This window comes from Chiloscyllium punctatum, chromosome 24, assembly GCF_047496795.1.
Source record: "Chiloscyllium punctatum isolate Juve2018m chromosome 24, sChiPun1.3, whole genome shotgun sequence".
NCBI classification, from domain to species: Eukaryota; Metazoa; Chordata; class Chondrichthyes; order Orectolobiformes; family Hemiscylliidae; genus Chiloscyllium; species Chiloscyllium punctatum.
Genome location: NC_092762.1, coordinates 71,892,228 through 71,964,316, shown reverse-complemented (window position 1 = coordinate 71,964,316; position 72,089 = coordinate 71,892,228). Strand labels below are relative to the sequence as shown.

The following is a 72,089-nucleotide window of genomic DNA, read 5'->3' as shown; positions in this document are numbered from 1 at the left end:
TAAAACTGGGAAAAGTTTGAAAAGTTGAGGGAGAACTGCCAAACCATCAACATGTACAGACTGCCCACAGAACAGCTCTCTTAAAGGTACCTTTATCTATCAATGTGCAACAGAATCCCTCAGAGGAAGACATGAAGGCAGAGGAAAATACAGAGGACACTCAGCAAGTTGACTGGTTTTGAAATGTGATTTTTTTTTGATAAATCGTCATCAGGATTTTTTATTAGACCAGAATTGTAGAGGGGAAGGTGATAGATAGGTTTAGATAGATGAGTTGCAAATATTTGTTAGTTAGTATTCTCTGTTAGACTTTAAAAAAGTTGTTAATTTTTACTTTAAATAGTGACTTTTGGGATAGTTCTTTGCCTCTTGAATTTTCACAGTTTACCGCTCGGGGTAAATCTTTTCTGTGTTGCTGGTTTAAATTAGCCAGGTGGGGGGGGGCCGCATGGTTTGCCCCATTTCAGAACAGAGTGTCAGTGGAGAGGGAAGCAGAACCAATGTTATGAGTCAAATAATCCTCTGCTTTGGAACCAGTCAAGATATTCATTTATCAAGCTGGTATATCCAGTCACTCTAACTTCGAAGGAAAGACACACACGCCAACAATCTAGAAGCATGTGAATGGATGTTGTCCTCCAGCAGTAACTGGGATGGAAAATGAGACACAGTTACACACTGCTGCATCCCCACCCACGATCTGCTGAGTGACATTTTAACACCTCTGCCAGTATACAAACTGGAGTATTGAAGGGACATTTAAATGACGAACACATTCAGCCAACACATTCTTTGTGATCTGATGCAGATAGCACCCACTCATGCCCAGTGCCACTAACGTGGTAAAGGACATTCTAACTTTTCACAGTTTGAAAACCTGTTCAGTTGATCAACGCAGGATGTCCCATTTTAGTGTCAATTTGCAAGAAAGGTAATCCTATATGTTATTTCTAATTTTTTTTTAAATCTGTCATATTTCACCACTGATTCTTAAGCAAAAAGTTAGTCATTTCATGTTGGGTTTTCACAATCTGAAGTCAGAAATTTGCAAGAAAGTACATTTGTCCTTTACAACACAAAAAGAAGGTGCTGGAGAAAATGAGCAGGTCTGGCAACATCTGGGCAGAGGCAGACAGAGTTAACATTTCATGTCCAAAATGACTTCTTCAGAAGAATAGCTCTAAAGTATTTGGACACAATATTAACTCTATTTCTCTCTCCAAAGATGCTGCTAATCCTTTAGAAATCCTTCAGCAGTCTGTTTTTATTTCAGTTCTGCAGCAATTCCAATGTTTTGCTTTTATTTGAAGATATATTCTAATCAACCTGTTCAGAGTTGCTGTTACACAGGTAGAAAGTAGGCAGGAGTTAAACCTGGGACATCTAGCTCAGAGGTAGGGACAGTATTTGATTGGCTTCAGGAGTTTCAGAGTCAATACCATTGTCTGGATTTACCTGTTCAGGCAATTTACTCCATGGGACCATGCAACTGTGGCCTTAACAACAAAAACAAAAAGACATCACATCCACGCTCTACAGACCAGATTATACTTGAAGTCTGTCAGAGGAGATCAACACTATTGACAAGGAAGAAATCTGTAACGATGATAGTTATTTAATTTTTGGGACCTACTTCAGAAATTGGGATATACCTCCTCAAATGTATGCCAATATTATCATGAAGGCCTCCATAGTGAGTTAATGTTACTCAGAATAGCCAAGAGTGTCAAGATTTACAGCAATTCCCTAAACAGAAAAGTTTGAAAAGCATTGCTCTAACCAGCTGTAAAAATGAGTAGAAATGTCTTTCATTTCCTTAGGACATAACTACTCGAAATACTGAGTGAAGTCTCTTAAATTACCTCCCATTTAGCACCCCATTTCATTTTTTGATTTAGTTCATGGGTTACAGCCATAATTAGTAAGGGCACCATTGATTGTCCATCCTTAATTGTTATTGAAAAGGTGCTAGTCAGCTGCCTCTTTGAACAAGGGCATCTACATGATGTAAGTACACCCACCATTAAATTTGTCAGTCAATTTAATTCCAATGCTGAGGGCGTTGTTCGAAGTGATAATCCAGAGCAACATGAAGAATTACTTGGGCAAATAAAAACTAATTTAGGAAAACCAGTTTGGATTGACGAGGACAAATCACTAACATTTAACTTGCTTGAGTTTCCTCCTGAAGTATCCGGAAATGTTTGATGACAATTTTTCAACTGTGCCCAGTATTTATACTAATATAAAGGCCAATAGATAACTGAATGTTATGAGTTGAGTGCTCAAAAATGCACTTAATTGGTCAGGACCTCAAAATATGTGTCAATGAGGATCAAACTACATGGCTACACCTTGCAAACATTCCTGTCTCTGTCTGCCAAATTAATATCAGTTGTGTACTCTCGGCCATCAAACAAAGTCAGTAGAAGGTGAAAGACAGCCCATGCCTGCTGTATGAATCTAGTCAAGGGATCCTTGGTTAGAGTCAGGGAATGCTGGACACAACACAAACAGACCCTTTGATCCAACTTGTCCTTGCCAAACAGATATCTTAAAATCAATCTAGGCCCATTTGCCAGCATTTGGCCCATATCCCTCTATACCCTTCCTAATCATGTACCTATACAGGTGCCTTTTCAATGTTGCAATTGAACTAGCCTTCACCAGTTCATTCCATACATGAACCATCTTCTGCATGAAAAAGTTGCCCCTTAGGTCTTTTTTAAATCTTTCCCCCTTCACCTTAAACCTATGCACTCTAGTTCTGGACTCCTCTACCTTGGGAAAAAGACTTTGGCTACTCACCTGATCCATGCCCTTCATGATCACCCCTCAGTCTCCGAAGCCAAAGGGAAATTAGTCCAGTCTATTCAGCCTGTGCCAATAGCTCAAATCCTCCAACCCCAGCAACATCCTTGTAAATCTTTTCTGAACCCTTTCAAGTTTAGCAACATCTTTCCTATGGCAGACAGACCCAAAACTGAACTCGGTATTCCAAAAGTGGCCTCACCAAAGTCCTGTCCATCTGAAACTTAACATCCCAACTCTTATACTCAGTGTACTGACCAATAAAGGCAAGTGTACCAAATACTTTCTTCACCACCCTGTCTACCTGCAACTCCACTTTCAAGAAACTATGAACCTGCATTCCAAACTCTCTTTCTTCAGCAACACTCCCCACAATCCTACCATTAAGTTTATAAGTCCTGCCCTGATTTGTCGTTCCAAAATGCAGCACTTCACATTTATCTAAATTCAACATTATCTGCCACTCTTCGGCCCATTGACCCATCTAATCAAGATCCCAGTGTGCTCTGAGTTAATCTTTGTGACTATCCACATGTTTAGCAATTATTCTAACTTTGCAATCGCGTGTGGGTTTTCAGTCTCAAAGCCTTCCATATTAGGTCTCCCCACAACATTAAGTGCAGCAATCATTTTGCTTGCTGCTTCAAACCTGGTTGTTCCATTCATTCCCAGTATTTTTGTTCCTCCTGTTTTGATGTTAAGCTTTTCCATTTGATGTCTGATGCACCAATAAGCAACCTGTTCTTCATCTTGGGAGCTCATCAAAATAAATAAAATGAAGTTCACTTCACAAAATAAAAGTTTAAGTTGGAAATAAAAAGTGATCTCTCATTTCTCAATATTTATTTCAAGTTACTCCAGACCTGTATATTTAATTATGTAAACTGCTTCCTTAGTCTTCTAAATTGATGTTAAAGTAATGAGTTTTCAAATCATTTGTGAACATTTCATAACCTGTTGTCCCTGTCTGTAATCAATGCTTTATGGTGTGGCGCATTGCAAATTTGTGAGGCATTTGCTGCTGTTTAGTTATGTTGGAATCCACTGTGACACTGATTCCTGAAACTTGCAGTCAGAAATCAGAAACAGAGCTGTGAATGTCTCGTGTGAAGGGAGTTGTCTGGCAAGGAGATCTCTGACAACTGTTACATAAACATTTGTCAGTTTTGGTTTTTAATTGCCATATTTACTAATTGGATAGGAATGAAATTATCATAAGGTTATAAAAGAATTAGTCCATTACTTAGAAACAGTCAGGAAGAAGGAGTAAATTCTATTAGTTCCATTATAGTCATTTTTTAGTCTGAATTTTTAAAATATCTTTCATCCTAATCTGGCATTGTTAGCTGATAAGACATAAGAGCAAAGAGACCATTTGGTCTATTAAGTTTGTTTCATCATTCAAGATCATGACAGAGCCTCTGTGGAAAAACTTTGCTACTTATGTCTTTATTAAATCTTCTCCTCTCTCCTCTCAACTTAAAAATATGCCCTGGCCTTGAAATCCCACCTCCTGGGAAAAGAACCTACCATTCGTCTGTGCTCTCCCCTGCCCATACTGAATTCCACATTGGCCCCAAGGTCCCGTGCTTCTCGCTGGAGCCTGTGCTCCACAACTTGAGCCACCCCACGGAATTTTAGTTTTGTCCCTTTTAAGGACGTAAAAAGGCGGGCCCTGTATCAATTGCTGCTGCACACTGTCCACCTCTTCTCCGTCATCCACCATCCGGACACACCTTAGCGTGCCCATTTGCCACCTGGCGGTGGGGATCCCCAGTGGAGGGTTCTCTACATGGGAGTCCTCCCCCTTTCTCTTGAGGATCTGGAGAGGAGGGTGCTGCACGCAGCGGTTCCCTGCAACCGCAGATTGCGGTGGTTCAAGGACTCCCAGCCCAACTGCTTGTTCTGTGGTGCTGTGGACCGTGTGTATATTGGGTGTGGGCATTTGCACTCCCTTTTTGATTTGCTCAAAAAGCTCCTCCTCTGCTTTTGATTGCACTTCAGTCCCACGCTCCTGATCTTCATGACCCGGTGTGGAGGAGGGAGGGTAGGTCTGAGGACCTCCTCGTGGGTCTGCTGCTGGGCCTGGCCAAACTGGTCATAAACAGGTCTAGGCAGCGGGCCATGGAGGGGGTCATTAGGGCCGACTGTCTTCCCCTCTTCCACGGTTACATTAGAGCCTGGGTGTCTCTGGAGAAGGAGCATGCGGTCTCCACCAACATGCTTGAGCTGTTCAGGGAGAGGTGGGCGCCACAGGGAGTGGAGTGCATTATTTCCCCCTCCAACTCTATTTTGATTTAAACCTGCCCTCCCCTTCACTGTTGGATCACACAGTATTGCCCTTTGATGTGAAGTGCACTGCTTGTCCCTGGCCACTCGGGTGTTTCCTTTCTTCCTGGTGGTGGAAATTTGAATAAAGATTTGTGCACCTTGTATCTTTCACTGAGTCTCACACCTGCACACACACAACATGGGTGCTGGCGGGAAAATAAGCACTACTACAGTTAGGCAGTAGTGTGGGAGAAAGGAAAAAAAACGAAAAAAAGAAAAAAGATTAAAAAAGAAAAAAACCTACCATTTACCCGATCCCAATATTTCGTGATTTTATAAACCTTTATAAAGGACCTCTCTCAACTTCCTACACTCCAGTCCAAGTGATACAGGTTGCTCCTACGATACACTTATCTGGAAATTCCAGGGTTTGAACCCAGGAATAACAAAGAAATCACAGAAGAAACAGAATTAGAGGAGTGTAATGGTGCAGAGGAAGGCCATTCAGCCCACTAGTTATCCCAGGTGCATTACAACTTAATGCCATTTTCCTGTATTCTCGGCATATCCCTGGATATTGAATGATTAATGGAATAACAATTTTTGCTATTTTGAATGCCTCAATTGAACCTGTCTCAGTCAGACTTCCATATATTTCCAAACCTAAATCATTCATGGCGTGAAAATGTATTTTTTTCTCCATTACATTTCCTTCTTCAGGAAATTATTTTAAATGTACCCTCTTGTTTGCAATCCTTGCAGTCTCTTTGTGTAGCACAGTGGTTAGCACAGCCTCACACAGCCATGGATTCAGGTTGAATTGCACCCTCAGCTGACCATCTGTTTGGAGTTTGCATGTTCTCGTTGTCTGTATGGATGCCTCCAGAGAACCTGATTTCTTCCCACAGTACTAAGATATACAGGTTAGGTGGATTGGCTATGCTAAATTGCCTCATAATGTCCAGAGATATGTAGGCCAGATGAACTAGGCATGATAAATGTGAGGCTAGGGGATTCGGTCTGGGCGGGATGCTCTTCAAAGAATTGGTGCAGATTCAATGGGCCAAATAGCCTCTTGCTGCACTGTTGGGATTCTACACTTCATCTAAACCTCTCAAGATTTTGACTTCTTCTAAACCTACTCTTAGCCTTCCCTGTCCAAATGGAATAGGCTCAAATTCTTCAATCAATCCTCATATCTGAAGTTTGACATTCCTGGAACTATTTTTGTTATTTTCTCCAGTACTTCTGCAATGCATTCACATCCTTTGTAGTCAGATATCCAGAACCAGACACAATACTCCAACAAGTGTTTTTTTCATAAGTTCAGTACAACCTCTTTGCTCTGGTACTCCAAGGCTTATTTATAAAGCCCAGGAAATGTTATGCTTTATTAACTGCTCCCTCTTCCTGCCTTGCCACCTTCAGTGATTAATGCACATATATCCAGACCACATTTTAAGCATTGTATCTCACTATTTTGTATTGTTTATCTATGTTCACTGTACGAATTTGCTTCACCTCACCCCTAGCCAGGCTGTTCCAGTTCAGTTACAACACAGGCATCTACCTGACAATATAATAAATTGCCCACATGTATCCTGTACATAAAAAGCAGCTCAAATCCAACCTGGGCAATTACCAGCCCATCAGTCTACGCTCCATTATCAATACAGTGATAGAAAGTGTCATCAACAGTGCTATCCAGCTGCACCTGCTCAGCCATAACTTACTCAGTGACACCCAGTTTGGATTCCATTAAGGTCACTCAGCTCCTGACCTCATTACAGCCTTGGTTGAAACATGGACAAAATAGCTGATTTCCAGAGGCGAGGTGAGAGTGACAGCCCTTGACATCAAGCCTGCATTCGGCATCAAGGAGCCCTAGCTAAACTGGAATCAATGGGTATCAGGGGACAAACTCCCTGCTGGTTGGAGTCATACCTGACACATCAGAAAATGGCTGTGGTTGTTGGAGGTCAGTTATCACAGCTCCAGGATATCTCTGCAGGAGTTCCTGAGGGTAGTATCCTAGGCCCAACCATCTCCAGCTGCTTCATCAATGGCCTTCTCTCCATCATAAAGTCAGGAGGGGGGATGTTTGCTGATGATTGCACCATATTCAGCACCATTTGTGGCTCTTTTGATGTCCCCTGCACACCAAGACCTAGATCATTGATATACATCAGGAAAATTATATTTCAAGAATTTCTCCTCCTCACAAGAGTCAGGCTTACAGCTCCCAAGACAGTTAAGCGAGTGAGTAGATTTGGTCATTGACATGTTGATTTCAGCAGGACTAATGGCAGCATTACTTTGGATTACTCTGCACCTCTGGGCTAGACCAGATCCCTATTCCTATTCCTCATCCAGCAACCTGTAATAGCTGAACATGCATATCAGTTTCAGGTCAGGATAAAACTGGCTCACCTCTAATACCTTAGTAAACAAGATTTTGCTAACATTGGTCTGGACTTTAGCATTATGATCAGCAGCAAGGATAGGACTAAAGGGTGCCAATGTCTTTAAAACCATAATCTCAAAACTTGCAAACAAGGAACAGACATAAAAAGAGCAAAACAAAATAAAAACTAAAAGGTGGCCCGTCCTCAGGCCGGTTAGAGCCATTAAGTGCACAACTAAGCTGAAAAGACCAGCAAATTTTAGATTTGAAACTTGATATGTGCTGTTTTCCCTAGAGTGAGAAACTGAGGGGTGACCTTACAGATGTTTATAAAATCATGAGGGGCATGGGTAGGGTGAATAGACAAGGTTTCTTTTCCCTGGGTTGGGGGAGTTCAGAACTAGAGGGCATAGGTTTCAGGTGAGAGGGGAAAAATTTATAAGGGATCTAAGGGGCAACATTTTCACGCAAATGGTGGTGCATGTGTGGAATGAGATGCCAGAGGAAGTGGTGGAGACTGGTACAATTACAACACTTAAAAAGGTACCTCAATCAGTACATGAATAGGAAGGATTTAAAGGGATATGTGCCAAGTTACAAATGGCAAATGGAACTAGATTAATTTAGGATATTTGGTCAGTATTGACGAGTTGAACCAAAGGGTTTGTTTTCATGCTGTACATCTGACTCTATGACTCATCTTTTCCCCAATAACATTCACTTTGTGGGCTCCCTCATTAAGAATGGGCACTTGGATAAAAGTCATCATCAACATTGCTCCCCAGTAAGAGCCAACATCTTCAGAAAACCAGAGGAAACGTAGGGATTTTTTTTCATTTGTGCAAGCTATAGATTGTGGTAGGTACATTATCATTATATGATAATGTTTCATTCCTCAGTCACATTAGTTATGCAGACAGAATTGAATAAGAGATTGACACGCCCTTTGAATCACAAAGATTGCAATTCAGAAAACAAAGCATTGGGCCAGCTAAACGTTCACATTTCCTAAACTCAAACATCTTCAGCTGTCAAAATGGCCTTCCTGCCACAGTGAAGAACAAGGATATTTGCTGAAGATTTAATCCTATCCAGTACCACTTGCAACTTCTCAGACACAAGCAGCCTTCACACAAAGACGTGGACAACATTCAGACTAGAGCTGAAAGTGGCAAGTAACATTTGTACTGCACAAATGCCAGAAAATGACTCGCTCTCCAGGTCATTCAATGGTATTACCCTCACTAAATACATCACTCGACATACTGGGACTACTGTTGATCAGAAACTGAACTGCACAAGCTATATAACTATCATGGGTGGCACGGTGGCTCAGTGGTGAGCACTGCTGCCTCAAGCGCCAGAGACCCGGTTCAATTCCTGCCTGTGTTGAGTTTGCACATTCTCCCAGAGTCTGCATGGGTTTCCTCCGGGTGCTCCAGTTTCCTCCCACAGTGCAAAAATGTGCAGGTTAGGTGAATTGGCTATGCTAAATTGTGCATATAGTGTTAGGTGAAAGGGCAAATGGGTCTGGATGGGTTGCGCTTCGGCGGGTCGGTGTGGACTTGTTGGGCCGAAGGGCCTGTTTCCACACTAAGTAATCTAATCGTGGCTACGGGAGTAAATCAGAGGCTGGGAATTCTGTGGTGAGTGACACATCTTCTGACTCCGTAAAATTTGCCCACCAACAAGTCATAAGTCAGGAGTGCAATTGTAAACTCATCACTTGGCTGTCTGAGTGCATTTCCAACAACACAAGAAGTTCAACTGCATTCAGAATACAGCAGCATGTTCATTTGGCATCCTATTCATCACTTCCTCCACTACAAATATACAGGGGAGGGAATTACCATCTTCATTGCAGCAATTCACTAAGTTTGCTTTGAAAGCACTCTTTCAACCTACTATCTCTACCGTCTGAAGTAGAAGGGCATCACATGCACAGGAACACCAATGCTTGCAAGCTCATCAAGTCATATACTATGTTTCCTTGGAACTCTTAACCGCCATTTTTTTCATTGTTGTTAGGTGAAAATCCTGGAACTCTCCCACAAAATACTTTGGGTTTATCAACTCCACATACAAGTTGAGGGGGGCAGCTCAATGCCATCTTTTAAATGGCAGTTAGAGTTAAGCAATAAATGATAACCTCTCAGCAACATCCACAATCTAAGAAAGTATGAATAAAATGATTCCACACAGAGGGTTCATTCTACTAAGATGTAGTATTTTATGCTACATACCACTCTTCCTATTATATCTTTTTCCTCTTTTCATCCATCTAACCTGCTCTTAAATGTTGACATATTTGCTGCTTCACTGATCAACACCAGGAGTGCGTTCTACAGCCTCACAATGTACCATAAAACCTCTTTTCCTGCTCAATATCCTACAGCTCTTACATCAAGTATGTTCCCTGGTTCTCAAACTCCTCAGGTCACTGTAAACAATCCATTCTGTCCCAGTATTATTTAAAGCATCTCTCAAATCACTCCTTGATATCCTTTCCTCTAATAAAATGAACTCCAACTTTTAAAATCCTTCTGTGACAGTCCTTGATTTCTAAGCCACTTTCAACTGAATGTGGCATCAAGGAGCCCCAGCAAAGCCGCAATCCATGAGTATCAGGGGTTACAATCATGCCTGGCACATAGCAAGACAGGGCTGTGGTTGTCAGAGATCAGTCATCTCAGCTCCAGGACATCTCTGCAGGAGTTCCAGGGTGGTTTTCTAGGCCCAACCATTTTCAGCTGCTTCATCAATGGCCTTCCCACTATCATAAAGTCAGAAGTGGGGTTGCTCCCTGATGATTACACAATATTCAGCACCATTCGTGATTCATGTTCAAATGCAACAAGATTTCAACAGTATCCAGGCTTGGCCTGACAAGTGGCAAGAAACATTCACATCACACAGATGCCAGGCAATGACAACTCCAATAAGAGGCTTTCTAATCATTGCTCCTTGACATTCAATGATGCTACCATTACTGCATTCCCCCCCACTGTCAACTTCCTTGAAGTTGCCATTGACCAGGAACTCAACTGGACTCATCAGATAAACAAGAGGAGGTTAGAGACTAGAAATGCTGCATTGAATAGCTCTCTTTCTGACTTCCCAAAGTTTGTCCACCAACTACCAGGCAAGTCAGGAGTGTGATGAAATACACCTCACTTGCTTGGATAAATGCATCTCCAACAACATTCAAGCAACTTGAGACAATTGAGGACAAAACAACCCACTTGATTGGCACCATATCCACAAGCATCCACTCACTCCATCACTGACACTCAGTAGCAGCAGTGTGCACTCTGCAAGATGCACCATGGACAGTCACCAAAGATCCTTAGACAGCACCTTTCAAGCCCACAACTACTTCCATCTAGAAGGATAAAGGAAGCCAATATATGTGAACACAACTACCTCCAAATCACTCACCATCCTGACTTGGAAGTATGTCGCTGTTCCTTCACTATCACTGGATCAAAACCTTGGAATTCCCTCCTGAAGAGCATGGAGTCAACTTACAGCAGGTGGACTGCAGCAATTCATAAGGCAGTTCACCATCCCCTTCTCAAATGCAACTAAGGACGGCCAATAAAACAATGCTGGACAGCCAGCAACATCCAATTCCCAGAAGTGAATTTAAAAATCTTAATATTTACAAGTTCTTCACAAGATTTGAGCATTCGCATTGTATTCTTTTTACTCTAAAGTTTAGTATTTTGTTAGCATACTTTGTGGTGTTAAATAGTGGAGAGGCCTTCAGAGATTTGGGAACTAAATCAGAAATCCCTCTACTCTTCATAGAGCTCAGCTCTTTCCCATTTTCATGAAAATGGGAGATAAACCTTCAAATTCTATTTGGAAAAATGGTGGCATATCAATAGTCACTGACTAGTAATCCAGAAGTTTAGACTAATACTCTGGCACACAGGTTCAAATCCTACTTTAGAAGCTACTGGAGCCACTATTTTAATGCTTTTGGAATTAAAAGCTAGCAATGGCAATAAAAATTCAATTGTCATTAAAAAATTCCATTTGATTGACAAAATGCACTTTAGAGAAGGAAGCCTGCCATTTTGCCTGGTCTGGTTAACCTGTGACTCCAAACCTGCATAGCAATATCACTGACTCAACTGTCCTTGGAAATGGCTCAACGTAGCACTCAGTTAAAGTTCAGCAATGACTGAGTTTGTCAGCCAATGCCCACAGTCTCTAAACAATTTAAACATTAAATCAACTGCTTTGTGCTTATTCCACCATCTTATGAAATAATGTTAAACACCAAAAAGTTACAAACTAACAATTTTAATATCAATGCAAAATTGGGCAATGTCATCAGCCTAATATCCAAGTCATTGAATCAGCACCAAAACAGGATTCTCTGGGATGCAATATCTATTTCTAAGCATGCTTAAAACAAACCTCAACACTTCCCCAGCTCTTTCCAACTATTTTTTTAAACAATGTTACTTCCTCCAAACTCTTAATCTTCACCAATAATTTCCTGCATGGTTCAATATAATTGGCTTTCTGTAAGTCTATGTACTCCACATCCACTGCATTTCCAATTGTTAGTTTTAGTTGATTGGAGCTGGAAGGAAGGAGCAAGTGTGAATTACTAATTTCTAGCCCAGGTATTTTAAACTTATACACTACTAAAATTCTGCTGGCCCATTTCCCATCTGGGAGAGAGACTGGTAAAGAATGCCAAGAATAGGCAACCAACATTCCCAGCTCATCAAGCATCATCTTCGACTTGCCTCTCCAAAAGGAAGTGTGGTTATATTTGAAAAGTACACAATTAACTGAAAGACAGGCAAAACAATTCCTACATATAAAAATTGTTAAAATTACAAATAAACAATGATTTAAGCATCAATTTTGTTACAGTGCTAATTAAACTTTTCACTTTATTGTTCAAGAAATGGAATTGTAATGTATGGTATTCATGATGAGTAACCTGTGATCTGGAGCATTATTTTTAGTTTGTTGGTAACGTGTTCTACATCCTAATAGTTACTGCTCTCAACAGGCAAATTGGGATCCTCATGGCTAGTTATCAATTGATTGGAGTATTGGTGCCAAAACATTACAAGCAGCTATTAATTAGCCTCTCAGTGACAGATTTCAAAACTCCAAAAAGATGATCTTTTGCAACTTGAATAAAGCATTGCATTTCATTACAGACCTGGTTGATCTAAATGGGCTAAAATTCCAATGAGACCACTCAAATTGAGATTCTGACTGGACTCCAAAATTACAGGATTGGGTTGGCTAGCAAGACAACTCTCCCTGTTGGATAGAGCAGCACCTTGCTTACCCGAAGGCTCTTCTGATAACCCATTCTGGTTCCAGGTCTAAAGAGACTTACCATTACTGATTTAGGATTCCTATGGGAACTAAAGATCAAATGATTGAGGCGATCAACTTCCTTAGGTTTTGCAAAGTTGAGAGCACTGAAGTGCTGGAGTCATACAGCACAGAAGTTGCCCATTTATGCAATCCATCTACATTAATTCCATTTTCCAAGCATTTGGCCCACAGCCTTAAATGCTGGCATTTCCAAGTGTTCATCAATGTATTTTGAAAAGGTTGCAAAGTTCTTGCCTCTGCTACTCTCCCAGTGCATTCCAGATTCCCACCATCCTGCTTCAGGTACGCAAGCATCCAGGAGTAACAAAACTCTTCACTGACACCCAATCTTGATACAGAAAGAGAGTTGAATACCCATTATTTCTCTCATGATAAATCATTATGCCTGCAATTTGGTCAGTCAGTCTTTTCTGCTCCCCAAATCTTTCAGTTCCCAATCCACTTCTCGAAGAGATAGGTGTCTGCTGAAGGGAGAAGAGTAAAAGGTTCTGCCTTTTTGAAATCAATGCTTTGGTGAGGTAAACAGTCAGCCCATCAAGCCTTTTCATTAAAATATTACTAAGATCAAAGTCAAACTGTTAAGCAAACAAACAGAGACCAAGGTAAACTAACACCTAACCGTCAGTGTCTTTTATTGAACGGAAGTAGTTTCAGATGTAGTCAACCTTTTCCTCAAAGATGGTTATGAATTTTTTCACAATGAGTGGAGACTGGGCTTGAGTTTGTGCAGGGGTGAATGAAGGAGCACACAGTCTCTAAAAGGTAAGACTTCTTAAAACTAGAAGTTTCATGTTAGAGGAAAGACTTACTGAGCCGGAAGATTCCAGGTTTCTGCTGAGTAACCACTAAAAATATAAAGGCAAAGATTTTATACCCAGCAATTTCCTTCCCAATTCCAGTCCAACAAGTCTTTTGGAAAGTACATACACGAGACTATCAAGTAAAGAGTCTAACTGTGACAAACTGCATGATAATGTAGTCTCTCAACACTACCTTGGCTCAATGAAGAGAGACTAACCGGCAGTCAGTGTCTTCAAGCACCAGGGAAATAAAATTGGAGAATAAAGAATGTGTAATTAAAAAAAATACAAAACAAAGAACAAGACATATGATTATCACCAACATTTGGTCTTTTATTATTATTTATACCTGTGGAGTCGTTTTTTTTCCAATGCTATACAAAAATCTAATACAAGTTTGTACATGTTCAGATTACCACATAACAACCAATTACTGTATGTCCCACAAACCATTTGTCAAGTCCTAATGATACATGCATGTAAGTTTATCTACATACCAATACATTATAATTTACTGTTTTCTGTTTCATTCCAATGCTCAGGGTGACAGTGTGCCAACCCTTTTGTCTTACAAAGTGTGTAAGGCAGAGGTAAATGCAAAATCCCAAGTGACAATAATAGTTTGGTTGCACTTAACTAATCCCATCCCAAACGAACTACAAGGCCTGTTCCAAGTCACATTGAAATGTATTGCTTAGGATATTGGAAACTGGTACAGATTCCATGGAGGAGATTGCATCAACCCTGGCCATGTTCAAGCTGTGATGTTGTTTTTTCCCCCAAACTTTCAAATGCACAAATAAATACCTAGTTCACAGTCACCATTTTGGTTTATAAATTAATACAGTCACATTTGTGCTACACCAGCCTAGCTAGAACATTGTATTTTTTTTTAAATTGGCTACAAGAATACAGAATATTTAAATGAGGTGTTCATACATTTAATCCCCACCAAATTGGTGAATTAATGCATCTTGACGTTTTTCTTTTAAAACCAGGATAGGGGCACAATGGATAGCACACAATACAAAGTCAGTTAAATATATATGTATATATATAAAAAACCTACAGTAAATACGAGCAGGAGGTTCACAAACAGAAGAAGTGGATGTTACAGTGTGTGCCTAGTCACAACGGTACAGGACAAAACAGGGATCCGGATGGCAAATCCCAAGACATCTGGATGAAAGAATGGAGTTAGCTTGGAGAAGTGTTCCGACATCTTTTTTGTACAGTAGCGAGCATAAACAGGTTTCAGTTCCGAGACAAAGACAAGGAATGCAGTGACAAAAGGAAGACAGGGAAAGGAAAAAAAAAAAATTGGCCTTTCCACAGACCATAAGAGCACAGGTGGAAGAGGTGAAGAAATATCCCAGCTGATCAGGCCAAGGACACAGAAGTAGACTTGGGAACAAAAAGGCACTTGTGTACTGATAAGGAAGAGACTGGGTTGTGTAATATTAGGTCATCACAGTATTGCAATGGTAGGACCTTGGATTCCTCATGCTGACTTCAATTGCAGTTGTGGTTCCAATGCCACATAAACCCAATTATATAAAAGAAAATTAGGTACTTGCTCTGCACACACTACTTTTTGCTCTGTTTAGCAATCCACACTTAAAAAGTTTGTTCCAAACTGGGCTTCAATAAGAATTACTAGCTAACACATGCAGCTGAGTGTATGGAGCCATTTGGTGACAACAGCCAATATTAAGTTCTGAATTTAATAAAGAGCATGTAGGCTTTTGCAGCATTTGACTTAATATCCCCTAAAGCACACATGCCAAAACACAAATTTGCTATATATAAAAAAAAGGAAACTCTGGCTATTGCCTCAAAATTAAAACTTGTACCATTGGACTTAATAGATAACACTTGTATTGTGTAGAACAAACAAGTAAGAGGTTTTGTGCAAACCAAGGCCCAGATGATAAGATTTACCTTTGCTCCCACGCCTAATTCACTGCCCATTGCCTGGACTTCACTGAAAGTTGGACCAACATGGCTTACATCTGCCCGCAAGCCAAAATGTGGTATGCAAAATACAATAAAGAGAGACAAATTGATTGATGGATCTTGCAATTTATCTACAGTCTACACCAGCTAGTACTGTACTACAAGTGTACCTCAAATGACCTGGCTCAGTTGCGTAAATAAAATGACAAAAAACAAAGAAGGGCATTATTGGGCCTCGCCTTGGATAGATCCACCCTTCCCTCTCCCCAAAGTGACAATTTAACACCACACTTCCCACAGAACAGCTCTACTTGTGCCAATGATTTAAGCCTTTTCTGTCTGACACTGGCCACCATTAATGTGATGCAGCGCACCATTTAGCCTCTTCTGCAAAATCCAGAGCTTCATCAGGGCTGACACACACGTCGCCATGTACACATGCAGTCACCATTGGACAAACTTGCTCAAAAATGAAAGCTACCTGCTGTCACACTTTAAAAATTGTGCAAAATTTCAGTAACTGAATGCTTTGAGTGTGTCGGTGAACAATGCTACATAGTTTTTTTTTGAAAAAAAAGACTTCATTTCTTTTCCATCCGATAAAAGTGTAGTATCCCCATTGGCCTTCAATGAAGCAAAGAAGATTTTTTTTTGGTGATTGCAGCTCTCCTGCTACCTTCGCGGGAAGAACAGTGCAACCATGGCAACAAGCTGCTTTATAGTGCAGCTGTCACCACCATGAGGAAAGGCATGCTCATGTCCAGGCCTGTCAAGTCTTCCATAGTCTCCATCATAATTGACCATTTCGCAATGCAGCCATTTACTCATACTGCAGACACATCAACTGCCGTTTGTCAGATCCACTTAATCCTGTGACTTCTTTCCATCTTGAGCTACACACTGCATTCTTTGTTTTTTGTGGGAATTAAAAAGTTTTTCAGGTGTACAGTCCTGATTTCAGGAGACCTCGTGCTCGCTCGCTCTCCCCCCTCTTCATCTTTCCTATACTCCACCTGCAAATCTCCGCAAGCTTGCTCAGAACACATTGGGTCTCGGAAATCAAAAGTGAAGTCCTGCACGTTACCCTCCCTTGCCAGGTAGGTCTATGCCACAACAAATTCAGACTTTATGTCAGCTTTGACTTCAGGCTTCCATACAGAGTCCTCAAAGTCTAAGTCTAGACTGCCATCACTAGATACGCTGCTGTTGCTATTCGTCCGGCTGGACTTGCGGTTGGGCAGCCACTGGTACGGTGCCCTGGCATCACGCCGGGCCTTCCTGCGCATCCTCTTCTGCTGCATCAATAGCTGCAGACGCTCAACTTTGCAGCGGGTCGCACGGTTTTCCGTCTGTCTCAATCGGTCACCTGCAACAGAAACAAAAAAAAAACAACTTAGCAAATTTCAAGTTTTGACATTGAGAAAAATCAGTCGCTTTACAAATGAATGGGAAGGTGTTCAAATCCCTGTCCATTCTAAAATGGACTAAAAACTTATTTCATGGGGTCAATCCACGAGAAAGAAAATCTCTTGATATTCTGGTTTGTTGTACATGGATAATCATTCAAAAAAGGTTAAGCAAATTACCCTGGTCACTTACAAATACTTCTACACAAGCAAATGAATCCACAAAGACTAAAGTCACCATACTTTAAAGTCATCCTGTTGACTATATTCTGGATCTACAAATTAAATTTTACAAGTTTTTGTTATTAATTCACAACCTTTGAACTCTCAAATTTGCTCACTTGTTGCCTTCAACTGCACATTATGAGATTGAGACTAAAGGTTATGGTGGAAAACAATAGGATTTCTTACAACTAACTAGCCCAGGAAGAGAGTTAAAAAGCCAGTCACTAAATGAGGGTGCATTCATCATTGCAGACCAAGACAGTTTAAAGCTCTAGTTTCACCCCACTGAATGAAATTAAATAATGCCAGGATGTAACAGGAGATCAATCCTGTCTTTGAGACTGATGGGAATTGTATTGATTAAACATCAGTGCCAGTACATTCATTCATTACCATGGGAACAGAGAGCTAACAGTTATCCCTATAGATCTTTCTTTAACAGAACAGAGTTAATGGAAATTCAAAACAACCAAACTAGGACTCCCAATGTCTCAACCCCTCTAAATGTGCTTTTAGCTTTGTGCGCAGAGAGATCCAGAAATGCATGAATAGCTAATTCCAACTTATTAAAATTTGGGAACACAACAGTTTTCAATTACCTTCAAGAAAACAAAATTAAGAAGCACTTACCAAAACAAAAACAATGCAAATACCTCTTTCATGGGATTACCAACATCTAAATTTCTAACCCCATCAGCCAGTACCTTTGCTAGTTTAGAGAGTCACAGTAGCACAGGAGGTCTTCAGCCCCTTGAGTCTATGCTGATCCGAAGAGTAATTGATCTTGCTGATCCCAGTTGTTGAAATGCTACAAATCACTATATAATTAAGAGATGGCCAACCAACTTTCCTGCTCTTGAGCAAAACCCAAATGAGTGCTTCTCAAGCATTGCATTTGTAATTATAAAGCAAAGCCAAAATTGAGCTACAATGCTAACCAAATGGTTATAAATAGTCTGAGGTTTTCTGTCAGAGCTCACATATCTAATAGCCAGTTGAAGGAGATGCTTGAAATAGTAATTACTCAGAGCACCCTAGCAACTGTTGCGAATTTTAGGTTATTGAACATGCGTAGTACTAGAGAGCTTCTGTGTCCCCACCATGAAACCCTGCACACAGCTGCAGAGAGTTTGCTGCTGTCACAACAATCTATACTGACCATAGGAAGTCCAGTGACAGTTGGGAAAAATCTAGCATCAGCTTTCCCCATTGCCCTGAAAACTCCCAAAACCTCTTACCTATTTCCAAATAGTAATATTATTTTACACTCTAAGAGAGAACAAATCAATGAGAGAACAAATCAATGAGAAATCCCAGTTTATCTCACCAAATAATGACTCTAATACATGAACTTATTGACAATGAACATTGCTCAGCTAATGGCAGAGAGAGATTTATACAGCACCTGATCTGACATTTATAACCAGTGAATTATCTTTGACTTGCAGTCACTATTTCATTGCCAAATGCAGCAACCAATCTCCACACAGCAAGAGCCAAATGACTGGATTGAATTATTCACGATTGGTGGTGTTGCTCATGAGAAAAATTACAGTTCAAAGCACCCAGTCCATTTCTTGCATTTCACATGATCACTTACATTTATCTGTATGGTAAATAGGATCTTGGTTCAAAACATGCAAACTACAGTGGCTGCTATCGTGCATTGCGTGACTAAGCCTCATACAAAGCAGAGTCAGTGTAAATGTCTACTCTAATTAATTGGCTGATCTTGACCATGTTGATATAAAAGCTCTGTTAAATTGGATAATAAGAGAATCCCTCAGCCAAACCACTCATAAGTGGTGCAGACTATTGCATCTTCCACCTTAGGGTATGGGAACTACTTTACCAAAAAAATCCTTAATTATATACAATGGCAACTTCCTTACGGTTACAAACCACTACAGCTGCTGCAACTCCTGTCAGAACAAAAAACATCAATTAAACCCCAGTGCTTACTTCAGCTGTTGCTAAAAAAGCCATTTCCTGTTTGGCTGCTGTGGGTTTAAAAATACCTGGCAACCTCTGATAACGCATAACTAAGCCAACACCTGATGACAAATTAACAAAAAACCCTCTGACCCACCAGGAATCAGAGGAAGACTAGAATATTCCCCAGTATTGCCTAAAAAAGGCCAAGATCCAACTGGTTCTCAACAACAAGTTCATTGTCTGCAGGCGGAGGAGTAAACTAAATAAGTCAGAGCTCTCCATGTGATCTAACTGCACAATGTGCATGTCCATGAATATATGGATGGTGGTAGAAGGCAAAAGGGAAGGAAGTGGTCATTTGATTTATGACTTTATTGTACTTTTGTCCTGTTAAAGTGCATTTGTACTCAGGCAAGAAATAAGCCCAATTACTGTACACTGTGAAACCATTTAACGGGTTGAACACAACTACATTCTTTAGTACAAAAGCACAAGGTGGAAACCACAAGGTATAGCACAGCTAAACTAAACGCAGAGCTTGTGCTCTCCTCCGTCTTCCTGTCCCAACTGCCCTCCCCCTCCACCCACACTTCCCCCACACCCTGTCTGTGCAAACCACCTTCCTTTAACACAACTGCTACTGCCTGGTGTGTGGGTGGATAGAATGCAAATACCGAGAAGCTATTCCCTGCAGGCTCCCCTACATCTGCCAAAACAAAAAAAAAGTTTGAAAAAAATGCTCCATTGTTCCCCTTCATTTACGGTTCCCATCTCAACATGTCTTCAGTGCACGCACAGACACATTAGAGGCTGGCATAAGAAATGCAAATCTGGGACTAAATTAGCTGCATTTCAACTTCTAAGTCATTATTTTTCTATGGAATACATTTTTTAGGCAAATCATCAAGACTGGGAACTTAGCTTTTTTGCTGCAAAAGGAGCTACTTTCTCTTCCTTATTCTATTATTGCAATTTTGCAAATATGAGCAAAAGCATTTCTACTAACAAAGCAATTCTCAACAGTGCAGCACCTTTAGATCCAAGGCATTGAATTGCTTTCAAGACCACTCCTGCAGACTCTGTATAATTTCCATTAAAAGGAATCTTGGCATACATCTGAGCTGCAAGACTCAATCTACAGATGCACAATTGTTCTAGTATCTTAAGTGTTAGTAGAGCCTTAATTCTCATGTTGACCTAGGTATGTAGCATGGGCAAATGATTCCCCACCATTATAATAGTCTAAATCACTCATCTGCTGTGTTCAGGATATAAACATAGCCTCATGGTCTACTCTTACCACAGGCAAGAACTACAAGTAAATATACTAGGAGGGGAGGGTTAGGTTAATTCTATTTACGTGAGCTGGAAAGAACCTACTGAGCTTGTAGTTGTACATCATACTAAGTGCAATAATATTGGAGCAGTTTCAAAAATTGAATGTTCATACCAGAATAAACACACAGCAACCCTGAAACAATCCCATTTATGATAATATGCGCAGCCATGCAAAAGGTTAACAGAAGTTAACCTCAGTTAACCGCTGCCTCACAGCGCCAGAGACCCGGATCCAATTCCCACCACAGGCGACTGACTGTGTGGAGTTTGCATGTTCTCCCAGTGTCTGCGTGGGTTTCCTCCGGGTGCTCCGGTTTCCTCCCACAGTCCAAAGATGTGCAGGTCAGGTGGATTGGCCATGCTAAATTGCCCATAGTGTTAGGTAAGGGGTAGATGTAGGGGTATGGGTGGACTTCGGCGGGACGGTGTGGACTTGTTGGGCCGAAGGGCCTGTTTCCACACTAAGTAATCTAATCTAATCTAATGTGAGGAAGTGGTGCAGCCAGGTGAACAGCAAAAAATGTGAGGGGGAACATTGCTGGCTGATTGTTCTACTGAAGAACAGATTTAAAAGAATCCTGGCTCATTGAGTGGACATGGTTGAAGTTAGATCAGGAAACATTGATTAGATGACATGCAAGGGTTTATGTTTGTTCCTTTTAGAAGGCTAAAAACCATAGAAGTGGAGAAAAACAAGACAAAATGTTTGGGGCTGGAATAGGAGACTTTGTAAGTGTCTGGCGTTTACTGTAATTGGAACAGAGGGCGCGGTACATATTGGAATGGAGGTGCAATGATCACAGGAATTTTGCTAAAGAGCAAGGCAAGACAGATTACAAGATGAGAGGGGGTTTAAGCTGAAGTGTAGATCCTCATACATTTGATCACAAGCTTTTACCACTAGCCTGTAAAATATGACTGACAGACAGACATTCCTGAAGTATTAATTCTTGACCCAACTTGAGATTTCTAACAAGTGATGAGTCGCTGATGAGGAATAAAGCATCAAGTGAAAAATAAAATCCTAAATTTTTGAAAGTAGCAAAAGGTAAATGTTGGAAAACTAGATTTCTATTTGGAGATCAATGAAGATGGGGAATGTTGATTGAATGGAGGTCTAAGAATGGAGTGACCAAAATTAGAGAATGGCATCACAGAAGTGTCACCAGCTGGGCCATATGCAAACAATTCAGGCAAAATACAAAGCTCAGACTTAGCATTAATAGAAATGGGGAAGAGAAGAGCACATGACCTTAGTTTAGATTTAGGCTACAGTATAACCAGTGAATACTCCAATTGATAGCAAGAAACAATTGGGTTCAGAACTCATTCTATAAATATAGAAAAAAAAACTGTGGTTGCGACTGTGCTGTTACTTTGACTGTAAAAGCATCATTGTAAAAATCTTTCAAGAGGGTTTAAATTATTCATGGCTGTACATGTTGCAGTCAATGGCCTTTCCTCCAATTTCCTCATTCCGTTCCAAACTGTTGACCTCTTCTACTACAGTGTCAGCCATTTCCACATTTGTCTGAATAGTGTTGCCTTGTTTGGACCGTTCTATAGTAAATACAAACTACAAAAGACTCCATGCTTTCTACAAGAAAAAAAGACAACAAATTCCCTTTCATAATTTTTTCTTATTTACTACCAGTGGCAATTCACTGAATGATGTACTTTCAGCATAAAGTCACAGACACATTAAGACGTCCTCCTCTCACTTCAAGTGACAGATGGTTCAAGAATCCTGATAATTATAGCTATGGAGCCTAGGAACCTTCAGAAGCTGAAGTTTCAGAGAGGGAGGGGGAAAAAAGAAAACCAGGTACAGACAAACCCTGTTAATGACCATTCTTTAATGCTGCTGCTATCCCATGGTACCCATTCTCACTAATTCTTCAGGCTCCCAAGTGACATTTGTTCTTTCTGGTTTGAATGCATCAACAGCTGCTGCATCACAAGAAAAGCACATGCTATCATTACTGACTAGTTTCCTCTGCCTAAAGAAGCTTTTGATAAGAATATATTGGAATAAAAACTGCTAAGCACAGAACATTGAGGAACATCCTGCCCCAAGCATCTAAAAGCATTGTTCAAGTACTGTTAGTCAGCAACTGAGTCCCTCCCCTCCATTCAATCTTTCACTCCTCCCTGGAGTTACCAATTCAACCTGAGAATTGGTTCCCCCAGTACCTTAACCAGCAACTTGCTTTTCACATGCAGGTGTTGTAGATATTGATATAGTTGTGAGCAAGGCCAGGCATTTCTCCCAGTCTGCATGTATAAACCTGCAGCAAGGCCAGTGGCATTGCAGTCAGAAATGAACACTAACCAACTTCATTACTTTGTAGGCAAGGGATGTGGACATTAACCAATAAAGCACTGAATACAGATAAACTCAAATCTCTTTTCATAGTTCAGAGGTATGCCACATTTTTATATTTTATGCAAACTATATTTACATGCCTGCAAGAAATTTAAGAATCTGAATATTGTTGAATTTTCCTGCACTCCCAATGACATCATATTTATCCAATGAGTGACTGGAACTAGAAGCTCCTACGTATTTTCTATCCAGCTCATTCGGAGATGATAAAACAGCTCTTGAACAGGGGAGACTTTAACATGGGCCTTCCAGTCCAGAGGTACATAAATTACCACTGCACTCCTTGAGACCTACTACAAAAAGTAGTCTTTTGATAATAACTTAACCTAGTTTTCTAAATCAACATGAACAGAGAGATTACATTTCACTGGTGCAGCTAGGACTTTAACCTGGACCTCCCCAGTCCAAGGGTAGGGGCACTAACACTGCTCCCAGCAAAAACTGGCCTCAGCCAAGGTACTGACAAGAATGCCACACAGCCACTTCCACAGGATTGGACTACATTGATCTCAGCTGGCAACATGTTTATACATCAGCCATTAGCAAGAGGGGGTAAGGACTCTTGCGATGCAATAGTAGTGGCCTACCTTTGAGCCAGGAGACCCAGGTTCAAGAGCCACTTGCTCCCGCTGGTGTGTAATAACCCAACACAAACTGAACAAAGGGCCAGGTGGGAAAAGTAATCACGCTGTGCATCAAGAATGCAATTTGACCAGAAGTCAATACTTTGAGGATGAGACTGCAACTTGGGAGACTAGAACTGTCCATGTAGCAAAACAAATTCACTGCTCTACAAACTGCCTAACACATTTCTTCAATTACTAAAAGTAAACAGGACACTTCTGAACTGCTTCCTTGGCACTTTACAATGTTTTGTGGTCAAGAAAGAAATCATGAAAGGTTTATTCAAAAGAAAGTACTTGCAATGCGAATTTTTCATTGGCTCATTACAACCAAATTGAAATGAAATTAGTGGAAGGTTTAGTGAATCAGATCCCCACTTGGAGCAATTGGATTTTTCCAGAAGATTAAGCTCAGATTCCTTAGCACTGGCTGATGACTCACCACTTGACTTGCACATCCTGATCTGACTCTGACACTGGACGAGGGAATGCAGTGGTTGCTGCATTGTGTCCTCGGAGGTAGTTTTGTTTGAGCAGCCGGGGGAAGGTGGCGAAGGTGACGGCGTGTTGGTGGCGCACTGCGTCTGACAACGCAGCTGTGTGAGGGACTGTGGCATCCCCTGGTAGTGACGGGTTGCACTTAGCAGGTCGTTCAGGATTTGCAGGATTGTGGTGATGTCACGACGGGGTCTTCCAGTGCTATCCTGGCAGTTTGGATGCAACGTGCCTGGTTTGAGAAGGAAGACAACAAAAAAAAATTAAGAATGAATATTGACAAACCACAATTAAGCCACAACCCACCAGAAAGCAAAAAAAACAACCAGAGCATTTCCTTCTGTTCCTGCAGAACAACTAATTAAATAATTTCGACTGCCACAAACAAAGGGAACAGGGAAATTTTCTCTCAAGATTCCACGTGGCAAAAAAAAGGCCCCATTATGATAAGAAAAAAAACTGCAACTTGTTATACGAAATTTATCAGAACAAAAACAAAAAACAAATCCTGTCAGGATCAGTTAAAGCCAAAAAGCTGTTCTGATGCAAGGAACAAAGATATAGTTATTTTCTAATTGCGCCCCACCCCTCTACCAACTTGAACCTATCTTTCTCATTAAAAGAATTTGGACAAAACACAGACATATTTTGAATTACCTGAGAAGGTTCCTGAGAAAACCCCAGGGGCATGGTTGACAAAGCTCTCAATGATGGCACCTGGCTTTCGAGACTTGCTTGGAGCTGTTGGACTACTGCTTCTCGTACTGCAGTCACCCTGGAAAAAAAAAGCAGTAATTATTTAATGCCATTTCAACTGGCAAGACAGAAAGAGAGAACTACACAGATACATGTTCAGAATGTAAATTAATTCCATCTTTCAATTTTTCCATTTTTTTTCCCTTTCCCAACAATGTTTGCTGAACTGGCATCTTTACTAATTAATGCACAGAAAATGAATGATAACTGGAAGTCACACTCTGGGGATCATATTTAAGGATCAAAAAGTAGCAATCAATCAGTTTTGCATTTACAAAGCACCAGCTTGCTCTGTACATCCCATTAAGCCAGGGAGGCTTTATTTGTGGGTAACATATTGTCGGGATGGCATTCTTCAGCAGAATGCCAAATTCGGAACTGGAAGAACCGAAGAGGTAGAGATAAGCTAAGCAATGGTACATGTTCCTTCTTCCAGTGGAAGAGTGTTTCCTGCCTTGGTTACAGCATGACTAATTGCATTGCTGCACTCAATCTGACACCTTTTCCTACAACTGTTTTTTAAACACAGTCTGAAGTATTCAACTGTTAATTTGGCCAAACAAACAAACAAAAAAAAAGGGCAGACCCATGCCAATGCAAAACATCACCACCAGTTCAGAAACCACATTCTCACAGATTTAAGTTGGTCATAATAAGTGACAGATCAGGAGTACTATAATAGACTATCTTAATTTCAACTCAGTTAATACTTTTGGCAGGCGAAGCCGAAAGACAGCAGATTATTCCCTGAAGATAATCACTGCTGACACTCCGGTTCCCAGTAATGGAGAAATTAATAAAGCATTCAGCCATCCTTTTTATGTTTTGAAGCAAAGGGGACCCTAGTAGGCCAGTTATTACATTTTTAATCAGGCACCTTAAAGTTCTTAAATGCAACATCGATCTTAAGCACTAGAAGTGTGCAAGACCCATATGTTACAATCAATTTATTTCATGCAGAAGTTCAAACAAAGACCAGCAAAAGGAACAAATGTTGCTGGACAGATTACTGAAGGGTGGGAAGAGGACATGAGAGAAATAATATCTTTTAAGTAAAATTTTCCACCCTTGCCCCCACCCGCCAAGGAACTAGGGATGTGTGTTATTATCAACTTGTTCCTTTCACAAAAGAGAAACAACCAATTCCCCAACCCCTGTCTTCCAGCATCTACATTCCTAATCTCTCCTCAAAAGTTTAAACTGATGCTGCAATGCAGATCCATAAGCTATCTACATGCAAGAGTGCCTGTATTCTATTGACCCCAGGGGACATCATAGGATTAGACTGCATCAAAGCCCCCATAGGAACTTCCAGGAGCAGTTAAAAGACAGCAATGAGGACCTGGAACAGATTCAACCCTCTCTTTGACCTTTAAAGTAGGGAAATTATTTTCAACATTCCCAGCTCAGGAAGTTAAGAGTCAAACTTTGGGGTGAAAACCATTGCAACCGCACAAAACTAAAAGGGATAACAAGCTTTAAGCCATGCCTGTATTGTAGTGGGCAGAACTACACAGCCTACATACAGAATGGAGACTCCATGATCCGCCATACCTCAGTGCACGATGGAGAAGCAACGTTGTGGCTGCTTGTTGACGTGGTGGCTCCATGTGACCTGAACGATCCAGCAGTGACTGAAGGTGGGCGTGCTGTGCTAAAGCAGGTGGCCGCGGCTGCAGGGCCTGGGCTTGCCATGGTTTGCTGGCAGGCCGATATGTGGTTACAGTTTGAGGCTCCCACAGTTTGCCTGTGAAGTCCTTGAGCATTCGTAAAGCTGGGTGCCGCTGCCCCACTGCTGCTCTCCCGACTGGCTATCACATGCCTGTGCTGGAGCTGGCTGCCAGCCTGCTGAGCTGCCAACTGGAGCTGAACAAACATCATATGATCTCCAACCCGCAAGGCAAGTGTCAAAGGTGACCGCCCTGACAGAAAGTCATTGACCTGAAATGGAAAAAAAAACATGCTTAATGCTTTGAACTGACTCAAGATACATTTCCTTTCATCTCTGAAAGGGTTAGAGTGTTGCAGGCTTAGCTGAAAGACATCAATTCTAGGTTAAGTTCTATCACATGGCTTCAAATCAGAAGATCCAAATTTGAATTAGCTTAATTGCTCCAAAAGTGGAAAAACATCCTTAACAAAATTATTCAGGAGAACTCTAGCTTTAAAAATGAAACCGAACACAATTAAAAGTATAACAAATTCTGTGCAGATGCCATACAAAAATAAAAACTTAAGTCAATTCACAACAGAAAAAAGGTACGCTAAGATTAGTCCTAATGATGCAGCAGTACAAAGCATCAGGACAATACTAAAAATGTTAGAGGAATGAATCCTACTGTATAATCTCAAGGTGACTTTAGTGGTAAACTTTTACTTAGTTGGCAAAGCATAGTTCAAGGTTCAGTGCAGGGAATTAATTACTTTGCATCTTTTTAATGTAACAGTCAAAGATGACAGGTAAGCCTTAAATATTTATGCACTCTACTTTCAATTTCTGCCAGAGTTCATAGAAACCAAGGTTCGGGATACAGCTATTTAATATTAAAAGATACCTATTTCCGTTTTAACCACTTAATCTACTGCACATGGCAGAATACTTTACAAAAAAAAATTATTAACAACAGTAATTTTAGCTGCACTTTGGAGAATTATTGCTGCTTGCTGAATATAATAGAGGGCTATTAGAATTATAATTCTTGAACAATTTTTAAGAAACGCCTCGTTTGAAGCAGGTGACCCTTTCCTGGCTTCCCTGAAAAGGTAGCAACTGAAGTCCAGGTTTTAGAGCTATGGTTACCAACATCTTTGCTGTTGTTTGATCAGCTTGATAGGCCATAAAAAGGGGAAAAAGAATCACAACTCAACTGGATACTGCCTTCACCTGATGTCCACACTCTAGCTTTTCTAAAGCAGAAATCACTACACAGCAGGCAGGTAGATCATGTTGGTTCACCTACTCTCTTCCCTCACATGGGGGTGGGGGGGGTGGGGGGGGGGGGGGGGGGGGGGGGGGAAAGCAGGGAGAAAAAAGTGCTAGCATCCACTGCAACACCCCTATCAGCAATAACAGAAACCACCTAATTTGGGCCCATATCAGGCAGTTATTAGAATTTTCCTTGAGGTAGACACATCACTCATTTTCAAAATAAAATGAGATCAAAGCTGGTGAGAATCTCTGCCATCAACTACCAACAAAGAAAGCTTATCTTAGTTTAAATTTTCTGCTCGAGGGATGCAACTATGAATCAGTGTGTGACAAAGGCTTTCTGTCCTTCAGTGCTTATCAACATTTTTGATTGTAATTAATTCTGTATGTTTTAATGTGAAAAATCACCTGCTTGGTGCTGCCTAGCCCTTGTAGCCCACACTCTAGGGAGTTAATACGAGCACATTGGTACATGCATCTGTGACTCGTCTAGTTAAATTACCCAGCGCCTGGCTGCAGTAAGCTTGTAGAGGCTCAACACTGCATCATGGAGAGTCAGATGATACCCATTTTGATTTTATATGCATTTGGAATTTGTTTTTACCCGTAATGTACATTTACATTTCTTACTTGTATGATTAGAATCATAGTCACACGCATTTGAGAACTGGACTTCAGGAATTAAGCTATGAAGAGATTGCACAAACTAGGCCTGTTTTCTCTAGAATTCAGAAAGTCAAGGTATGACTAGGGGGCATAGTTTTGACAATTAGTGCTAGCCCATTCAGAAGAGAGGTTATTAAACACTGCCATACACAAAAGAATGCTGGTTGTTTGGAACACTCTCCCATAAAACAAAAGTGGATGCAAGATCAGTTGTTAATTTTAAACTAAACTAGAGGTAGATAAATGTTTGCTCAGCCAAGGGAACTAAAGGGATACAGGCCAGAGGCAGATATATGGAGCAAGGGCACAGATCAATCATCGTTTCACTGAACAGTGGAATAGAATGGAGGGGCTGAATGGCCTCCTGATCATATTTAATTGACCAGATAAGGGTGGAGTGGGGCTAACAACAGTATTAGCTATTTATTCTGTGTGGTCTTCAATATAGTCTGCGCACTAAAGCATTGTTAAAACCAACAAACACCACAAAATAGGTTTCTGTACAAATTAATTCTTGTGTATCATTAATAGTGACATCTCTAAAAGCAATCAAATCCTCCACGTTCTTCACAACACTAAACAAATTTATAAATTTGTGCTGTTTCCAGTGTCCCACAACGTTGCACACCAATGTGGTTGTAGTTTAAAACTTCAATAGCTAACAAGCTAGCAGGTAATCTAAAGAATGGCAATACATCTCTTGACTCCAGAACCCAAGCAGCTGATTGTTAGGGAAACCAGATGGCTGAAGATCGGAAACTTAATCCGCTTTGACAGAGCAACGTCTGTCACACACGGTCATTCGAGACAGTGAGGCCCATCGCAGGTGCACACTGGCAACCACCAGAGGTGAAGCAACATTTCAAAGCAACCTTGTGGCACATTCTTTACATCCTTTGTGAATGGAGACCGTAGTGAATTGAAGGCCTGTTTTCAAATATTTGGAAATGGAGCAATCTCTGGAAGACATTTATTCTGAAAATATTGATTTTATCGAGAGGGTGAAGTTGCAGAAACTGATATCAAAGATTTAATCTTTATTCAGAAATAGATATTCTGAACAGTCTAATAAAACGAGCCTTTTGTACAAAACCTGGCACAAATTTTTCAGTTACTTTTGAGGCTTTTTTAAAAAAAGTAATCTTATTTGAATAATAGTCTGCAATAAATATTTGTCATATCCACTTGACATAAAACCAAAATTGACAAATCAAGTTAATAGGTTTTATTCAGGATTCACAATTACTCCAGCATTTGACAATGCGTTGCTCCTACAATTCTAGTGCAATTGCTCACATTACCCTTTCATAAAAGCATGCTGCAACAAGTCATACACCAGCAATAGGGAGCGATAATGCTGTCACAGCCTGGTGGGTCTCAAACAGACTGCACATATATACACATACACTGCTTTAACCATATATGGTGATGGATTCAACCTCCTCAATGAATCTGAACAGCCCTGCAGCAACTCTCATTTGCTGATTCTACTTTTCTGGTTGCTGTGGTCTCTGCCTTCAAGAGCTAAATCCACTAATCATTCAAAAAACTTTATCTATACAAAAGAAGGAGGAAATTTTCTTGGGCAAATAATAAAACATTTTCAGACAACTATTTATAAAAAGGCAGATGGGCTTGGTTCACAGCTAAGAACTATATACTCAACTATTGACAGCATTTTCTCAGTGAGGAGAAATTTTTAAAAAAGAGGCTGCAAAAATAAAAAGTTCTCAGAACCAGATCATTTATTGCACATTATCTCAATTCTAGGAAATCAACAATTATTTCTTTCATTAATAGCAGAATTTTTGATCTGGAGATTTAAAGCCACATGATTTGTAAAAATTTGACTTATTACCTGATTAGTCGTTTCTCAAAAACATTCATCAGGGTGGCTCACTGGATAGCAATGCTGTCTCACAGGCTCAAGTTCGATTCCAGCCTCAGGTGACATTCTCCCAGTGTCTGTGGGGGGTTTCTCCCACAATCTAAAGATGCGCAGGGTAGGTAGATTGGGCAATTTAGCATGGCCACACTGCTCAGAACAGTGCAGGCTAGATAGATTAGCCATGGGGAATGCAGGGTTACATGGATAGTTTAGGGGGCCTGGGTCTGGTGGGTAGGATGCTTGGAGGGTACATGTGGGCTGGATGGGCATACATTTACAGTAAAAGCAAATAGGTGCTTTTACTCCAAACTCCACACCAGTCAGTCATTTACATAATTGTATCTCATAATACCTATTCACCAAAACATACAAGTAAACGTTGACCTAAAAATTGTGGTTCGCATTCAAGGGCAACTGCTGCTTAAACCTAGTTTAAAGTAAATGCAAGCCTAGTTGTTTCATCCTGTCTGTATTCCTTCCAGCAGTGCGCATTCAAGTCAGTGGCATACATATTTGTTTCTTCACACTGCAAGGAGGAAAACAATTTATCAAAATAACTTTAGTTTCTAAGCAATAAATAAGCCAAATAATGGTTTGCATACAGCTATTTTCCATTACTTTATCATAACTGGAAATGCCAATTCATGGTGAATTCAATAAAGGCCATCCAATAAGCATCACAGTGGTCAACAACAAAACCCTTTTTGTTGGAATTCTCTTTGTGGGGGGGGGGGGGAATTCCATGTGGTACTATTTATAATTAAGGGAAAACTGTTTAAATATACAGCACAAGGTCAGAGGAAATACAGGCCCCACCTTTGCACAACCTTCAGTTCAACTGCAAACCCTAGAGGACAAAGTCTGACATTGCTGAGTTGCATAAAAACACTTTTTCATAATGTAGTGAGGATGTCAGTTCATCACCTGGCCTATGCCTCCCAGACTGGGCAGTGATTCAAACAGTCCAAAACTATAAAACACTTATTATGCATGAGCTCTCCTAAATATGTATTAACTGGGATCCTTGGGTGATGCTTCCAATATTAGAATTAGTGACAATGGCACACCCCTGAAAAATGCTCAATGCTTCGGTGGGAACAACCTAGCCGAACTGAGGGCTTTGAGTACAGCAGCAACCAGGAAGATTTTTTTTTAAAAGTGAAAAATGCATAATAAAAAGGTGAGAATCTAAAATCCCACAGGGTTGGCTTTACAATTCTAAAAGCAATATGAAACAGCCAAGCATTCAAAAAGATAAGATAGTCAACCCATCAAAATAAGCAAGAGTTGAACACTCCTTGTACTCAGACTTACTGGAATGAGCAATGTCATTTCAAAACGTCCACCCCAGAGACATTGAATGGATGATTAAACCCCAGCACTTGAGCTCAGTTAGAATTTAGATGAGGTGGGGGTGGGGTTAGTCTTTGCAAGCAGACTTAGGAGCCTGGGGACAGATTAAGACAGCACAAAGAATGACTGGTTTTAATCCTAGCCAACACAAAAAAAGATTGTCTTTTTTTCCCTCAATGCTGTCCCAGCCCCCACCCAATTTGTTAAACAATGATTTACTTAGTAAATGATGTGTCAAAGGATTGAAGGAGGAAATTACAAATATCTTTTAACTTTTGCAGAAAAAGTACACTTTCCTGGTTCATTTGTGAATGAAATGAAAACAAGCAATAATTTATGCCCCCAAATTCAGTTTTGGGTTTAATTGCTGCAAGTGAATTTATTTTAAATAGTAATACTACAGAAAGTGTTTGAATGCCTCCTGACCAGGTATAAAGTTTGTCTGAGTTTAAACTGATTCACCACCTACTGACGCACTAGTGCAATGACATTATCTCTAATATCAGAAATAAAAAACACATTAGTCAAGTTGACCCTATACTATACAGATCTCTTTTTATTTAGAAATTAAAATCTTTGGTAAGCAAGGAAAACTAAAAATAACTCATTGGCATCTCGCTTTGGAAATGCTTTATGGCAAGTATTATTACTGTAATTGTCTGGACATGTTTTCTTAAATCCAAACATTAGATTTTAAACCAAGTTATTTGTATGAAACATGCTTAATAAAATCTGGAAGTGAAGTGTGATTTATTGTTTTCTCATTGGCATTCAAACCAATCTTGGTTTAGAGATCAGCTTTCATCTTATTTTGGGGGTGAGAGAAAGAGGGGTGTAATACTAAAATTCTTTCTGCATTGCTCAACAGCACTAATTGAAGTGGAAATGTCTCCATTTGCCATTCAGAATATTTAATTCCACTTCTAGGTTTGAGATGAGCTGGAGAACCCAAGTGGCCTGACCTTAACTAAACATGCAGGGTATAGAGATTTGCTACAACCTCATCACTCATCCAGTCCCTGCAAATCAAATCATAAAATCTCATCCCATCTGCTCTATGGAAAGGCCTCTGGAATTTGCAGCCCTTGGCCTCTTTCTCTCTTCCCTTCCCCCACGCCCAGTAGGGGATGAAGCTTATTTAGAATTCTAAGCATGCTGCTAACTTAAGAATGCAGGAACATATTGATTAAGTAATGTAGACCTATACAAATCCCAGACCAGTATAATGCAGGCTGATAAGAAACGCAGCATAACCTCCCTCTGCATCTTTGAAAGTCATCTTGGCTTTTTCAACCTACCAGCTGCCAAAGACAAACTGCAGGTTCTTTGAAATTTAAGATGCAGACTTTGACCCTCCTGTGCCTTTCCTTTTTTAGAGAAAAAAAAAGGAGAAAAAGCCAACCAGAAACAAAAACACACAAAAACGCACCATACGTAGCTGCATTCATGATGCAGCCATTAGCTACCAGGTTAGTTAAGCCACCAATCAGCTCTTAATTGGTAGCAGGCAGACTCTAAAGCTTCTTTTCCTTATTCAAGCACAGTCAGTGAAAGCTTACACATACCATTGGGAGCAAAGCCTTTTTGACACCTAAGTTTTTTGTCCAGAGGTCATTCCAAATGCACAAACACTTTGCCGAAGATACACCAGAATGCACATCACCATTTCTACAATGAGTGATGTCAGGAGAAGCTTTGTTGAAAAATAAAATGCATTTGCCACAGTAACCACTAAGAAGCAAAATAATATGTTTGAGAGAGAATTCCTGGTAGGAAATTGTCACTGTAGTCCTGGCTTCATTCTATTTTGACTGCAAATTGCTCAAGTAGTAATCAAATTGCAAGGAAAGCATATATTTGCAGTCACAAAACGATGTTACTGCTAAACTACAGCCTTCTGAAAATTTGCTACTGACAGATCCATTTATAGAGGGCCCCACAGTTCACAGAAACTCATTTGCAGCCACTGTATTGCAGCATTTGTCAGTATGCAACCACTCAACATACAAGACCATTGTAACTCCAAATAATGTATTTTTCTTCAGTTTGCTGAGGAACTGCAAAGCGTAGCAGCTTTTTAAAAATTTCTCTTGCAAGCTCAACATTAATTACAAGTTGTACACCTTCATAGCACCTGCATTAAAAATAACATGCCTAAAAGAAAGGACTAGGTCATAATGGTATTTTTTTTAAAACACCTTTTGAGGTGATTTAAAGAGCTAATTTTCCTAATCTCAATAGATGGAAGGCTGTTCTCTTTTCAAAATATTTTCTTGGAATTCATATATTGAACCCATTCATTGTTTCCAGCTGCATTAAAATAAAAACCACAACCACAGGCCAGTGCTAATTGGATCTCGAAGGTGGTCCCCTGCAATCTAATCAGTCACGACTCAACCCACTTCACTCAAAAAAAGGCACAGTATCAAACTTTCAGACATCACGATTACAGATTCTCCATCCGCCTCAGATGTAAACCCATCAGGCATGTAGACTCGCCCCCGCATGATAACAAAAGAATCTCACATGCACCTCTCACTACCATATATAGATACCTTGAGGTCCAGAAATGTATTGCCACAAAGGTCCTTCAGCTGCCTAGATACAATGCCACCATTTCAATGGCTCCTGCAAGATCCCATTCAGCCATTGATGTCAGTTCAATTAAAATTTATAGCATTCACAGTGCATTAAAATGCATGGTTTGCATGTGCAATGGTGTGCAAGGTGGAGTGAATAATATCAAAAGAACAAAAGATGCTCAAAATTTAAATCATTCTATAGAGCATACTAATTAGCAATTGAACCGAAAGGCAACAGTTCCTGTGACCTAGCTTTAGCTGGAAGATCAGAAGCAAACTAAGGTCCCTGCGGAAAAGAACAACACTATGACAGTGGGTATGTCTTCATTTTTACAGCGCTCTCACTTTGACAATGTTAATTAGGTCAGGGCTTCAGGATGGAGTTTAAAAACGTCCTTTGTATTTAAAAGCATCATAAAAAGATACATCACCAAATTCCCTCACTTATTTTGCATATATGCACGTTTGTCTCTTTTAACCTTGCATCAGAGTGAGCAATTTAAAATGCAGCATCTCTTAAATGCTATGATTCAGTGGAGTGCTCTATTCCCTGGCCATCATTAGCTGAAGAAAAGGAAAGAACTGCAGCCCACGTACCAGCACAAACTCATTTTTCATTCATACTCTGACTGCTAAAAATAACCCTTACATGGACACAAACAGGGAAGACAAAAAAGAAATCTTGTATTACTTGAAAAGGCCACAGAGACTGGATATAAAAATCATATCCGGAGTCTAATTAAATGAATGTTCTCTGCACAATGTATCTTCCTACAGGATAAAAATATTCCTTGATTAAACTGCAGTTAGCAATGCCTTAACCAGAGCTATAATTTAAAAAAAAGGGAAATATTTTCTAAAACATGGTCATTTAGAATGATGTTCTCTCCAAGAAAAAAAAATGTTAAATTAGTCATTTGTACAACACCTTGTATTCATAAACACCTTCAAATGTCCCAACCCACCTCACAGAAATGTAAGGAAACTAAACAGGACTCAGGATGTAAGGAAATATCATTCTAGTGAAGCTTGGTACAATGGCAATTGGAGTAGTTTGGGTGGGGTGGGGCAAGGGAAAGGGGGCACCTTACGGGCTTGGACAGTTAGTGAGGCTATCAATGGTGGAACAACAAGGAACTGAGATATTCAAGGGAGATATTCAGAAGATGCACAGTGAGGTGTATAGAGCTGGAGGACTTATGAAATGAGGACTGACCTAACCTAATTGGATACGAGAGAGATTATAGTGCTGGGGAGATAGTTGTGGTCATACCTATATGAAATTGACACAGTGAACTACACTATCATTCCCAAACAAATGGTGCAAAACCTTTGTATTGAGGATACCCTACAATTCGTTTATTTTAGGAATGGGCAATACATGCTGGCCAGCCAGCAATACACACCTCAATAGTGACTAAAATGATATCAGCATAGCAGCAGACTATTCAGCCCAACCTGTCCATGCCAACATTTCTGCTTCACTCACACCTCCTCCAATCTTGTCTCAGCTAAAATCTGCAATTTGCCTTCTCACCTGACTTGCTTGTCTAACTTCCTTTTATATGCATCTATGTAATAGCAAAGGATATGAAGTCAAGGTGGCAAATGAAGTTAGTGTACAGATCAGGTCTGGCATAACTGAAGATCGAGGAATGTTTAAGGGGATCTATCCTATTCATGGGATCATAAATACACCTTCCATAAAAGATGTAAACAACATTCTCTGCTTGAGCCAAATAACGGAAACTATCTTTAAAGAAATCATAATAAAATGCTTCAATAATTATTTTTTTTAAAAGTAGTAACCATCCATCCATTATATTACACTAACACAGTTCGTGCTGTTACATAGTGTATTGGCCAGTATCTGCAGTGGAAGCTTTGTTTGATTAGGGATTAAAAATAGCCCAACACTCAGCAGAATAACCCCCGTCAACTGCATTTGACAGGAAGAAGTGGAAATGAAAAAACAAATAACTAGAGATAGTGATTTGGGGGAGGGGATTGGGGGAAAACGGAAGAGGAATGGATTGAGTTTAGTCAGGCAACAGATTTGTTCACAATGCAGCTTTACAGAATTTGTTTTTTTTTAAAATAATGTTTTAAGTTACAAAAAAAAAGTGCTCCAGACCAGCCATGTGTTAAAACGTCAAGGACTACATTAAACAAACCGGACCTTTGTACTTACAAAATTGCAGATGAAAAAGATGGTGTGTAATTGGGTACTTTACTAGATTTTTAAATGCTGTGCTATTTATACCAACCTTCAAGATTACTAAAAAGGTTTTTAAAATTTATGTCCCCCAGTCAAAAGCATTGAAATGTGACTGAACTTGAATGAATGAAATGATTGATCACTGAACATTTCATCAACAACAATTGGGCTGATTTCATTTGTGACGGAGCTAATCTATTCAGTAGAGAGTGTTGGACTCCTACTCGATCATACTGCTTCACATGGCAGCTCAAAAACTACCCAAATTCCATCTGCATTACAAGATACCTTAATTTAGCCAAGCAAAAGCAAACATCAAAAGTTATATTTAGAGCTAGTGAAAAATCTGAATGTTTATTGGCAAATGCTGTAACGAGCAAATAATACTGTTGCAAGACACTCTATAATCCCTTTATGAGATTTTTCCATTCAGTTTTAAAATAGGTTCACTTGCTATCTCATTCCACATATAAATATGTTTAACAATACTATGTTTTGGCAACTGTGACGCAGCTATAACCTACGTCATTGTTATGTCACTGCTATTCTGGATTACAATTTCCAGGACGTCTGTCCTTTCCTAAGGGAGAGGAGGCGGCGAATAAGTGGGAGGGAGGAATCATCAGCTTGCAACAAATTAATTCTAACTGGAATGTAATTTTTTTTGACTCCGAGCAAACAGGGATATCAGAAGTAGCAGGCAGTGGGCAGCTACGGCACAAGAATTTGATTAAATGAGGATCATGACCAAGGAGAAATAACAACCCCAGTCAAGGTTTGGGCAATATTTATCATTTATCAAGAGAGGCTAATTTAAGTTAGACAGCCATAGAATAGTACTGTTTGGGTTAGGTTGACATTATTTTTTAAATCAAAATCTTTTCAGGGATGCTCTGACACCTCTGGAGCAGGTGGGATTTGATACCAGGTCCTCTGTCTCAGATGTAGGTCACTACCACTGTACCCCAGTTTGAGTGGGTGTTATTCATGCCATTATTAAGACCATGTGGAGCTATTGATAAGTTTTGACAAAAAAAACTGCTTCCTCCACTTGTCATTCCAACAGCATGCCCTAGCCAATCACAATGAGTGCAGGATTTCCAGTGTACAAAAAGACACTTCCCAGGAAGTATGCTTATCTATAATGGTAGACTGCACTGAGCAGAGCAAAGTGGGACTCAGCTCATTATATTGATAAGAATAATGAATGACGTATTTTTAAAAGATTTTATCTAATAAATGCTGTCAAGCTCGAATGTAAAGCTGCGGAAATTGTGCTCAAAACGTTCCTCGCAAAATAAAAAGTTGATATAAATATATAAGTAGAAAGCAGGAGACAACAGCTTCGCTTCACTTGGGAGATCGCCGCTGACGATGTTACCTAGCCAGGTAATGAAACGTCTGGATATCAAACCTACAGCTCAGCGAGCAAACCTACACCCTAAATCTAGTTAATGCCGTGGGTTGCAAAAAAATTGAATTTATTCTACTAACGTATTTGCATAGTTATCAATTAGACCCAGGGTCCTCCTTTGCCTTCACAAATACAGCATTACAACTAAATCAGAAAATTTAGAAAGTTCTTGTTGGTGCTTTCGCCTGATCTCAAACTAGTGTACTTCAATTAAATTCAAACAAGCTCCTCTGCACGTTAGAAAAATGCTCCTGTGCGCCTCCAAGTGTGTTGCCACGTACTGCCAGACATCGCTAATTCGGACACCAAACAATTGCATGAAAATCGAAAGCAGTGCAGAGTTGAAAGGCTCCCAGTGCCACGTTAATCTACAATATTTGAATCGTTTGCCCAGTCTGGGAGTGAAATCGGTCTCTCCTTTTGTTGCACCGTATTGAGAGACGTTAAAAAAGGTTGCTACCCAATTTGCCGGTGAAGAATTTATTTAAGCCGTGCAGCGTTAAGAGAGCTTCGCTCGCCCATTGGGTTCAAGATCCGGCCCTTTACCAACGTGGAACAAAGGAGCAGTTTAAGCATTGGGAAATGTCGCAGACGCTTTCTGACAGCAAGTTGTCAGCGTCACGACCTCACCTCGCCTCCCCTCCCCCCCGCATGGATTAAAAAAAAAGCATTTGTCCATTTAAATCATACATGACTTCAAAAGGAAATGCATTAGCGTCAACCCAAACCCAGCAGGATGCCTGAAAGGAACAGCGGCGCCACACGGTTAAGTGCTGTATTTAATCCAGTGTTACCCTGCATACAGTCAAGTTTAAAAACCTTCCCGATCACTGAGTGGGAAAGAAGAGTTCTGCAGGTTAATCTGAAGGTTCAAAAATAAAATCTCACACCACTATAACTGAGACTGGGCGACTCACTGAGCAGTTGGAGCCAAAACCTTTTGAAAGTAGTGAATAATTATGATTCAAACAAAAACCAAGTGTACGGAGCTGGTGAGTTCAGGAGATGAGGGGGGTGAAATCTACGGTTTCAGAATTAAAAAAAACTCGCTCATTTTTTTTAAAAAAGGGCTTTTCACAATCGGCTCAGGCTGCAGTAGGAGGTCTTCATGTCGTCACTAAGGGGAGGGCTTTGGGTTTGAACAATACTTGTGTAGATTAAACACTGAGCTGTCGCCAAGGAACTCCCAAGTGTTGCACGAAACACGCACGCCCTGAACAATACAAAGGGACAAGCGACTTGGGGTGGGGGAGGTGGGAGGAGGAAAGAGAGCTCCGGACTTTTTGATGACCGGCGTCGTGAATTATATATTAGGCCGCTGGGGTTGGAACCCGACAGAGCCTCACACATTTCAACAATAAAAGAGGAAAAAAAAACACAATCTAGATTGATTTTAAACACTGCACCCTCATAAGGAGCGGCCAAAACTATTTCTTACATTATTATTTTATGAAATTGCATTGGGTAGTACATTCACATATGCAAGTTACCAATGCAATGCAACATACAGAAAAAAGTAACTTCGGCACCATAACAAGTTTCCGATTCACCAGCAATTTAACACATTTATAATGAGGCGGACGTAGCCATCAACTGGGTATCGATCATCTTGTTGCAGTTAAAATTAAATCTTTAAGCCTTACCTGAGTTTCCGTTAAGCTTTCCAAAGCTTGCATTACTGATTGCTCCGGGCGCGAAGCTTGAGACTTGAGGAGACAAATAAAAAAAATAGTTATAGCACAAACCTCCTCAAGCCGACACTGAAATGATACTCGATAAATCTGGTCAGACGCCGGTCTTACCATGAGACCAGCCTCTACAGTAGGGACAAGGGTTAGCTTGCTTCCTTCTGTTATACCGTGGTCCTGTAGCTTTCCGGAATTTAAACGCCTGAAAAAAAAAGTTCCAAAGCATTGGATATAATCTAAAGCTCAAAAAAAATCACCACATAATTAATTATCGTTTAAATGCATTAGCACATCAAAATGGCACAAGTTACACGAATGAGTTGTAAAGTACATACAGCACTAACGAAAACTTTATGTTGCTTACTACCATTAACATGTAACACAGGATTATGAATGAAAGACTGATCGGCGCATAAAGCCGTCGTGGAGATTCTCGGATCGGGGCTTCCGTGGCTTTGCTTCAGAACAAAGGGGAGTACGTACGTTTCTTTGTGCAAGAGGACTAGACGCTCCTTGGCAACCTTCAAACGCTGTGATAACCTCCTTTTGAGTCCTTCTACTGTCTCGTCTACTGGAACAGAAAGATCATACTGGGCTCCGGTCGTCGTATTGATGACTACACGCATTGAAGGCTCGTTTTGATGGGCCTCGCAAGTTGGGGCTCGGCTGCAGCTCCTGGTGCTTGTATGGTCCATTCGATTACCTTTGATCGGTCTTGAGTCACAAAAAAGTCTCTCAGACGCTTAAAGGAATCATGCAATATCGTGTTGGCGTGTGTGTGTCTGTTGTGTGTGCGTGCTGGAGAATACGGGCGAGGGGGAGAAAGAAAAATCCCGGCGCTCTCAGTTGAAAGATTAACCAACGGGGTGCGATTCTTGTGTGTTTGGGTTCCACCGTGTGAGGTTTCCTTTTGTCTTCTAAAGGTTTCTCGGATAAAAGGGCTAAGAAGGAAAGCACAGGTGATTTGCTCGGAGCCTCTGAACCGTGCCCCCTTCTCTGTCTGTCCTGTCTGTATGTGTGTGTCTCTCTCTCTCTTTCTCTGTCTCTGTCTGTCTCTCCCAGCCCTGCCGAGTGCCTACGAGCCTTACTCTGCTGACTCCGCCGCGATCCCCGGGAGAATAATCCTCATAGAACGTCTGCAACAAAGAAAACACAGAGTCAGCCAATCAGCGCCTTGGCCGGCTCCCCCCATGTATCCACCTGTTTCCTCGGCACCAGCCAATCGCCCGCCGGTTCAATTGTGACGCCACAGACGGGGCGGCCGCCCACTCGTCAGATTCAGCCATTCACAAAAGACTGCGACGCCTGCCACGTGACAGCAGCCTTTCTCTCTCTCTCTCTCCCCAACCCCCAGTCTGCACCCCCCCACACCCCCTCCACACACAGAGTACCTGAATTGAAATTCGCAATGAATCGACAAACAAAGCGACAACTTGATGTTCGGTGAGCTGCAAGCGTTCAATTCCAATCCCTTTTGAACTCCTGGTAAAAAAGAAACACACTCTCTCTTTCCCACACACACTACCCGAATTGAAATTCGCAATGAACCGGCAAAACAAAGCGCAAACTTGATGTTAGCGTTTCATTCTGATCGTTTTTGAACTGCCGGCAAAAAGGGGAACAATAAAAAACACTTTCTCCTCCCCTCCCCACACACTATACCCCACTACACCAAGCCCCATCTACACCCTCTATCGCTTCAGCCTCCACCACCACTACCACATGCACACTCATATACCCACCCACCCCCACCCCACACACACACACACACACACACCAGGAGCCAGCAATATTTAAGATGCCCACCTCCTTTCCCCACAGATTGGAATCGGATACATACTGTTTCAAATCTCGATTTTCCATTGATTGAAACCCACCCCTGTCAAAAATCAAGACCTCGCATCGTATTTAAGAATGAATCAAACGTGCCCTCAAGCAGCACACCCCACCCCCTGAAGGAAACAAGCAAATGCACTCATAGGCGAAATGCTACAGCATCAAAAACTTAAAGCGAGCAGTTTTCACCGGCATTGACAACGTTCGACAAGAGAAATAACAAACATTTGTTATTCCTCAATCAGCTCACATCACTGCATGAAGAAAGCCCGAGTTAAATATTTTGCAAAATCTGGAGCTGTTCCCAATGTTGCTGGCGCGAATTATTTCAGGGGAAAAGGCTGAATATAAATTGGACTTTATTCAATGTAGTTTGAACTCGCTTTATTTAAATGCTAGTCCACTCTGTCGTTAACCATTAAACAGCCGGAATGCTCCTTGTTGAGAGACTTTCTGCTTTGTGGATAGCTTTGCAGTGACTATGGTTTGTACTAAAAGGCAGAACTAGAAGCCTTCTCGTAATTCGTACAATGTACCTAGAAATGGTCAGTTCGATAAAGGTAATGGTGAAAACCTACGTAGTTTAGCAGTGACCCTGAGCTCAAGGGTTGGGGGTGGAATGGAGCTTCAGCAGAAACGCCACTAACTCTCAGTCCACAAGCAACAGCGCGACCTCCTGACAATCTGTGGTACTACTTCACTGAAACAAACGACGATTGATAGGATGTCACTGAACGACCTGATCAAATGGAGCTACTTGGATGCTGCCTGAACTGCTGTGCCCTTCCAGCACCACTAATCCAGAATACTTCAAACATTTCGATACCGAAAGAAGCAATCGTTCGCGGAGCCAGACAAGAGTTGGGCTAATAAAATAGTACGGTCGGGGCTCACTCAGAACAAGTGTTAACCTTGCAATGGAAACAAAGCAACGAGAGGCCAGCTATTCCACACAACCTTCTCATTGTAACCTCAGTAATTTATGTTGTTTTGCCCAATAAACGAACAAATCAGCTTTTGTGAATACAGGATGTTTACAGTGCCGATAACATTTCGACCATTTATATTTATGCAGTGAAACTTATAGACTGTACAGTTTTAATAGAGGTGTCAATTTCCTCAGTGTAATTTATTTTTAAATTCATGCCACTACTTATCTATTATCAGCACTGTTAGTGTGTCAATCTAATTACTTACCAGCTTTAATTCAGTCGCGCTTATTCTTAGCAGCGTCCTCACTTCATAAATGGGTTCCTTTAGTTAGGAGCATAAATTGTAAATCCCTTTAAGGTCGAGCAGATCGCTTTCCTCCCTGGCGTTGCTGCTTTAAGTCCTTGGCCCGGAATTTGTCTTGGTATTTAAAGAGTTAGACGTGACGCCGACGCCCGGGTGTGGTGGGAGTCTGAAAATGCAGGAACTGTGGCAGGGATCAGCAACCCAGGCGGAGCCAAAACATCCCGCTGACATCACCAGGAAGAGCAACCATCAATGTTTCAGTTTGAGAACTCATCGAACTCAGGCATTTCCTGAGGGACCGCACGGCTTCGGCTCGGTCACACAAAAGTTTTGAAAGTCTCGCCTCCTGCGGATAGAAGGGCGATTGGGGGGTGGGGGGGCGAGCGGCTGTAGAGACTGCCCATAGAGGCTAGACTGGCTGGAGTTGGCGAGAAGGGACACCTATAGGGCGCACTTTGCACGTTCTCAGCTCAGAACATAGTTACGCGATTACGTGGTTAGGTGGTGTCATAACAAACAGTTTCTAGTCAACATCAGTCAGACCTGGTACATTGGTAACACATTAGTGGCGTTCGTCATGAAGTATATATTTCCAAGCCAAAAAAAAAGTCAATTCCAATTAAATAGTGGCGGTATATGACACGTTTTCACCCTATTATCCTGCTTTTGCAATAACATAATTAATATTGGTTGGACGTCAGTGGCTTTCTGCAATTCTGATGGCCAAATATGTATTCAGTGTTCTATTCCAAAATCGAACGGAGGTTCATATGGGAGTACAGATCAATAAGCTTATTAGCTTTATCCTGTGACAAACATATTTATTGAATCATCTCTTATTTACATAATATATTCCAGCAAGGCGCTGGAATCATTTTCATGCTCACTCAATTGATGCTCTCAAAACAGTACATTAATAATTTGTCTCAGAGTTGGTCAGAATAACTTTCTCTGTGACTCACAGTTACTGTCATTTTAAAGTCAGCACTTTGGGGAATGAATTGAGCGAAGAAGGCGTTCCTTTTACTGGCAGTGATGCCTCACACAGGAACACATTTTTCACATTATAATACTGTTGCACTGTTGACATGAAGAGGGCTGCTTTTCGGTGACGTCTGTTAGCTGTTTAGTTACGGGTTCTTATCTGAACTCTCTGCAGCGGATGTGCAGTTTAACGTAGAACATGTCTGTGAGCAGGGAAGTCAAAAAGTGTGGTGCAGCCGGTCAGGCAGCATCCCAGGAGCAGAAAAGTCGACATTTCAAGCATAAGCTCTTCATCAGGTTTTTCCATCACCACACTTTTTGATTCTGATTTCCAGTGCTCTCTTTCTTCCTATGTTTATTAGATTAGACTTGTTGGCCCTTCAGCCCAACAAGTCCACACTGACCCTCCGAAGAGCAACCCACCCAGATCCATTCCCCGACCCTATATTTACTTCTGACTAATGCACCTAACACTATGAGCAATTTACCATGTCCAAGTCACCTGACCTGCACATCTTTTGGATTGTGGGAAGAAACTGGAGCACCGCAAGACACCCATGCAGACACGAGGAGAATGTGCAAACTCCACACAGACATTTGCCCGAGGTGGGAATTGAACCCAAGTCCCTGGTGCTATGAGGCAGCAGTGCTAGCCACTGGGGAACCTAAGAGACCTGTTCCTGGGTTGAGAAATACCTTTCTCCCCTAATTAGAATGTTATTCATGGGATTGTCTGGACATTAAGGGATTGAGAGGGTGTCAGCTCCCAGACTGCAACTCAGGTGATCCATCCCATTGTTGTCTGAGAACCTGGAGTGAAAAGGATGTTCCCTCACAGGGAAAGCCTTTTTGCAGACTAAGAAACTGACTCAACAGACATGTCACTAGGTAGCAAGAAAGTAATGTGTGGCCAAGTGATCACCAGCTAGCAGTTGCAGCACTGACTCACAGCCAGCTGCCTGTGCAATTTCACAGCACTGTCATAGACAGAGTAGTGTCTGAGCAATGAAATGCAGAGCCAGTGGAAGTGACACATTCTGGAAAATGCTGTCCCTCTACAAAAACTAATCGAACTGGTTTGTGAAGAACAATGCAGAATTGCAGCCGTTTTTGCACAGGATTAGTTTTGTGGATGCCACCATTAATCATTGGTGTGTTAGTCAAGATGAGTATATGATTTGGGGCACCAATGCCACTCAATTCCATGTCCATTCCTCTCAACCCAGACCCCTTTAGCTCAGTTTCCACCCTCTGTAATCATGACCCAAAAAAACAAAGGACTGCAGCTACTGGTAATCAGAAATTTAAAAAAAACAAAATAGTTTGAAAAGCTCAGCAGGTCTGGCAACATCAATACAGAGAAAGCAGAATTAACATTTCACATCCAGAGACCCTTCTTCAGACTGACGAGGCCTAATGGTATTATTGTTAGATTATTAATCCAGAGACCCAGGTAATATTTTGGGGACCTGAGTTCAAATTTAAATTTACTTTTTAAAAGCTGGTCTAATGATGATCATGAAACTATTGTCAATTGTTGGAAAAACCGATCTGGTTTACTAATGTCCTCCAAGGAAGCAAATTGGTCTGGCCTACATGTGACTCCAGACCCACTGCAATGTGGTTGAATCTTAAATGCCCTCTGGGCAATTGAGGATGGGCAATAAATACTGGCCTAGCCAGTGATGCCCACTTCCCATGACTGAATAATGTAAGAAATGTGGTATGCCTGACTCTATGAGACAAGGCATTGAATTTAAGAGCAGTAAGGTTTCACTAGAGCTGTATAAAATGTCGGTTAGGCCACAGCTAGTGTTGTATGCAGCTTTGGAATCCATAATATAGGAAGGAAGTGATAGCACTGGAGAGCGTACAGAGGTGATTTACCAGGATGTTGCCTGGTTTGGACAGTTTCGGATATGAGGAGAGATTGGAACAGACTGGAGTTCTTTTCCTAGAATGACAGAGATTGAGAGGGGATGTAATTGAGATGTCTTGAATTATGAGGGCATAGACAAGGCAGGTAGGAGGAAATCTTTCCCCTTGATGGAGGGGTCAGGGGGCAGAGATTTCAGGTAACAGGCAAAATGTTTAGAGGAGATGTGAGGAAATTCTTTTCACCCAAGGGGTAGTAGCGAATCTGGAAGTTACTGTCTGTAAGGTTGAGAGAGACAGAAACCCTCATCACATTGAAGAAATATTTAGGTCTGCACTTATGATGCTGAGACATACAAGACCCTGGCCCAAGTGCTGGAAACTGGAATGGTTAGGTGATTGTTCTTGACCTGCACAGATGCAGTGGATTGAAGGGCTTTTTTTCTGCAGTCTATCTCTTATGACTCCACCTACACTCACCATCTCGTTGTATATCCAATCACAGGCAGCTCTCCCCCATATTTGCAGTTGATAAGTTCACTCTGAGCCAATCCAGATTAGCAAGTGCAAGAGAGATCAAATCTGTTATTGAATGAACAGCTCCTGGCCCTTTGGGAGTGAATGTTTGAGGGCAACTTATGGGCTTGTGAATTTTGAGTGTTGTCTCAGATAATGCCCACTCCAATAACACACACATAAACACACCCAGACACACACACCCCACCAAATCTTTCAGCCTCGGTCAACTTGTATTGATCATCTGCTTGCACACTGTGCTTCTGCAAAGCAGAGATTGCTGCAGAATGTATCTGACCAGGACAGGATAAAAATCAGGAATGGGAGAAATGGAATAGTGAACAACAAAGATAGTGAGCCTTCAGAGTAAAGCTCAGGCTTATATAGAAGCCTTTATGCTCAAGTTCCTCAACAATTCTGAATTTAGAAGTTTGTTATAAAGCCCAACTGTATTTCCTCTGTGAGTGAATGCTTGCACATTTCCTATTGTTACTTCTTATACTTCCTCCACTCTTGATTATGATACTGCCTCTCCTGCATATGATTTTGATATGTCTGTTCATCTTGACAATGATTCTGTTGTTCTCATGTCCACAACCTGGGCACCCTCCCCATACCCCTCTACTCCTTTTATTTGGCTGCAACTGTATTCTCAGCATCTGGTGTTAGGCCACCAAAAGCTACTGCTGTTGAGGCCTGCCCATCCAGAATCTGGTAGTTAGCTGAATGCTCCAGGTCTTTGTTTCCTCATCTGCTCTGGGACCTTCACTTCCTACTTTTCCACATTGGTCTATTCATTTCTACTGCTGCAAATTTATAGATCAAATTCCCTTCTCTCCACATGGCTTGGTTTAAACTCATGGGATTTGTTTTAAGGCTGGTTGGTGTGCTTGACTGTCAATCGTCCTGGACCCAACAACAGTGGAATCCCAGAAGCAGTTTGTATGTGCGTACGGCACATGTTAGCTCATACGTTCATTCAAAGTACACTTAGTAGCCGGACCCATAGAAACCTGCAACATTCCTTGGAATGAGAAAGAAGAGAAAGATGCATTTAAGTCCTGAATCATAATGCATAGCAGCAGTATGATATGACTATTGTTGTTGTAATTTCTTCCTTGCAACAAAAGTATGCAAAGCCAATTCAGAAACTGGATAAACCTGCTGCAAAATGTATGCTCAATCGGCAAAGAATCTGGTTCAGGCTGGTGCAGAAATTGCCCCTAAAGTGCCATTGTTGGGGACATGTCCAAGTGCTATCACCTGATGGCATTATCAGTGGACCTGATTCCAAATTTATGTTCTCAATACCCAGTTTTATTTCATCATCACTTCAATTCATTCCATGACTGTTTCTGTGCTTTTATTTTTATCCAGTGCCAAGTTGTGCTTGAGTTAAAACTCGATTGTCAAAAGGTGTGGCGCTGGAAAAGCACAGCCAGTCATGCAGCATCCGAGGAGCAGGTGAGTCGACATTTCGAGCATCAGTCCTTCATCAGAAATGAGAGCTTATGCTCAAAACATCGACTCTCCTGCTCCCCGGGTGCTGCCTGACTGGCTGCGCTTTTCCAGCGCCACACTTTTTGACTCTGATCTCCAGCATCTGAAGTCCTCACTTTCTACCCCTTAAAACTCAGTTGACATTGACAAGACCAAGGTTAAGGGTAAGATTATGCTAAAACAATAAAAGCAACAATATTATTAAGGCTAGCCATTATTACAGGGGAAAGCCTGCAACCTCTGGCCCCAGCAAAAGCACAGTTAAACTGGAAATCCAATCAGACATATAGATTGGAAAACAGCAAATGTGATGCTACTGTTTAAAAAGGCAGGTAGACAAAAAATGGCTTAACCTCTGAGGGGAAGATTCTTAAGTTTATTATCAAGGAAGAAATAACAGGGCATCTCGAAAGAAATTGTTCCATTGGACAAATGCAGCATGGGTTCATTGGAATTCTATGAAGACATTATGAGCAAGGTGAACAACAGGGACCCAATGGATGTGGTGTACCTAGATTTCCAAAAGGCCTTCATTAAGGTGCCGCACAAGAGGCTGCTGCATAAGATAAGGATGCATGGTGTTATGGGTAAAGTATTAGCATGGATAGAGGATTAAATGATCTGGAGCTGGGGACCACGGGTAGGTTGCCAAAATTTGCAGATCACACTAAGATGAGTGGCAGAGCAAAGTGTGCAGAGGAATGTGAAACTTTGCAGAGGAATGTAGATACATTGAATGAGTGGGCAATGGTCTGGCAGATGGAATACAATGTTAATTAATGTGAAGTCTTACATTTTGTTAGGAGTAACAGTAAAAAAGATTGTTACTTGACTGGTAAAAAGTTGCAAAATACTGCTATACAGAGGGACCTGGGAGTCCTTGTGCATGAATCACAGAAGGTTGGTCTGCAGGTACAATAAGTAATTAGGAAGGCAAATGGAATTTTGTCCTTCATTACTAAAGGGTTTGAGTCTAAAAGCAGAGAGGTAATGTTGCAGCTGTACAAGGTACTGGTGAGGCAACACCTGGAGTACTGTATGCAGTTTTGGTCCCCTTACTTAAGAAAGGATGTACTGGCACTGGAGGGGATGCAGCGGATATTCACTAGGTTAATTCCGGCGTTGAGGGGTTTGGTTTATGAGGAGAGGCTGAGTAGATTGGGATTATATTCATTGGAATTCAGAAGAATGAGAGTGAATCTTATAAAAACATAAAATTATGAAGGGAATGGATAAAATAGAAGTAAGAGGGATATTTCCACTGGCAGGTGATGTTAGGACAAGATGGCATAGCCTCAAGATTAGAGTGAGGAGATTTAGGACTGAATTGAGAACGAACTTCTTCACACAGAGGGTTGTAGATCTATGGAACTCCTTGCCCAGTGAAGTAGTTGAAGGTATTTCAGTGCACATTTTTAAAGCTAAGGTCAATTTCGTTTGAACAATAAAGGAATTAAGGGACACGGTGAGAAGGCAGATAAGTGGAGCTGAGTCCACAAAAAGATCATAGAACATAGAACAATACAGCGCAGAACAGGCCCTTCGGCCCTCGATGTTGCGCCGACCCATGAACTATCCTCAGCTCGTCCTCCTACACTATCCCATCATCATCCATGTGCTTATCCAAGGATTGTTTAAATCTATCTCATGTGGCTGAGTTGGCAGGTAGGGTATTCCACGCCCTTACCACTCTCTGAGTAAAGAACCTGCCTCTGACATCTGTCTTAAATCTATCACCCCTCAATTTGTAGTTATGCCCCCTCATACAAGTTGACGTTATCATCCTCGGAAAAAGATTTTCACTGTCTACCCTATCTAATCCTCTGATCAACTTATATGTCTCTATCAAATCCCCTCTTAGCCTTCTTCTTTCCAATGAGAACAGACCCAAGTCTCTCAGCCTTTCCTCATAAGACCTTCCCTCCAGATCAGGCAACATCCTGGTAAATTACCTCTGCACCTTTTCCAATGCTTGCACATCCTTCCCAAAATATGACGACCAGAGCAGTACACAGTATTCCAAGTGTGGTCGCACTAGCCTTTTGGATAGTTGCAGCATGATATTGCAGCTCTGGAACTCAATCCCTCTACCAACGAAACCTAACACACCGTATGCCTTCTTAACAGCACTATCAACCTGGGTGGCAGCCATGATCTTATTGAAGAGTGGAGCAGGTTCGAAGGGCCGGACGGCCTACTCCTGCTCCTGGTTCATATGTTCTTATACCTTGCTCTTGCATAGGCGTTGCTATTGCAGGACTTGTTAATAGGGTTGGCACTGAAATCACTGTAATGATATAAGTTTCAGGCACTTAATCAGTACTTCCACAATAATTCCAACTGAAAAAGTTAGTCTTTTTGCAACTAGGAGTATTGAGTTTTCAACAGCACAATAAATAAAAAGCTACTAAGGGGTAGGGGAAATGTGCAGAGTGGTGGGGGAAGTAGGGTCCTATAAGTATGAGTGTTAGTCCAATTCATATTACCAACTTAGATTTTGGCATTAAAGGCGCAAGTTCTAGATTTGAGACTAAACGTCTAATTGAAAAGAAACGTTAACATTGAGAAGGAGTGCAACAAATTATAAGCAGATATTAATTAATAGCTCATTTAATTTGCAAAAGAGTTTCTCTCTCTCTCAAGTAGTATACTTTGTAAAGGAGGGTGCAGAATAGAGTCATAGAGATATACAGCACAGGAACAGACCTTTCGGTCCAACTCATCCACGTTGACCAGATATCCTAAAATAATCTAGTCCCATTTGCCAGAATTTGTCCCATATCCCTCCCAACCCTTCCTATTCACATACCCATCCAGATGTCTTTTAAATGCTGTAATTGTACCAGCCTCCACCACTTTCTTTGGCAGCTTGTTCCACACATACTACTCTCTGTGTGAAAAAGTTGACCCTCAGGTCCTTTTTTAATCTTTCCCCCCCAGTCCAAAATCTATGCTCTCTAGTTTTGGATTCCCCCATCCTTGGAAAATGTCTTATCTATTTATCCTATCTATTACCCTCATGATTTTATAAATCTCTATAAAGTCACATTTCAGCCTCTGGTGCTCTTGGGAAAACAGCCCCAGCCGATTCAGCATCTCCCTCTAACTCAAATCCTCCAACCCTGGCAACATCCTTGTAAATCTTTTCTGATGCCTTTCAAGTTTCACAACATCTTTTCTATAGCAGGGAGACAGAATTGAACCCAGAGGGAGCAAGGGGAGGACCGAGAGGCTAGGGGGCAAGGGTTGGCTGAGAGGCAGATAGGACATGGGCTGGAACGAGAGCCGGAGGGGACATGGGTGGACCGAAAGTTGGAGGGGACATGGGACGGACTGAGAGTTGGTGGTGGCATGGGGTGGGAGGGACGGCTGGACTGCTGAGTTGTCAGGTGTGTCAGTGATGTATGCAGTGTTTTATTGTGCGGTTTATCAGACTGTTTTGTGTACGTGTGCATTTACTGTTTCCTTTTTGATAATCTAAAGTGGGATTTGAGGTGGCTCCTCATTTCCCTGTGCACTGGTTGTATGGTGGGGTTTGCAGTTTGACCTGCTGCCCCTTTCCTCTGTAAATTGTTGTTTCTTGTAAACTGCTGCATATTGTTCACTATTAACTGTTTGTTGTATTTTGTACCATTTGATAAAATAAAATAAAACTGCCTCCCCATCAGGTGAGAAAAAAGGCTACTTTCCCAATGGGGAAACCAGGACGACTTGCCGTCCAGGTTCAAGGGGTGGGGTGGGGGGAGGAGGTTTGTAGGGGGTGGGGGGTTGGGGGGTGGGTCTTCATCTGCCTCAGGCTAAAGCCACAGATGGGTGGGTAAAGGTTAATTCTGAAAGCCACTCCCATGCCATTGCTTCCAATCCTCCTGATTACATGCCTGTGACCCTAATGCAGAAGCATAAGAAAACCACTTAGCTTCTGATTGACAGGGAGCTTCTAGCAATGTGGTTCTCTACTATTCATGCTTGTGAGACAATACAAAGCTCATCGGTCAGCTCTTAACAAACTGATTGCCTTGTGATCCACTGAACTTTCTTGATGATTGGAGCAGTAGGTCAGTTTCCACTGAACACACCAGGCCCAAGCAAGCCTGCAAATCAGAAAATAAAGGTGAAGAACGGGGAAGGGGTAAACTAGAGGCCATTGATATAAGGCAGTGAGCAAGAAGTAAAATAGAGAATTCAGAAGAAATTTGTTACTCAGAGAATAGTGAGAATGTGGAACTTGCTACCACACTGAGTGCTTGAAGTGTGTAGTTTTGCATTTAAGATAAGTCTAAATAAGTATATGAGCAAGGAATATTGATTCAGTTAGATTAAAAAAGGTGGAAGGAGGTGTGAGTGGCACTTAAATACCAGCATGAACTGGTTGGATCAAATTGCCTGATGCTTTTGTATGTTTCATGTAATGCTATGAAAAATTATTACTATTGAATAACCTCTCTAGCCCTCAACAAAAGTTATGAATTTGGAGTCTTATTCTCAGAAGAAAATTAATATTTGTGACTTTTCTTGGAAAAGAAATAGTCAATAGCAACTACATGCAGAATGAATAATGAAAGCCATTATTAAATTGTTGAAAACAATGTCTGGCCTATTGTGTTTTGCTTCAGCTATTGCACTTGAGGTTTTGATTTACTTTCACATACCCTCTCCATTTCTTACCCAGGTATTGATTCATAATCTTATTGTGCTGTTTCATCTTCAGCAGACCCTCAAATCCCATCATGGCAACTAGTCCATATTGATCATCTCTGGGAATTGGTTTAGCTCAGTTCGCTGGATTGTTGGTTTACAGAGCAGACAATGTAATGCTAACAATGTGGGTTCAATTCCCATCTCCGGTTTGAGATTACCATGAAGGGCTCTCCTTCTCAACTCCATGCCTGAGGTCTCGTGGTCCTCAGATTAAATCAACTTCAGTTGTTTCTCTCTAATAAGACAGTGGCCCCTATGGTCTGGTAAGTCTATGGTGACACAGCAATTTATCGTCTCATCTACACTTCTGTCATTTCCTGGCTCAATTTCTCCATTGCTTGCCATACCAGTCTCCTGACCTCCATTGTATTTGAATGCCAACTCATCTAGAATGCTGCTTTCTTTCTGTCCAACAAGAAGCTCTGCTTGCCCTTGACCTCCTTACCACCCTCTCATGTCTCCCTGCTCATTACACTGATTCCAAAATCCCCATCCCCTGTTAGATATTCTCCATGGATCCATTTTGTCCCACCATGCCAAATTTCTTTAAAGCTCTATTTTTGCTCACCATCTGAAATCTACAATATATTTGCCCTTTTCTCCACATCGATGACACAGTTTTCAGCAATATCACCTCTGCACATTGAAGATCACTTGCCAAACCTTGCTATGTCGATTATAAAAAAAAACTTTCAAGAATCTTTTACCTCAATGAAGCTTTCAGCCATTTAATGTTGCTCTCCAGACCTGCTTGAGACACACCTCAATTTTAAAATGTACCTTGGGAAAGGCAAGTTGTCATTAAATTTTTTTATTCTGGTAACAGATGATGAATTGTGCTCTGATGGCCAGTGAGAATTAAAATGATGCTATTTCCTTATGACACAACTTACAGATACCAGCCAAATTTGTGAACCACATTTGTACAGTTCAAACAAGGATACTAATTCTTCCCGTCCCTAACCCAGGGAGGATTTATAGACAAGTCTCCTGGGCTGTAAGCTCAATGTAATCAGAAAATAAAACCTAGAACTTCCCTGATTACATTTTTGAATTCATAACATTCTGTGCATTTCACTATAGCGCAATTTTGAATATTCATTTCATCACTGAAGTTTCATGAGCATATTTTGACATGACCTATGGTGACAGCTATATGTTAATCAACAAAAAACATTTATCCGTATATTTTTCATTGAATGCTGGCATTCAGTACAGTTGATAAGATCTAACAGTTCAGACCTTCAAAAAAAGCCTTTGAATAACTTCAATTGTTCATTGACTCAGAGAGTAAATATGTCACTAAATTGATTGCTAATAATTTTTTTTTATTCATGGCATTACCAGTGAGGTTGGCATTGTCAAATGCCCTGAAGTAAATGTTATCGAGCTGCCTTCTTGAACCATTGTAATCCATAGGGTGTAGCTTTATCCACTGTTGTTAGAACTTTACAACAGTGAAGGAACTGTGAGATAATTCCAAGTCAGCATGGATTGTGGTTTGCAGAATCCATATGCATCTGCTACCCTGTTCTTCTAGGAGTTAGAGATTGAGGGTTTAGAAGGTCCTGTTGAAGGAGCCTTGGTGAGTTGCTGTGGAGAATCTTGCAGATGTTACACACTGCTGCCATTGTACGTCAATAGTGAATGAAACACTTGTTGATATTGGTGGATGGGCTGCCAGTAAAGCAGGCTGGATGGTATTGTTCTGGATGGTGTTAAGCTTCCTGCTTTGTTCTGGATGGAGTTGAGCCTCCTGTTTGTTGTTGGAACTGCAAGCCAAGTGGAAAGTATTCCATCACACTCTGGAGGTGAATAAAACACTGAAGAGACAGGAAGTGAGCTGCAGAATTATTCGCCTCTGACTTGTTCTTGCAGCCATTGTGTTTAAATGTCTGGTGCACATTCTGGTCATTATTGATGGTTATAGTGGGTAAGGCCATTGAATAACTAGGAGCAATGGTTAGGTCTCCTTTTGTTGGAAATGGTTATTTCCTGGCACTTGTGCAACAAGAATGTTACTTGATACTTAGCATTCAAAGCCTGGATGTTGTCCAGCTCTTTTGCATATAGACACAGGCTGCTTCAGTATCTGAGGAGTCATGAATAGTGCTGGACATTCATGCAATCATTAACAAGCACACCACTTCTTATATTGTAATGGAGGGAAGGTTGTTGCTGAAGATGTTTCAGCCTAAGGCACTACCCAGAAGAATTTCTACAATGTGTCCTGGGACGATTAAGCTCCAATAACCACAACCATCTTCCTTTGTATCAGGAATAACGCCAACCAGTGGGGAGATTTCCTTGATTCTGGGTGACTCTAGTTTTGATAGGAATCCTTGATGCTATACTTGGTCAAATGTTATTTTGTTTTCATGAACAGTCACTCTCACTGCATTTCTGTATTTCACCTCTTCTGTTTATTTTTGGATCAAAGATGCAATAATGTCAGGAGCTGAGTCACCCTGTTAGAACCCAAATTGAATGCTACTAAGCAGCTTATTACGGAGCAAATAATGCTAATGGAGTCACATATATACTTAATGTGGAAGAGTGTGAAGCTGTTCCATTTCTCCAAGGTGGTGTTAGGATAGTCTGAGTATTTAACTAACTAAAATTAAGAGATGCTTTGGTCAATACATAGTTGATGCTAACAACTTCCATTCTTTTTCTATAGCTCTTTCAATATTGTAAAGCATTTCAAAAGTCTTTCAAAGGAAAAATTTGATGCCAAGCAAAATAATGAAACATTAGAACAGATAACAAAGTGATGGTCAGGCATTAAAACACACCTGAAAGGAAGAGAAGGGAACAATGGAATTTAGCAAGAGAATTCTCAAATTTCAGGCCTAAGCAGTTGAAGTTATTGCTGACAAAGTTGGAAAAACATAAAAGCAGGCACACATGAAGGACAGAGTTTAGAGATACTGGAAGGTTCGGGTTAAAGGAGGTTACAGAGGAAGGAAGGGAGCAAGGCGAAAGGAGGAATATTTAGATACGGACGAGAACTTTAAAGTCAAGGCATTGCCAGAACATTCAAGTCAGTTGCTGACCAATTGAGTAACATTTGAGACTATAGACCTTTATGTTCTGGGAAGCAGCAGTGGTGGGAGAATATCTGTGATTATTGGGAGAACGGTGTTAGAGCAAGGAGGTAAGACAGTATGCAAGCAATTAACAAAGGCCTTGATGTTGTTATCGGCCAAAGGCCAGAATCAGGAGAGGTTTGAAAATGAGATGCCTCTGTGGTAAAGTTGACCAAACATATAAAGTGCTGGAGAAAGTCAACAAATCTGGCAGCATTTGTGGAGAGAGAAACGGAATTAACATTTCCAATTCAATATGGTTCTTGTTCCCAATGGTAAAATCAAAATATCTAATAAACAACTGTACCAAACCAAATTTTAGCAATCAATTTCCTGTCACGCTGCACATAGGAAGTTATAAGCAAATGTGATCTCCAGGTGCTGAAGGACAGGAATACACATATAATTCCATTAAGTTCTTTTTTATTTTACTTTTTTAAAATTTCAAATTCCTATATCCATAAACATAATAGAAACGATGTGGAGGTGCCAGATGTACAAAGTTACAAACCACACAACACCAGGTTATAGTCCAACAGGTTGATTTGGAAGCACTAGCTTTCAGAGCGCTGCTCCTTCCTCACACAGTTGTGGAACTATGCGCATTCCACAGCCACCTGACGAAGGAGCAGCACTCCAAAAGCTCGTACTTCCAAATAAACCTGTTGGACTATAACCTGGTGTTGTGTGGTTTTTAACATGATTGAAACTACGTTGTTAAATGTATTATATTGATATTACACTATCCTGCCACTGTTGGTGCTGTTGCATCTCCACAAACGGAACAAAATATCTACAGAACCATAGGCGTACATGATTAATTTGAGAATAGGAATTTGCAATGAAAATAATTTGACAGGAGATGCAGACCAATGTAAGGCCTATAATTTAAGGCACACAGCAAGTTGTGAGGCTTCTTGTAGGCTAATAACTAGACTTGGGTCCTCAGGTGAATTTTGAAAGTGGAACCAGGTTAAGTGTGTTGCCTACTTGATGACTTGCATTAACAAAATGCTCACTATAGCAGAATGACCTGTATACAAAGAGCCATACAGTCTGAAAACTTCACAGCCTGTACATATTGGTCTATCTTTGCACAATTCACAATATGAATTCCACAGATGCCCTCTGTGATAACTTGACCTATGTCTATTTTTAATGAGGTATTTGAAGGATGTTGCCAGGTTTGGAGGATTTGAGCTATAGGGAGAGGCTGAACAGGCTGGGGCTGTTTTCCCTGGTGCTTCGGAGGCTGAGGGGTGACCTTATAGAGGTTTACAAAATTATGAGGGGCATGGATAGGATAAATAGACAAAGTCTTTTCCCTGGGGTCGGGGAGTCCAGCACTACAGGGCATAGGTTTAGGGTGAGAGGGGAAAGATATAAAAGAGACCTAAGGGGCAACTTTTTCACGCAGAGGGTGGTATATGTATGGAATGAGCTGCCAGAGGATGTGGTGGAGGCTGGTACAACTGCAACATTTAAGAGGCATTTGGATGGGTATATGAATAGGAAGGGTTTGGAGGGATGTGGAGTTAGGTGCTGGCAGGTGGGACTAGATTGGGTTGGGATATCTGGTCGGCATGGACAGGTTGGACCGAATGGTCTGTTTCCATGCTGTACATCTCTATGACTCTATGACTGTGATTCAATACTGTTTGTAGCTCAAAAGCCAAAATTCACATGATTTATGATAACCATCTTAACAGTGCCCAAATTTTAAAGGTATATGGCTAAAAGTTCATAATATGATAAGTCCTGGATATAACAATTAGATTACTTACAGTGTGGAAACATGCCCTTCGGCCCAACAAGTCCACACCGACCCGCCGAAGCGCGAACCCACCCATTCCCCTACATTTACCCCTTTACCTAACACTACGGGCAATTTAGCATGGCCAAATCACCTGACCTGCACATCTTTGGACTGTGGGAGGAAACCGGAGCACCCGAAGGAAACCCATGCAGACACGGGGAGAACATGCAAACTCCACACAGTCAATCGCCTGAGGCGGGAATTGAACCCGGATCTCTGGCGCTGTGAGACCCGGGTCTCTGGCGCTGTAACCACTGTGCCACCGTGCCGCCCACAATGTAAAATAAAGCACCATTAGATTTTTTTTTGCCTTGTTTCTGCATTGATTCTTATCATCCTTTATTGCAATCTTTGCATATAAGTCTGTTGGGAGTTGCTCTCAGATAATAGGGGAGGAAATGGAATTTATTTTGCCCAACAGTAAAAAGGCTTGCATTGCAATAAACTTTATCCCTAAGCCAACTGAATTCCATTAACATGCCACAAAGGAAATAATTTTCTTTGATGTAATGCTGAAACAGATCTTTTCCATTGCCACTCCTTTTTACCCTGGCTCTGATTATATATTCAACTGCTAAGTTTTGCTTACACAGTTTCCATCTGGCTTTCTCAATTAATCACTGCCCTCATCAATGAAATACAACATATTACACATTGTCGATTACCCTTCCTCTACTCATATTTTTAATGCATCATAGCCTTATGATTCAAATGTCCAAATGATTTATCAACAAAAGACTTTGTATGTTGTCATTATGGAGAAAATATTTTGGCAGCGAAATATTAAAACGTAATATGTTTAAAATATTGTGTTCAGTCTTACCAACAAAAAGTGTAGTGAACAGAAAGCTTTCAAATTAAGTTTTGTACAAGGATAAAGTAGAAATTGCTGGAAAAGCACAGTAAGTTTGTCACCACGTAGAAGGACATGTTAATATAACATGGTCATTAACCTGTCATTACAGATGCTGACTGACTTGCTACGTGTATATAAAAACAATGAAAGATCTGTGGATGCTGCTTTGCAGAAACAAAAACAGAAATTGCTGGAAAAGCTCAGCAGGTCAGGCAACATCTTTGGTGAGAAATCAGAGTTAACATTTTGGGTCCAGTGACCCTTCTTCAAAACTTTAGTTCTGAAGAAGGGTTCCTGGACTCACATTAATTCTGATTTCTCTCCACAGATGTTGTCAGACCTGCTGAGTTTTTTTTCAGCTGTAGTGATTAAAACAAGCTCAGCAAGATGGACCTCATAGAATATGAGCTCCCTGATTGGGGCTGTTAATTGGGTCCAATCAGGGAGCCCTGGACTACAGATAAAAACAGAAGTGTCAGGCATCCTGTTCACTCTGTGAGCTGGCTCTGAGGGAGTAGGATCAGTGTCAAGTGTTAAGTGTAAATAAAGGGTGACTTGTTGATGGGATATTGGCCTCTGGGGGAGTTATTCACCAGCAATTTCTGTTTTTGCTACATATTCATCATGTTATCTTCTTGAAAGAAAAAGGATATTTGTAGTTATAAAGTGGCATATATTTGATACAAAATACTATTGTCCTTTTCAGTTTGGAAAGACTGAAAATAGTTCATTTGCTCACAAAGTTTATACAAGTTGTAAAGTCCTGACAGAAATCATTCCTGCTCCTTTATGAATACATCTATAGTTGAGTAGGTAAGAACTAGGAACAGGAAGAAACAATTCAGCTCCCTAAACCCGTTCCGCCATTCAATAGATCATGACTGACCTTATATTGGTCTCAGCTCCATTTTCCTAACTACTGTCCATAACCCTCAACCTATTACAAATTAAAACTTTGTCTCTCTCTCTTTCTTAAAATTACTCAATGTCCCAACATCCACCACACTCCAAGGTCGTGAATTCCATACAATCATGAGCACTTGAGAGAAGTAATTTCTCCTTTTCACTGCTTTAAACCCACTACTCCTTTTCTCTAAACCATAACCTCTCATTCTAGATTGCCCACATTTGGAAACCTCCTGTCTACGTTTACTATGTCAATGTTCTTTATCATCATATATACCGTACATACTCATGTAAAAGTCAAATTTTTAGACTACTTTTAAAGGTTCAATTTGTAGTCATCTAATACGCAGGCACTAGTTTTGAGGGGCTGAAATTCATGCTGCAGGTCGAAACACCATTTTATTAGAAGTCAATTTGATCACACAATTAATCCCAGGTAAGGAAGAAAATCACAATGAATTACAGTGAAGGTAATTACTGGATAAAAGCAAGAGAAACAAAAATGAGTTACTGGTAGGAAATTTTATTTATACATACTGGTACGAAAATTCAACATGTCAAAGATTCATTGCAATCCTGCAAAAATAAGCTGTTCAACATTGTCATGGCCTGGTTTAACAGCAAACTTAAAATTAAACATTTATTAAATTCTGATTATGTAAGCATCTTGAACTTTCTTGTCAAATTCTTCAGTTTCCCTCCCATTTACTATTGTATGTTATGAACCTCAGCAACATTTACAATTTTGTCAAAGAACTAAAGATACATCTAGTTAATATATCTCACTTTTATTCAGATATAATGGCACAATTAAAATGGTTAACTTTTGAACGATATTAACTTTTGGACGCATAGTGAACAAAGTGCAGTAAGTACCAATAGACTTAGTGCCGATCTGAATGAATGAATCAAATCGTGCTGTAGTAAACCAAGTGGGCTAAGTAGAGTGATGAATGAATAGAGACGCAATACAGTAAACAAAGTGTGATAAGTAGAGTTATCAGTTTGAATGAATGAATACAATTTCGTTTAAGTGGGTTAATGGGAACACGCAGTTTCCTTTGTAAGAGGTTTATAATGCGATATAGTAGGGTCAACCTTTACATGAGATATGTGGAAAACACAAGACTTTTTGGCCAAGGTCAGCTTGTACACGAGATCGACGTTTACACGAGTATCTACAGTACTTCAATTAGATGTCTTCTCGTTTTTCTTAACTCCAGAGAGTAAGGCCTAAATGGTTAAATCGCTCTTCATAAGACAAACCTCACATCTCTGAAATCGAACCAGTGAAATTCCTCTGAACTGCCACCTGAACTACATCCCTCTCCAGGTTAGGGGAACAAAACTGTATGCAATACCCCATGTGCAGCCTCATTAATGCCTTATCAGTTTCAGCAACAAGTCCCAGTTTTTATACTCTGTTCCTTTAGCAATAAATGCCAAAATTTCATTTGTCTTCTTTATTACCTGGTATATCTGTACACTAGTTTTCTGCAATTCAAGCATGAAGACACCCAGATTTCTCTGAACTGAAACACTCTGAAGTTTCCCTCCATTTAGATAATAAGTTGCCTTTATATTACACCGACTAAAATAGATAACCTGTATCCATGTTAAACTCTCTCTGCCAAATTTTTCCCATTCACGCAACTAATCCATATCCACTTATAAATCACTTATTTATTTCTTTTCCCACCTATTTTAGTGTCATCTGCAAATTTGGCGAGAGTACCTTCAATCCCTGCATCCAAGTCATTGATATAAATTGTAAATAGTTGGGGACTGAGGACCAAACCCTGTGGCATCTCACTACTTACATCTTGCCAGTGAGAAAAAAGATCCATTTATCCTGACTGTCTTTCTGTTGGTTCACCTTTCCTCTATCCAAACCAATAAATTATCTCTAACCCTACATGATTGAGATTATACTCGTGACCTTTACCATGAAAAGCAAGACAAAATATTGATTCACTGTCTCTGTTATTTCTGTATTCCCTGACTAACTGCCCAGTCTCATCCTCCAAGCGACGATTCACTTTAGCCACTCTCATCCCTTATATATAGTTATAGAAGCTTTTGTTATCCATTTTATATTTTACACAAGTTTTCACTCATAGTTTACCTTTGCTATTTTAATTACTTTTTATTAAATCTTTGTTGATCTTTAAAAGACTGCCATTTACCTTTGCAAAATGATATACCATCGTTTTTGTCTTCATGGTATCTTTAACTTCCTTGCTTAGTCATGGATGTTTTCTCTCTCCACTTACAATCTTTCTTCCTCTCTGGAATATAGTTTAGTTGGGAGGAATTCAATATCTCTTTAAACATCTGCCACTGCTCACCAACTATCCTACCTTTTAGTCTTCCTGTCCAGTCCACTAGACCAAAACTGTCCTCATCTCTATATAATTAATGGCTACTGCTTTGCAGGGCTGACAAATGGCTGAATTCCGCATTCATACCCACCCTACTCCCATAACGTCTGCTAGCTCATTTACCGAACTACAAGCACCATGCCCAAAATGAGCCAGCAGCACACCATGATAATGATTGATGATGAGCGACAACGTTGAGATGTCCATCTGTAGTTGTGTCAGCAGAATGCCAGCAAGCACTAGCAAAAGTGGTGGAGGCTGGTACAATTGCAACATTTAAGAGGCATTTGGATGGGTATATGAATAGGAAGGGTTTGAGGGATATGGGCTGGGTGCTGGCAGGTGGGACTAGATTGGGTTGGGATAACTGGCCAGCATAGACGGGTTGGACTGAAGGGTCTGTTTCCATGCTGGACATCTCTATGACTCTATGACTCTATGACACCTATGGTCGAAGATCAATGTTGCTGCTGTGCACTCACTTCTGTGAGTGGTTTCACACATAACTAGCTTCATAAAATACAATCTGTACTCATTTTATTTTGCAATACACTTGGGCTTGTTCCAATTGAAAGGAAAGATTTCTCACATCTTGGCGACCATTCAGGCAAGCTGCAGACTTTGCTTTGTCACATCAATTAGCACTAGTCTCCACAGTGTTATAAAAATGGGAAGGGTTGGAAATGCTGTTCTTACATTTAAAACGTTAATTTTGTTTCATTCTCTACAGATGCTGCCAAACCTACTGAGCTGCTTTTGTTGTGTACTCATATCCCCCAACAGATGACCACGCCACACTGGCATTAATTAGCTTAAATCCAAGTGCTATGACATTCTGCATTTCAGCACATTCGAGTTATAGAGTCATAAAGATGTACAGCATGGAAACAGACCCTTCGGTCCAACCCGTCCATGCCGACCAGATATCCCAAATCAATCTAGTCCCACCTGCCAGCACCCGGCCCATATCCTTCTAAACCCTTCCTCTTCATAGACCCATCTAAATGCCTTTTAAATGTTGCAATTGTACCAGCCTCCGCCACTTTTTCTGGCAGCTCATTCCATACACGTACCACCCTCTGTGTGAAAACGTTGCCCCTTAGGTCTCTTTTATATCTTTCCCCTCTCACCCTAAGCTGTTCTTACATTTAAAACGTTCTGGACTCCCCCACCCCAGGGAAAAGACTTTGTCTATTTATCCTATCCATGTCCCTCATAAGTTTGTAAAACTCTATAAGGTCACCCCACAGCCTCCGATGCTCCAGGAAAAACAGCCCCAACCTGTTCAGCCGCTCCCTATAGCTCAAATCCTCCAACCCTGGCACATCATAAATAAAGCCTTTAATATGTGTTACGTTTGATCATTCACTTAAAATATTATTTTAGAAAGAAAGTGTCATAGCTGAGTGTCTATTTATAACTTTAGTTAACACTATCTCAACCAAAAAGATGTGAAACTATTAGTCTGTTTCTCTACTTTTTCTCATTTCAAACTAGCAAATAACTTTGTTAAGATCACAGGTTTGATGCAAATGTGATTCCCAGTTTGCTAAAAGCAGTACATAGAGGAATTTCAAGCATGGTGTTCAGAATTAAATTATTACTGTTACGTCAGAATAAAAGTATTGACCTACATGTTACATGAGAGAAAATTAACCAATCTAAAACATATTAGGTGCTTTGTGCATTACAGTATTTCCCAAACACTGTGAAACTCAGAGGGAGGAAATGTTACTTTTAACAAAAATAACCATTTCCTCATTTTGGCATACAGACATTTGGGATTTTATGTATGATATTTTGACTTGTGACAGAAAATTCCTTGCAGGAGGTAGGACGGATAAGTGTATCGAAAACCACTTGGGCACCTGCTCGGCTGAAGGGAAATCCCAAGTAATTTTCATTACCGTTGTCCCCATTATTGTGTGTGTCTTAAAACAGACTCGAGTTAAAGTGATGGTGGCTGAATAACTTGGAAATTCAGGCACTTAAAACAATCTCTTGAGCCAACAGTTCTTGTTCTTGTATGAAAATACTGTCAATATTTGACTAGATGTTACAGGATTCATGTTATGTTTCCTCTGTTAATCTATTTTGTTACCTAAAATGGTGTACCTGAATGGAGAAGAAACTTATTGAACACTATTTAAGAACAGTACTATTTAATTACAAACCCCAGAAATATATAACCCACCACATTGATAAAGGCTGCAAATCTCCATGTCCGAAACTAGAGTTCACACCTGAAAAATCATGTCTTCATAGGTCCTTAGATGGACCAGAGTCGGGTGGAACCAAGCAGTTACGTTTTTCAAATACACTTGACCAAATGTGTAGTGGGAGGAGCAGGAATGTTCTGCTCAGATACTGTAGATATCTTAAACAATTGTTTTCTTGTTGGTGATGACATTCAAACAATTCAACGCATGTAAACTTAACACTAAACCTGATACCTGACAAATGAAATTGATCTCCAAATACTGACACCGAAATGAACTGTTCTCCTCAACAAAATTCTAATGAATGACTAATAAAGTTCAAATGTGCAGCACGTAATCAAAATTCACGGCATGAGTGTATTTTTAAAAATTCCTGATTAGGTTTGAACATGTGTGAAATACAGTTTCCATATTGGCTGGAACTCATTACCAAAATATAACAAGATTAATGATGTCACTTGAGGTTTACTTTTTTTTTGTATATACTTAATGAATTTATATATATTTAACTCTCAAGTGCCACCATTTTAAGTAAAAAAATAAATTATTTGAGGAAACGTATTGCTAATCCTGGAACATCTAGTGAAGTGTTGATGGTATTTTTAGAAGAGAGAAGGACAAATTGCTTGAATCACTCACCTGCCCACATCCTTGTAAAGTTAGATGGAGTTGGAGGAGGTTTTGAAATTCTTACATATATTTGTTAAATCAAATGCTTGGATCAGCTTTTGAAACTGGTGAACCTTTAACTACCAGAGATGTTGGGATATAAATTGACTACCGAATTCTTGATAAACCTCTCCAAAGTCAGGCTCAGCTGATATGCCAATTTTCAAAGCAACAGACCAAAATGTCACCTGCTTCCAACACAAACAGTGGATATCCCTTAAAACTCTGCCCACTTTTGCGTTGCAGCCTGAATCACCTGCTTGACCCTCCATGCCCCTTTATAAGGTAAAAGGTAAACTAAAGTCACCATGGTCTTAGCGGAACTTTACAGAGAGACAATTGCGTGGTTGTTTAACCTGAGGGTCACCACACCCCAAGGAAGAGTTGAGAAAGAGAGTCCTTTGTGGTAACCTCAGCTCACCAGGAATTGAATCCTCACTATTGGCATCGCTCCGCATCACAACTAGCCAGCTAACTGAGGTAACTGACCCCCACTTTCAAGAGAAAATTTGAGACTGACTAGTGTTGCAAAAATAGCATAGCATAGATGAAAACAGAGTAAATGTAAAAACACATTTTTTGGGAGTCTAGAAATGGGCTTGCTTTATGCAATGATGTACACAATGCCATTTACAGAAAGCTGACAGAATCGTAAACTCTTTATCATTGGTAAAAGCATAATGTTAATGTAAAAGATTTCTAAGTTTAAATTATTCCTAAAGTTTAAGTAGTTGGTGAGATAGGGATCAATGAGAATTATATTAAGAAAATTAAGGTAATGTCATCAATGCTATGTCTTCAAGTTGATCTCAAGATGACGTTAGCTCTTTCTTATATTGAATGTTAATCTGTATAAAGTGTGTGGTAACTGCTGTATCTTACAATACTGGAGACCAAAAGGAATAGGAACAGGACTAAGGCCATTTGGCCCCTCAAGCTTGCTCCACCATTCAAGAGGACCACTGCTAATCTGACTTTCCTCATATCCACTTTCCTGCATTTTCCTTTGAATCTACTAATTGTCAAGAATTGACCTATCTCAGCCTTAAATATACACAAGGACACTGCCCCCACAGCTCTCTGTGGCAAGGACTTCCAAAGACTCGCAGCCCTCTCAGAAAAGAAAATTCTTCCTCATCTCAGTCTTAAATCGGTGCCCCTTTATTCTAAGATGATTCCTCTAGCCCCACACTGTCCCATAAGGGGAAACATACTCCCAGCATTCATCCAATCAAGCCCCTTAAGAATCCTATATGTTTCAATGAGATCACACCTCTCACTCTTCTAAACTTCAGTGAATAAAATCCCAACCTGTTTGACCTTTGATCATTCAAGTCAACCTACTCTGAATTACCTCCAGTGAAATAATATCTTTCCTTGACCAAAGGAACCTAAACTGCTCACAGTACTCGAGATGTGGTCTCACCAGCATCTGGTACAGTTGCAGCAAGACGTCCCCAAATGTATTCTCCAACCCCCTTTAAATAAGGGCTTAATTCCACGAGCCTTCCTGATTACTGGCTGAACCTGTGCGCTGGCTGTCTAGATTAGATTAGATTACTTAGATTACTTACAGTGTGGAAACAGGCCCTCCGGCCCAACAAGTCCACACCGGCCCGCCGAAGCGTAACCCACCCATACCCCTACATCTACATCTACATCTACCCCTTACCTAACACTACGGGCAATTTAGCATGGCCAGTTCACCTGACCTGCACATCTTTGGACTGTGGGAGGAAACCGGAGCACCCGGAGGAAACCCATGCAGACACGGGGAGAACGTGCAAACTCCACACAGTCAGTCGCCTGAGGCGGGAATTGAACCCGGGTCTCCGGCGCTGCGAGGCAGCAGTGCTAACCACTGTGCCACCGTGCCATGGTGAAGACATAGCATTGATGACATTACCTTAATTTTCTTAATATAATTCTCATTGATCCCTATCTCACCAACTACTTAAACTTTAGGAATAATTTAAACTTAGAAATCTTTTACATTAACATTATGCTTTTACCAAACACCGTCTGTGTTTGATACACAAGTATCCCCAAGCCCCTTTGCATTGCAGCTTTTTTGCAGTTCTTCTCCATTTAAGGCAAGAGTTTTGTTTCCCTGTCCAATGTTTTTTTACCAGGATGGGATCTGAATTTAAGCCTGACAAATAACAATAAGCTACTTTTTTTGGCTAAAAGCCAGTTTCACATGTTTCCTGAAAGGTTTCTTTTTGCAAGTCCTGGTGAAATCTTACCAAACTCGTCTCATTAACTTCTCCTCCCCAGCCACCTTGGCGCCACTCTCGTCTGATTCTTGCTCCATTCTACCCATTGCTATAAATGGAACAACTCGCAACAATATGTCCTAGAATGAACTGGCATTCTTGGCACCGGTGTTAACTTTCCAAGATCTTTCTGCACCTGTGCAAGCAATGTTAGTCTAGAGGTGCCATGCAAGTTCCTGACATTTGCCCTGAACGTGGTAGAGAAAGGAAAATTGGCACTCTGCTTTGTGGCCAACGACCGGACAATCCTGTTAGACAGGGTGATGCAGAGCTGGGACATCCACTACCCCCAGGACAACAATGGAAGCCATGAGACCAAACCATGTCAGCTGGTTCAAAATTGCCATCTGGGCCAGTGCAGTCTTAGCTATCTGGAGGAGTGCCCAGCAATGTAGGAAGAATGTTAACAAGCATCTTCACTCCGCCAAAATAAGTGCCACCCTCCAATACCTCACATCTGCTCCATCTCTGCTCAGAAGTACCCACTTCCCCAAGGTTCATGCTCTACCACTTTCACTATTGCTTGCAACATATTCCTTCACTTGCTGTTTCCCACTCATACGCCTGACACTACCAATGCTGCACATCTTTCTGCCTTCTCAATTCCACCAACAGTAACAACTGTGTCCCCCACTTTCATCTTCCTTAATACTTGTCTATCCCCCATTCCAAGAGGGCACAAAGAATCAAGATGGGTGGTGGGCTGCCTAACATTCTGCTCCTCACTGCTTATGAGGACAGCAACCCAGCTCTGAGTCCCCCAGGCAGCTGACCTACTGTGTTCAGACCCTGGACTGGTATTGGAGGCTGTTTCTTACTCACTTACTATGCCAGTGCTCCCCGACCAAAGAGTATTTCACTTAAAGTTACTCAGGACGAACAACCATGTCAAGCTTCCTGGCTTTATGACTGTGCTAAGTTGCAAGTCAGTACAGTATTACTGTGAGGAGAAAAGTGTGGTGCTGAAAAAGCACAGCAGATCAGGAATGATGAAGGGCTTACACCCAAGATGTTGATTCTCCTGCTCCTCAGATGTGCTCCTCCTGCTCCTCCTGACCTGCTGTGTATTTCCAACACCGCACTTTTCTACTCTGATCTCCAACATCTGCAGTCCTCACTTACTCCCAGTATTGCTGTGAGCTTGGTATATAAAGCTGAGGGTCAAGATGCAAAAAGGTATGGCAAAGCAGGGATGTTATGAGCACCAAGGTAGCCTCACAGGTGAATGAGACTGAGAGAGCAAGCAAGCAGGCTATGCATAAAGTCTCCAGTTCATCTGCTGAGTGTGAGTCCCTAAGTGCACAATGTCCTTGGTGCAGCATTACAATGATAGCTGCCAATGTTCCCCAAGGTGCAGCATTGAAGTGCTGTAACTCAATTAGAGATGCACCATGATGCTGGCATATGTCAAATGCCAATATCCATGGAAGTGTAGCCTGTGCGCATGGAGCTTGCCCTGAGATATTTGTGCCTGGTGTCCAACATGGAGGTTCTTTGGAGCAAGTGGCAAGCTGATATCAGCAGGTATCTGCTCTGATGAGAATATGATCGGTGAGTAGGTTAAGAAGCAGAGTATTCGTGAGGCTAGACAGGAAGCTGAGAAGGCCGTTGACAAGCAGTACTTTCCATCAACAGGCAACTCACTGCTGCATAGTCAAAACCTTGTCTTAACACCCAGACCATAGTTTAAAGATGCAACAAATTATCCCTGACATCAGACAGACCTTGCTGAACTTCTTGCAAGATTCTGCCAATATTTTTTACCTTAGCTCACATCATTCAGATTCCTGTATGATTCCACTCAGCATCTCACCAAAATGACATTCAGGGTTACTCGATGGGAGCTCAGCATCATTGGCAACATGTTTTCTTATCACTTTGTCTTTGTTTGCATTTCTGGGAATGTTGCCATCACATCTTCTCCAAGTATTTCAGACACGAAGAATGGATTTTCCATGTATACTTGTGTTTTGGAAGAGAGAAATGAAAAACAGAAAGTAGCCAGTCTAGTCCAGCGTAGCTAAGATGTTAGTATCTCACTAAAATAAAATATTAGCAGAGGCACAAATATCACCCAAGTCTTCACTTCACCTAAGAAGCCATTATTGGGTAAAGACAGATGCCACAAGTGACCACAACTCATCTTCAGTGACTTAAGATTTCAACGTACCTGAATGTTTATGCAATGAAGTCATTGCAGGTTGTCACTTGATATCACAAATATCATTTGTTCAGCTACACACTGATGTATTATGCAACCACAGAAGAATTGTTTACTGGAGCTAGTAATTTCATCACATTCCATATGACCAATCATTAGCAACATGATAGAGCACAGTAAGTTTAGAGAGTGACAGGATCCACTGATCCAAGAGTCTAAGATTGCACCCACACAAGTTAAAGCCACTCCCTTAATCAATACATGCATCGATGTGGCAAAATATTCTATTCTCTCAATATATTTCTCTCAATATAGATGCTACATACTTAAGTCAAACAACTTTCCCCATGCTCTTTGATCCAGAAATGCAAGCTTGATTCTCAAGAGAAGTTAAGGTAATCCTCTGCAGAGTATAGTTCACAGCATGCACACTATTCCAGGATACCAACTCAGCAGTCTTACTTTGAAGTCCTTTTGTGCACCAGAGTCTTTATGGAGCCTGCCTTTGGATTATTGAAGGTACACCTTCATGGGCTGGATACAATATCGTCGTGCATTTTCCCACGCTGGTGAGGCACTGCATGCTGCATAAAGGTAAAGGAAGAAGACCTAAAGGTCAGCAAGGGGACCAATAAGGGTGTAGTAACATCAGAAGATTCTACACACTGGTACCCGGAGGCCTAACATTCAGTTTGGTCTCCAAGAATAACCACTGCTGTCATAGTCTTGTTCCCATCATCCTCTTCCTTTCATAAATGTGCCACCATCTATGGATAATTCTCTCGCATGCAGAAATTCATTATCCATGGAAAATAAGTTCCAAACCTTTGCATGAATAATGTTTGCAATGTCAATAGCTTCAATATAGCAACAGTTTGAAAGAGAAACCACGTTATGAACATACTTAGCATCTCTTACCACAGAGCATCCCCTTGCAGCCAGTTTATGAAGCATGTTTCTCTTCAGTGCAACTGCAGGAGTAGGTGGCAAGTAGTCACTGATGTCTTGCAACAGGAAACTGGTAAGATTGAGTTAGATCTCATCTTATGACAGCTAACTGGTGGAATGGCCAGTGGCTATGCTTCTTGTTGAAGAGACAGACTAGTTCTACAACTAATTTGCTACCATAGCCAGTATGGAAAGTGGAAGGTAGGTTGGTAGGAATGGCACTCAGTATTGTCTTCGTCTAAGTGCATTCTTGCCATGCAACTAGTTCAGAATGTTGACAGATCTGCAGGCAACCAAGGATGAGATAAGTGAAGTCCTGCAAATGCTTAACTGCAGCCCAACCCTAATATTTTGGAGTCCAGAGAGACAATATTGTCCAATCTTGGACACCAGACCTCAATTGTAGGTGTCTAAGTATCTACAGAGAAAGGAAAATTTCTTTGGAAGCACTTTCTTTTTAAAATTAGATTCCCTACAGTATGGAAACAGGTACACAAGTCCACACCAACCCTCCGAAGAGTAAACCACACAGACCCATTCCCCACAACCAATATTTACCCCTGGCTAATGCACTTATCACTATGGGGAACTTAGCATGGCCAATTCACCTGCCCTGCACATCTTTGGATTGTGGGAGGAAACCAGAGCACCTGGAGGGAACCCATGCAGACACAGTGAGAATGTGCAAACTCCACACAGACAGTCGCCTGAGGCAGGATTCAAACCCGGATCACTGGCACTGTAAGACAGCAGTGCTAACAACTGAGCCACTGTGCTGCCGATAATTAGGAGTCTCATGCTGTACTAACTGAGCCATTTTTGTGATGCACAGAGCTAAATGTTCCTAGAATCATCACTTACTCCTCGGTACAGTGCAATTTAAACATTTGCATTGTTGTATACTTGCTGCTGATGGATTTATTCATATTCAACAAAATTGCTGCATAGTCTCGGGGGTTGGGGGGTGGTGGTGGGGGGAGGTGATGCTCAATACCCACATCAATCATTGATGCTATTCAAGTATTGTTCTTCTTAGAACAAAACCCATGAGACCCAAGTCATTTTGATCTTCAGCCAAGACACTACGCAACTTCGTAATTCAGACAGTGCTCTCTCACTATGAACATCATCAGCAGCTGCAATTTCTTATCCATGTATCATCTAGTGCTTTCCCAGCAGCCTTGCTCTCTCAGTTCCGAGAGTTGGATGGCCCTGAGTTAGCGTTTGGGATGCTAATCACGTGATGGTCTGTGGCATTAACTGTTGGGTGCGCCAGATGTCCTGAGACTGGGTTCTTCGTCAGTCACATCTTGAGAAAAAAAAAGAGGAAGTAAAATTATGATAAGTTCCTGATGAGCAGGATTTGCATGTAGTTTAGAGAAGGAGTGTCATAATTTCATGATGTGGTTTGCTGACAGTTAATCGGACACACCATAAAATAAGAACAAAGAGAAGCAGGTGTTACTCACAAATGCACAGTTGCAGATTGCTTCCTAAATTCCTATCTCTGCCAAATCTAATTATGTTCTTCCTCAAATTTGGAGAACTAATGAAGGATGAGAAGTCAGAAGTTTAATGGGCCTAATGGATGTGATGATCGGTGTGATTCCACAAACAATTATAATGACTTGTCGAATAAAAGTATTTAGGGATATGAGTGAAGATCACCAAGGTGAATGCAGAGAGTGTGAAGGCACTGCTTATCACATCAATTGGAAGCACTTTCAGAAAGTGAAGGGGGTCTCACTATAAATGGCATACTTGTTCATATAGTGCATTTCTATGTTTCATTCATACAAACTGAGCTTGGAATTCTTACTTTATCTTACCTAGTAAGGTCAGTATTGCAAAGCTCCTTCTGATCATGCGCTGGACATCAAACTGACATGCTCTTCCCAAATCATTCCCTTCTTTCTCTCATGTTGCTTGTTAAATAGATTGATCTGAGTAGAAATTTTCTCCAAACTACATGTTGGGACAAATGAAGCATTGGTTTTGGTCCCAATTATTGACTCTACAATCTAATCATTGACTTCATCTCCCTCCCTGGTCACTGTCTGAGTCTCAACCTGACCACTTACAACCCAGACATTGTATTTCACCCTGAGGTGAGCTCTGACCACATATCCATTCCATCACTATAAAAACATAAAGTGTAGAAGCAAAAGTAATCCATTCAGCCCATTGAATTTGAGCTGCCACTCAATTAGATTATGACTGATTTTATAATCCTCAATTCTACTGCCTTGTCTTTTCACCATCATCTTTGATTCCTTTACTGATTTAAAAATCTATCTCAGACTCTAACCAAGACCACCTGCTTTCACCTGAGCAATATTGCCCATATTAGCCCTACCTCTTTTCATCTGTCGCTGAAACCCTTTTTCAATCCTACTCTATTCAAGACTACTCTATTCAAATGCTATCCTGCATTATGACCTCCCATCTTCTCCCCTGTCTTGACTCAACTAATCCTGCACATCAAAAAACTCTGTTGCGTAGTTCATAAGTTGAATCAAGTTCCCAATAATTATTCCTCTCCATGTTCTCAGCAGACCAATCAAATCCTAGCCCAGCAATTCCTCAATTTTAAAATTCTT

At 40.9% G+C, this 72,089-nt stretch overlaps 1 protein-coding gene across 1 annotated transcript; it reads right to left on the bottom strand.

Moving 5' to 3' along the window:
* Positions 1-13,977: 13,977 nt before the first annotated feature.
* Positions 13,978-42,924, bottom strand: midn (midnolin). The gene is made up of 8 exons (XM_072594172.1): positions 42,557-42,924; positions 40,007-40,659; positions 39,638-39,725; positions 39,479-39,541; positions 26,340-26,726; positions 24,687-24,804; positions 23,977-24,261; positions 13,978-16,987 (listed from the first exon to the last, which is right to left on the bottom strand). The coding sequence occupies exons 2-8, from the start codon at positions 40,216-40,218 to the stop codon at positions 16,725-16,727; spliced, it is 1,416 nt and encodes a 471-aa protein (XP_072450273.1). The 5' UTR covers positions 40,219-40,659; positions 42,557-42,924; the 3' UTR covers positions 13,978-16,724.
* Positions 42,925-72,089: the final 29,165 nt, after the last annotated feature.

Excerpts from the sequence above, each read along its gene's own strand:
- midn (XM_072594172.1), bottom strand. The coding sequence starts at position 40,218 with ATGGACCATACAAGCACCAGGAGCTGCAGCCGAGCCCCAACTTGCGAG. Across the intron at positions 24,262-24,686 it reads TTTCTCAGGAACCTTCTCAG|GCACGTTGCATCCAAACTGC; the intron begins GTAATTCAAAAT and ends TTCTCAAACCAG. Across the intron at positions 16,988-23,976 it reads CAGGATGTGCAAGTCAAGTG|GTGACCGATTGAGACAGACG; the intron begins GTGAGTCATCAG and ends TTTCTGTTGCAG.